Here is a 72,089-nt window from a genome sequence, read left to right on the forward strand (position 1 = left end):
GCGCCATGCAACAACGTCTGGGACCAACGGGGGCGATAAAGTAAGAGTGCCTGTCACTCTCGACCACGTTTGGGGACTACGCCGACGTGTAGAGGCACCTGAAGGGGCGTCCGAGGGTGACTAGTTCGAGGGTGGTTGTGTGAATACGAGCCAGACGGGGACGATTGAAGATGACGATCGCTGAAGGAACTGGGCGGTGTCATAATGGAGGAGAACGACCTCTCCACCTTATATTCTTCTCTTCTCCCTCTATCTTCTCCCTCCCTCTTCTCTAGAGACGAGTCGATCTACTCAAGTGTGCAGCCTCTAGACGTATCCACGCAATCCCTGGCATGTCGGATCTCCCCCTTCTCGTTGATGAGCCATATTCTACCTTCATCGTGGTTGTTACACTAGCCCGATCGCATCAGGCATGGAGAGGGGGTGTAGGGAGAAGGGAGAAGAAGGAGAAAGGCCTCTGAACAATTCTGGCCCAGGTGAATTTCATTCAGGGCCTTCCCCTATTTATACTAAGTGGGTATTTTTCATAAAAATGCCAAAAAATTAAATATCTTTCGACGTCCAAAAGACCATTTCCGTGTGACCCTCTAGGCCCATGTATTGGTCTAGTTAATGACTCTAGTTGCCCAATAACCTTTATTGATCTTCCAAATTAATTAACAATATGACCTTATAAATTGATTAATGTCGGATCGATTTAACCCAATCGATAGGTCGAGTCTCCAACATGTGGGGTGCCAAGATATACCTCGTGTTCTAGAAGATACAAAGGAGTGTGTGTCAACTCGTTCATGGAACATGTTATTGTGTATGTATAGTCTCTCATCTACTTGACACTCCTTGGATGACTATGGGTATGGTCAACTCTCAAAACCAAATGGTCATCCGAGATATTACAGATGCATTCAAAAATCATCAGAGAAAACTTCTCAGATATCTCACCGCCTTTTGCAAGGACTTCATCACATCATGTTCCTTCAATTGTCGCATCTTATACCAAGGATGAACGATCCCATCTTGACCACTAAATTGTCTTTGCGAACTTGTTTATGCACCGGAACTCAGACCGTTTAGAATCCCAGGATTAGAGACTCATTGGCCATAGTCAAAAAATAATTATTTGTCCACAAAACGTCTTTGATGTCTCAAGTCTAAGGACCACTTACACAACCGTGATGGGAATCGACTTGATTAAGAATTTGGTATAATACCATTCAGGGATTCGTACGGATCAATTTAGTGAACTCTTTTCACTAAAGAACACCCACTATATATCCTTAGTTTCGTTACACTAATGGCTATGGGACCGGCCATATTCATCATATGAGTGAGGCTAGATAGTATTATTCTATCTGGATACTTCAATTGCTTTCTCGTGTATCCTTCGAATAGGAATGTTTAGAGCACATGATTAAAAACTAGTGATCTCTGTATTACGATCTCATCATAATTCACCAAGTCCGATCATGTAGTCATGGATTTCATTATAAGCATCACACGTGCAGTATAATGAATATGTTCTATTAATGAGCATGAAGCGAGATGTGTAATGTTTGATTGGCTTGTCGGCCACACATATTTTCATCACTAGATTCCCCATTTGTGTAGGATTAATGAGTCTAATATTTTATTTTTTATGCTTTAAAGTCCAACACTAGTGATGAAGGTATTAGAGCTTTCACAATGTCAAACTACACAAGGTCTGCATCAAAATTGATATCTCACAAAATATTTTAGAATATATAGTATTTACTGATGGTTCAAAATAAAATACTAGTCAAAATTTCTTATTAAACATTGACCACCCAATTTTTGTACTCTGTTTCTAGTCAATAAAAGAAGAACATGATGCCAAAATGTGTATAAATTCTTTTTTTTAAACACCACTCACTTTTTAGAGCATAGACAACCACATTTAAATCCTCATTCCAAACATTCAAAATTTATCATATTTCTCAAAAATGATACCTAATTGTTTCTATAATCTAGATTATAGGATAATAAATAAAATTATAAATCAAATACTTAGTATTATACTTCCAAAAATTATATCTGGTAAATAATTTAGTTTTATGAAACGGAGATAAATAAATGAAAGTATTTTTTGTTTATACAAATTAACAGAATAAATTAATCATAAAACAATAGGAAAATTTTCACCATAAAACTAGACAAGGAGAACGTTTATGGCAGATTATAGTAGCCTATTTACTTTCACGGTTGTACAAATGATCCACTGACCTGAGACACCAAGGACATCTCGTGAGTGGACGACTATGATTTGACTATGACTTAGGAGCCTCTAATCATGGGATCCAAATAAGTTATAGATCGGATGTAGTAAGAAGTTTGCGGATATGATTAAGTGGTCAAGATGGGATCATCCGCCCTTGGAATGAGAGGAGATTGACTCCAGGAAGATGATGCAGAAAAATCCCTGGCTAGGGTAGTGAGGATACTGGAGAAGGCGTTCTCCAATGATCCCCATTACGCATCAGTACTAATGGAATGACGAATTAGGGTTTTACAATAAACCATACCCTAAGTCATTCGAGAGTCTTGCGCAATGATGGATTACACATAAATAGTAACCGATGATGTTAAAGGTTCCATGAGATTGTTCGAGACTACTCGGTATCTTCTAGAGCACGAGGTGTAGCTTGGAAACCCACGGGCTGGAAGCTTAACCTATCAATTGGGTTAAATCGATCCTTATTTAATTAACCTATATGTTGATATAGTTAATCAATAAGGTTGGTGAATAAATGTTATTGGGCCACGAGATTTATTAACTAGAATGATACATGGGCCTAGAGGGTCACACACGCAATGTCATAAGGGCATTGGTGGATATATTTTACTATGGAGGGTTTTTGAGAAAAACCTAAAGTGAAATATCAAGATAGAAAGTGGTCTCATTTTAAGCACCCATTGCGAGGCCCTCCTTTCTTCATTCTCTTCATCGACGAAGGAGAGAGTCTCCAAGAAGAGTTGAAGAGAAAGAGGTAGAGATCCAAGCACCAAGTGGTTGCGTAGATACTTCTAGAGGCCAGACGTGTGAACAACTTCAGAACAATCTCGGAGCATCATAGTCAAGAGTGGAATGAGTTCCCCAAAAGGTACATTCAATGTTTTGTTTAAAGGATCGATTGTGAATCGATCGACACGCTTCCCTGTCCATGGAACGTGTTTTCCATGGACAAACCAAGGCACCTAACCCAACAAATATCATGTCAAGAAAACCTATCCTTAGATGTTCATATCACCTTTGGTGTAGATGGTATAATAAAATACATCATCCACTATGATGTAGTGCCACCAATCTTTAATGCTTCATGGATCCCTAAACGATATCTACTGTTTCATGTCATTTATTCGCACACGCCATCAAGGATCGTCATCGACGTCATCCATGCCCTACGCCCGCGACGTTGAAGACAGGGTGATCTTGCTCCGGTTATCTTCCTCGCTTTCCGTTATCTTTCTTTATTTTTTTGTTTTATCCCGCCTCATTCGCCTGTTTTGTCGCGTTTCGTCGCACCCGAGACGGTCGTGTTTCGTTGCTTTTCCGTTGAGGGGATGGATCTCTATCCACACCCATCCCCCTTTGTTTCTTCCCCTTGACTCCTCTTCATTCCCCCCCCACCTTATTTCCTCTTAGTTAATGTCTTGTGTTTGTTAAGGGGCGCCCATTTATAAGGGCTCCCCAATCGGACCCGTTATGGCCCACTTAGGGCCCAACTCTTCTCCCCGTTATAAGGGAAGAGAGGGCGCCCTAGGGTTCTCGGACCAGTTTTTTTCATTGAGGCATTTTATCGAACAGAAGGCTGGTCTCGTTCCTCTCTTTGAGAAGAACAGAAAGAAGAGGAAGAAGAGGGAAGAAGAAGGAGAAGGAAGAGGAAGAAGAGGGAAGAAGAAGAAGAGGGAGAGGAGGAAGGGGAGGAACCGCCGCCTCGCCATGTTTTTGCGCCGCCCCGCGCGCCGCCGTCCCCATTCGTGCGCCGCCCCACGTGCCGCCGCCGTTCGCGCGCCGCCCGCACACCACCCGCACGCCCGCGCGCGCCGCGTCGCCGCCAAGCCGCCCATGCCGCACCGCCCCATCACTCCGCCTGCCGCCGCACCGCCCCATCACTCCGCCTGCCGCCGCATTGCCGTGCTGGCGCCCTGCTCACACCCTCGCCAAGCTGTCCGTCCCGCACCGCGCTCGCCGTGACCGCCGCCCCGACCGTGGCAACCGTGTTGCCGTGCTCGTGACGTCACCCTGCCGCGCTGCCCGCCGACGTCCACGTTTCTCTGCACCACTCAGTGCCGCCCCGCGCGCACCGCCAACTCCGCTCGAAAGGCGCTCCGACGCCTAAACCCTTGACGACCAAACTTTACAAGCTGCTCCAGCACCTTCGCTGCATGTCGAGCCGCCGTGACTTCTCCGGCGCCCGTCATCCAACCCGTTCCGACATCGGCCGTCGACGAGTCACCGCACTACGAGCCCATTGTCGAGGTACGCCGTACTCTCCGACGCCCGTTTATTTATCCCTTGCAGTGTACTTTCGTTTCGACTCCACCGCGCTCGAGCTAGGTAGGTGAGCATGGTAAAACGAGAGAAAACTATGTTCTGAGTGTCTTACCGGTGCGGACGAGTACGTCCTTTACGTGCGAGCCCAACGGATAGAGTTCGTTCGGCCGTAGACGCCTTCGTCACTCCGATGAGGTTCGAAAGGCCCCCGTCGCCGTCACCCGACGACCCCCGTCCAAGCTTGAAGCTTGGCGCCTCCCTCGAGTCGGAGCCTGCACGTACCACACGTAGGACATTCATCCCCGTAGTTACATACCCGTTAGGGTATCGTCGGACGACAACATCGCCGCTCCCGATACGTATCATTTATCGTCGCCGAGCCATCATACTCGGTGATGACGGGACGACGTTCTAGACGTACGTCCTGCATCACTTATCATAGAAATTTATTTTCTACCCAGTTGGATACATCAAAACTATCAAAATATGTTCTAAAATTTTGAATAAAATATATAATGGATCAAGATAAATAAACGTTGATTTCAAAACTTTAGAATACCCTAGGATGCTAATTATTTGTATATAAAAAAATCAAGAGAATTAAAATTACTAAAATTTATACCCCTTTTGTAACATGTAAATATATACCCCTTTTAAATAAACTATATGGAGTACTCACTTAGCTCACATATGAAAGTATCAAACACGTAAAGGTTTGTTCTGCTTTTGATCTACAAGCAAAGCTAGCATTTCCATTAACCTTCAACTCCAGACCAAAAGAAAATATATAGTGGAATCAGAACAGAGATGCTAATAGACCATGAATTGAAGTGGGGGATCTCTCTGCCATACCTATCTTATTGTGGAAAAAAACACCACTCGACGACAAACAGGTTAGTTTCCCCGTTGTTGCTCGTTAAGGTGAGGGACCATAGGATTAGGCTAAACCAAATGGAGGGGAGACATGCATGTGTCTTACCACGTGGCTGATTTTGTTTTCAGGGGGCCATAGTGTAGTTACTACAGGTCATCCCTTGTTCACACACCACACACTAGAGAAAATTTCAAGATACTCAGTTATGATGTGGAATTTATATACAGTAAAGATGGTATGAAATCATGACCCCATGATGTTTACAATATATTTTATCTGAATAACATTTTAATTATGATAATTTATATTTAATAAATTATTAAACTTATATTCTAATGAAACTTTGAAAAATAGGATCTGGTTAGTAGGAGAAAACTAATTATTTAAATCACCATAAAATCATCTATTAAATGCACAAAAATTATTTTTTATAATGTAATCACATGTATTTTTCCCTACATTTTGTTTACAAGATTACACCATTCATCAAAATTCTAGAATTAACTGAAATCATCATATTATATAACTAAATATTTCACATAAAAGTTGGTACACCCTTCACAAATATATATATATATGCTGGGGCATACTCTATATTATATAAGATATGCCTCATAAAAAAAAATCTGAAGATGATTAATATTAAACTGGTGAGTAAATGCATCATTTAAAAATTAATAAAAAAATTAACAGCCCTAATTAATAAATCAGGGTAATATGGAAAATTTGTAAAATATTTCTAATTATTACGGACTCTAATTAGAGATATATGATAATAGTTTTTTTATTAGATCTAATCATATAATCATTTTATTTTTTAAGAGTCCTTTTACAACATCTATGCTCAAATTTTGGCCATGATTTTAGCTAATGAAAATACTGGAGCTAGAAACTCTGAAAATCTCATTATTTAAATCTATCCCTTTATGTTTTTGATTCGCCCTCACAAAAATATATCTATATTTTTTAAAATGTTTGAGTTTTCCTTATTTCAGAAAATTTTATGATATCAGCATTTCATTATTTTTTGTTCCATCCCCCAAATGATACTTCTTAAAGTGGCTTGGGTGAATACAAAAGTACATTAATGTGCATGATGGTCATGACCTCATATATAAAATATAAAATGATGGAAATTATTATCATAATAAGAAAGCAGAAATATATCTCACGGGAAATGTTTCTTATTTACTTCTATAACATAAATGGCCCCATATTTCTCCCAGAGTCTTACTGTAGACACATTTCAATAAAACAAGAAATAAGGAATGCAAAAGGTATAAGCTTTGGTTGTCTCTCAATGTAAACTAAATTGGAAGTAATCAATCAGTGTTAGAATCTTAGAGATCTTAACTTTTTTTAGATAGTTATAACATTATTCCAGCGCTGTTTTGAAAAAAAAATAGGAATAAAATTTTCAATAAATGCATTAGCTTTGGATAAAACTATTATGGTTCAATTTAAATTCAAGGTGGGTTTTAAGAACATAAATGCTCATGATCAGCTGTTCATTGCCCAGGTGATAATGGCAAATTTTATGTATTTTTTAATGTCATTGGGATTTAATTTGCCAAAGTCGAATGAAATTTTAATTATAGAAAACTTACTCAAATAGGTATTGTAAGAGCCTTCCATACTTTTAAACTTTCAGTCTTGTAATGAGGTCATCTCCAGAAGGACTGGCCTTTATAGGTGAATAGAATACTTAAGCTAAGAAAATGGTGATTTTAGGAACATAATACGGGCAAGTAAACACATTACTTAAAAGTTGAGTTACAAAAGCGAATAATAATAAAGATAGTGAAATTCAAGAGAATAACAAGTGAGTGTAGAATAAAATGCATTTATATTACTAAATAGAAACAAGATAGTGAGATAGGTAGTCAAAGATATATTTTTGGAATTTAATCAAGAAATGGGAGAAATAAGGTGAAGTGATTAATAAGAATACTGTGATTAGTTGGTGAGATTCTTAGCGTGATTATTTATTATAACTAGTAGTAGGTTATACACAACAAAGATAAAAATGTATAATAAGTAAAAGGATTTTAGGTAAGTAGTAAGTATGGTTTTTTTTTAAGTGAGATGTAAGGTAAGGAAGAAAGTAGAAATCGTATAACAACATTTATGATAATAAAAATACTATTAACTGGGTGAGGTGATTAGAGATATAGAGAGAAGTGCTAGAATTAAGGAGGTAAGTAGGTTATAGACAACAAAGATAAAAATGTATAATAAGTAAAAGGATTTCAGGTACATAGTAAGTATGGTTTTTTAAGTGAGATGTAAGGTAAAGATGAAAATAGAAATCGTATAACAACATTTATGATAATAAGAAGACTACTAACTAGGTAATGTGATTAGAAATATAAAGAGAAGTGTTATAATTAAGGAGGTAAGATGATAATAGTCTTATTTAATTTTAAAATAGTTTAAGAATTTTACGTCAAAAGAAAGAAAATTAGAGAAGTTAAAAGGGACTAATAGGAGGACTCAATAAGTATGTATTTTTGTTATTCTATGGTAATAATTATTTAATTATATCCAAAATTGACTTATAAATATGTTTATATCTGATAAGTACCAACTTGAGCATGAGTCTTGCTCTTCCTCTAGTCTCTCTTGCACCAACTTGAGCATTTGGAGACATCGGAGAAGTGTCCGGCCCCTTGGCTTCATAAGCATTTGGAGCCCTTGCAGAAGTGTCATGCCCTTTATCTTGCTCACCCTACAGATAGAAGCCTCTCCCTCCGTTGTTGTGTCTATAGGTTAGAGGATTGTAAATTAAGGTATTTTGAGCCCTTTTATAAGGCCTGGAAATGTCTGTAGATACCATGCACTTCTCAAGGGTTCTGCCCAGGTCATTCAATGTCGTGCGGTGGTCCTCATCGGCCAAGAATTATGGTTTGGCTGGTAGCAGTGCAAATGGCATTTCTCCTTGGAAAATAGATCTTATGCAATGAGGGGTTGGTGGTGTTCGGTCATACAAGCATTTGTATGGATTAACACGATGATTCCATGCAGCAAAAGACTCATAACTGAATCAAAATTACCTGGATAAAAACATGAAACAAGGAACATATGCACAGATCGCATTGTGATTTTTTGGATCTCAGTGCAAGGCAAGTCAAGCTGATCAATTTAACAGCCTTTAGATATATCTACGTGATCATCAACATGTTGAATAATCTACTTCACCCATACGAATTCCATTCATGCTCCATTGTCGTCGTTACATCATCTTGATCACATCGGGAGTGGAGAGGGGGCATGGGGTGTAACAGAAAAGAAAAGGAAGGTCCGTGAACTATTATGGAATGTGTGAATTTTGTTCAAGGCCTTACCCTATTTATACTAAGTGTGTTTTTTTAATAAAAACTCACAAAACTTAAGTATATCTTCCAATATCCAAAGACCATTTGCATGTGACCCTCAAGGCCCATGTATTAGTCTAGTTAACAACTCCAATGGCCCAATAACCTTTAGTGACCTTCCAAATTAATTAACCATATCATCATATGGATTAATTACAGTTTGATTTATTTAACCCAATTGATAGGTTGAGCCTCGAACACGTGGTGTGCTAAACTACATTTCGTGCTGTAGAAGATACAAAGGAGTGTGTATCGACTCACTCATGGAACATGTTAATCATCAGTCACATGTGTACGTATAGTCTCTTGTCTACTTGACGTTCCTAGGACAACTTAAGGTATGGTCAACTATCAAACCCAAAACGGTCATACAAGTTAGTACTGATGCATTTAGAAATCATTCAAGAACTCTTCTTAAATATTTTTCTGCCTTAGCCAAAGGCTTCATTGGGTTGTCTTCCTTGAGCTATCACCTCTTATATCAAGGGTGGACAATCTCATCTTCACAACTCAATCATCTTCGTGAACGTTTTGACGCACTAGAACTAAGACTGTTTAGAATCCCATGATAAAAGACTTGTAGGTCATAGTCAAAGAAGACATGTGCATCCATAAGACATCTTTGGTGTCTCAAGTCCTACGTCCACTTACACAACCGTGATATGAATTACCTGGTTGATAGTTTGGTATTATACTATTCAGAGATTCATAAGGATCACATTCGTGAACTATTTCCCCTAAAAAGCACACACTAATGGCAACGAGAGCAATCATACTCATCATAGGAGTGAGGCTAGACAGTATTATTCTGTCTTGACACTTCGTTATCCTTCTCATTTATCCTTTGAATAAGAATATTTAAAACACATGCTTAATGACTAGTGACTCTGTATTACAATCTCATCATAATTCACTAAGTAAGAACATGTATTAATTGACTTCATTATAAGCATCACATGTGCACTATGATGAAGATGTTCTATTGATGAACATGCAACGAGATATGGAATGTGTGATTGGCTTGTCGGCCGCTTATATTTCCATTAGGTGGTTGTGACTAAATTTTAGTCATGGACCCCTTAAGTTTGGTGAACCCTAACAATGTCAACAACCATGGTAGTGACTCTCTCAGCACATTTTTATCTTCTTATTCATTGATCATTGTTGCCCTACCATCTACTTAAGCAGTTGCACCTATTCACAAATCATAAAATAAAAGACATAGGGAGAATGTTTTTAGATTTCGATGAATGTGGATCACGATCCTTATTATCTTTTATCAGCTCGGCCCATGTAAACTGAAGCAAAAGATGAACACAATTAATCACATATTAGAGACTTTGAAATAAATTTATATAATAGAAATTATGCATCCACTTGAATGATAAAAAATTCTCTTCCCCTGCGTGCCCTGGCCTACCAAAAACCTCTAATGACTGCTGAACTGGCCTCTATCGCTCACCAAGTTGGGCCTTTGTGTATCCGTGTGGTGTCGCTTCTTGTGCACTAGTGTTCATTGATTGTGGGTTGCTACAAATTTCTATGTTCTCCTACCTCTGGCTTGCTTGAGCTCTGCTACAACATAGTAGACTGTTGCTGGTATTAACCTTTTTTTGTAATTTTCCTCGTATTCTTTATCTCTGTTTTATTAATTATTTATTTAAATCTTACTTAGCTATTCACAATATAAACTAGTATTCTCGAGAAGATAGTTAGAAAAAAAATTTCAATGATAATTTATGGACATGAAAATTATTCAAAAAATTTATATTAAAAAGTGCCCTTTTAAAAAATTGTCCATTCAATGCATAAAATGATAACTCATATCAAAATCAAGAAAGAATGAGTAAAATCACACAAAAATAATATAAACATATGTAGAATTTTATGCTATTTTTTTTATCATCAAATACCCCATACTTACACATAGCTAGTCCCATAGGAATGTGGTATAACTAAGCCAACAATTTCCTCATAATGATACTTTTTGACCTTGATTTCCAATTCTCCCCAACGTCGGGTTGTGCCCTTATATATATATATACACATTCATTATTTTCAGTTTAAGAACTTAATGAGTAAACATAACATCAAAAATCACAATTTTTTCAGAAGTTATCTAAACAATTATAAGTAAATAATTCATTAATTTTAGATTCTGAATGTTTTAAGTATTAGATTAAATAATAAAAATTTTGCATAAATTAACATTACTATTAAAGCTATTCTCATTCATTGAAAGAAAATGCAGGTTTCTTAAATGAATAATCGTTTGATTCTAGGGCATGATTGAATGCCAAGAAGCTCATTTTACTTGTAGCGGAATATGAAATCAACTCAAAAATGATCTCAAAAACTTGTGAAACTTAAAATACGATGTGTGGTAATTTTTCATCCTTGACTTACTCCCGAAGAAAGTACTTTCAAGATGTCCTTGTGTTTGGCCTCTAGATGTATCCACACAATGAAGAATTAGATCTCCTAACCTTCCCCAACTCTTCTTGAATAACTTCTTGATCTTCCCATCATCAAGAGCTTCTAGTAGAAAGAGTAAATTGTTGTGGGGATAATAAAAGTTGGATTTGAATCTGGCTGGCATGGGCACCTAAAATGGATATCCTCCCTTGTTAATACTTACTTAGAAATTTGCATAAAAATCCTTACCAATAAAATCAATCTACCAACATCCTTTAAGTCTATATGTGGGACCGTATAGTCCCATGTCTCAACCCAGTAAATAATTTTATTGGCCCGATGAAATTTATTGATCAGCCTTATTAATTAACTATATCAATATAGAGATTAAGTTTCCATCCCATCGGGTGCCAAGCTACACCTCATGGTCTAGAAGATATAGAGTACTGTTCGAATACTATCCTAGAACCTCTACCATCATATGCCATATATCTATTATCATTCTTCCACTCAAGAATCTCAAATGACTTAGGGTATAGATAGTCGTTCAATCCTAGTCATTTAGTGATATTGTCCTCATTTTAAGGTAAATTTATAATTCATGCCTTAATTTGACCAGTATGTTAAAGCTACACATTTTATTGGGATTTTTAGATATATTAATTGGTCAACTTTTTTGCGAAAATATGCTTTAACAATGTAGAATTTTTTAGTGTATCGGTTTATATTTTTTCATGGATGAATTTAAAATATAGAAGTTTTTATATTGCAAGGCCAAAAGCCAAGGTAGGTAGGTGTAACGATGCTCGAACCAGTCATAGGCCTGGAATTGCAAAGGCTCGAGCCAATTAGTGACCAACAAGTGCCATCAAATAAGCAACATCAGCATAAGGATGTGGGAAACGAAGCAGAAGACAAACACAACTTAATCATATGCCAAAAGAAGACCCATCTGCAGGCTAGAAGCAAAGGCCGCCTAGGCCACATGGGCATTGAGGGAGGAAATGGTGCTGTTTAATTCAACCCATAATCCTGCTTGAAATTTACATAGATATTTCATTTGTATAATTTTTCATATGGGATTAATGATAGTGTTTTAAGTTTCATATCTACACGGGCTAGGGTGAGAATATTACAAATGAATCACAGCCCAACAGTTCACAGTAATAACATAATTAGTAAGAAAAAATGATTACACTTTGAGCCAGCCTGGCCTAAAGCCAGTGTCACAAACAACCAACTCTAGTGTGCCAATATAATCTCAGTCATCTGATCTTCTTAAGTAAGATCAGCCGAAGGGATTTAAAGTATATGATCTTTTTAATTTTCTTTTTTCTCCCAACATCTGGTTAGTTGCATTCATGAATGAGGATGGCCGGACTCTTCCACAGATGAATGAGGAATGACAAAATACGGGGTCCAGTAATGGGGCTCGTCATATGCACAGGTACTCCACACTTAAATGAGGTCCACAGTGCAGATTTAATCACATCCATCTGATTATCTATGAAGGAGTTTGGATAGCCAAGGTCAGATCCCTCCACCTTCAAATGTGGCCATCAACTCTATCATATGGTCAGTGGTTTTCAAAAGAGGCAGACCGCCATAGGCAATCCAATAGCCACAGAAGGACCTTCATGAGAGAAGCACCCCATCTTGGGCGGTTGGAGCTCCGAAAGCTTGAAAAAGAGTTTGTGGACCCCAATTTGGCCATATTTTGACAGAATTGTAGACCCGTAGTGGGAGACCTGTTTGAAGATTGTCTAGCTGAATTGGAGTTTGCAAACCTCCAAGAAGGCACCAAAGGATGTATAGAATGCATGAGATCTGCACCTCTATGGAAGGATTCACATCTTTAGCTACTTCATTCATCTATCTATAATGAAACAATCTATTTCCCCCATATGCCATATTTCTTTTTCATTTTCATATCCATGATTCTTTTCTCATCTTTTACATTATGCTATTTTTAAAATAAATACACCTGTTATTTCTCTTGCTAACCTCAATATTCATTTACACACTATTGATTGGTCCAAACTAAGGTGTAAAAGTTGATATTAAGTCGTTTGTAAGGATAGTTATGTACCAATCAACAATTTTTTTTCCTTACTAGTAGTATTTAGTAAGGGTCGATCCCTCAGGGAGCCAGGTAACTAGTTAGGGTGAATTTCAACTAGAATTTCAAATTTCAGATTATGTTAGTTTTTAAAGCTGGTTTATGATCAATGAAAAACAATGAAAATGATTTTTAGTAGGCACAGGAAATTTTCTTTGCAAAGTCTAGGTAGAGAGTAATTTGTGAGATTTTTCCAGAATTTTTTATTGTCTCTAGAGAGAGATAAAAAATTCTGAATTTAAATGGGTTTTAATTCCCTTATCCGGTTCAAAGTCGTTGAACCGGATGAGAGAGAGCGGTCTGGGTCGTTACCGAACTGAGTTAACTCAGTTTGGAACGATTCCTGACAGTTGAGCAAAGATAGAGGGAGAGGGCGCACAACATGGGCGCTTCCGCCGCTGTATGGGCGGGCGGAAGGGCCTCCTTTGCACTGATGCTTCAGCGCTCCGCTGCTGGTCGCGCGGGCAGAGGCCCTCTCACGTGTGGTGGACCAAAACGGCGATATCTGGAGTTCCAGATATCGGTTTGACACGTGTGAGTAGGCGTTGGAAAGCTTGAGACGTTGGCTATCTTTCTAAAATATCTAAAAGCTTAGGAAAATTCTAGGAGGAGATAGGATGAGAAGAAGCACGTAACCTTTTTGTCACACCCCAAAGGGCCCAAAGTTGTTTCTCCAGCTCCCTACCAACTGGCTTTGAGATCCAGGACGCTCCCAGAAGACTCCTTGCACCTCCAGAATGAAGGTGGACCCAGGAACAAGCTCAGACAGAGAGAAAGTGAACAATGCAATTCTGGGCTCAAGGAGGGTGAGGGGGGCCCTTTTATAGGGGTACATATGTTTGTTCCAGCCATTCTTGGTTGTTGGATCATGGATGAACGTCCAGGATTGAGTTCTTGAGGCCTCAATCCAGGTGATCAGACTCCAACCAACCAGATTCCAACTGGCTATAGTTAGTTACAACTAACTCTAACCAATGGGAAGGGAAAGGATTAAGTTTGTTAGAGTTAGTTACAACTCATCCCTAGCCCTTGGATTTGAGCTGGGATGGATGGATGGATGGGTTCCACCTCATGAATCCTGGGCTGGATCTCAACCCTGGGCTCTCCTCCAAACAGGATCTGCCAGCTGGAGTCATCCTCATGTGCCTTGATCATCCTGGAAGCCTCCAAGGACGTTCTAGAAGGTTTTCTTCAAGCTCCTTTACACCAAGCCTATCCATTGAGCCAACTCCACTGGTTAGCATGCATCTCTTTCTTCATAGCTCCATTTTGACTTGAAATTTTGTCCCAAGCCTCAAGACTCCTGTCTTGACTTCCCCATAAAATTTCGTAATTTTATGACCACCAAAAGTCAACCTTTGACCTGAAAAGTCAACACACTAGGGAAATTGTTAGATTCATATCCCACTTGAGTCATTGAGTCTAGTGGGGGTTAGAAATATCCCTCAAATCCTCTTACAAGTAAATCCCAAATTGTGTAACTTTGTAAATACATGTCAACGCATTGATACAAAACCTTAATTAAGTAGAAAATGTAAGTTTTTTTAATCATTGGGAAAGTGGAAGGCATGATCTCATTACTATGCAAAATAAGAATTGTTGGCAATGTTATACTTGCTTTTGGGAGATTTAAGATAAATAATGCATGGAAATGACTACCCTTATTTGAGTTTATCAACTATATCTATCCCTACTATCTTATACACGATGTAATATTAATAGATAATAGTCCTAAGTATATCACCTACTAATCAAAGTCTCCTCAATAATATCTCTTCACCTTATTTCTCTTACATCCTAATTAAATCTAAAAATAATTTCTCCACTAGTGAACATATTTTCTCCCTTCATTCTAGTACTCGAGATTAATTCTACTCTGCCATGTATTCAGTAGCCTTAGATATTTATAAGAGTACAAGTCCTAATAGTAATATATAATATTTTTCATCATAGATACATAATTTTTTTCCCTAGTTCTCCTTGACTTCTACTTCCTACTTGCTACGTATCCATTACAGTTTTATTTTTTTCACCTTACATCACATTATCCCTTCACTTACTCAACTGCATAACTAATTTTTTTTATGATCCTTATTGTCATCTTATTTTCCAACCAAACACAAGCATTCGATCTATCTTTAATGGCCATCCTTATATGGACAATCTCACTCCTACTATACATATTTGAATGAGTTTCTATAATTAGAAAAAAAAAATATTTCCATGAATTAAATTTATAATGACATTAAATACCATTGAAATTCTCCTTCGTCATCGATCTGTTCATGTTGATGCGTAGAAACAATCATTGGAGAACACATCCAAAATCCTAGTACCTTAGCTAGGTATTTAGTTCATCTTCTTCCTCGAATCAGCTTTATAATACGACGGCATACGATACCATTTTGACCACTCAATCACCTTTGCTTATTTCTTGCTAGGTCTGATCAGAAACATGTTTAGATCCAATGCTTAGAGACTCATAAGTCTTTGTCAAAACATGGCCATCCATACAGACGATCTCCTCAGTATCTCAAGTCAATCAACTGTTTATTCAACTGTGATGTGATTCAAAATCATTGGCTTTTTGGTATAATATCATTAAGTGATTCGCAGGGATCAATTAGTGAAATCTTTCTCTAAAAAACTCCCCTTTCTTATCCTTGGTGTCTCCACACAGATGGCTAGATGATAATACCTATTTATTGTATATGTAGGATGAGGTAATGTTATTCTATCATGAAAACTTGATATATGTCTTGAGTACATAGAGAATAGGAATATTTAGCATACACTCTTAAAGACTAGTGATCCCTTTATTACTATTTCATTGTAGTTCATTAGGCCATTGGGTTATTAGATTTATGGTCACATAACATTCATAAAAAATACATGAAATTTATCACATTATTGAATAAATTAATGCTATTTACATTCATTATATTAATGTCAGATATTTGAATTTTGCATTGAGAGGGTTAACTGAACTTCAATAAAATATTTTAGTTATTATATGATATTCTAATCACAATTTAAAAACTGTTCATCAAAACTGTGGTCATGTCATGGATTTTATATTAACCAAATTTTACAGAATTTAACATGTTTTTCAAATGTTGAGTTTTATTGATCTCATTTTTTATTATTTAATGCATTGTAAGATATTTTTGTATTTCCACAATCAATTTTTTTAACCCTCTTTTTCCTTGGTGAAATGAATAAATTTTAATACCTTTATGGTTATGATTTAGACTTATCATTTACATAAAAAAGATGTAAATAAAAATCAAAATAAATTACTGAAATACTCTTCTGGTATGGGTTCCTCAAACCATACAAACACAAATAAAATCATCCTAGGAGACAGAAGTAATATTTATAGATTTATGAAACAAGACATAAGGCATGGTTTTATGTCAACGCTCATATTATACATGGTTTGAGGCCACAAATTAATTTATACTGACATAAGCCTTTGACAAGGTCTTAGGAGATTTAAAAAATAAATAGTAAATGACACTATTATTACCATCATTTTTTAAATCCCCTTTTTAAAATCTAGTTTGATACTATACTTTGGTAATTACAAATCATCCTCATATGCTACAATGTTTAAATATGAATGTCATTACATTTGTGTGCAACCAGTACCATAATCTGAGTGAACATGTAAATATAAAAAATATCTAAAATTTGAGTGCAACTTTGTGGGATTATCTTTAAAAGGGTATTAATAATAATTCATAAAATGGAGAAGAAACATAAAATATGCCCCTTTCCAGCTCAACTCATGTGCTATCTGACTGGATTGTGAAACATAGCACTGATAATAAGATACATTTGAATATTTGAACCAGTTATTTTCAAGGGTCCTAGAGCATAGCTTTAAATTCTTTAAAATTTAGTGACAGATAGTTGTGGCCGATTTGAACTAGTGAGCCATAACACAAGATGTATAAGACTGATCATGATACCTTTACTAAATCTTTTAGTAAAAAAAATCTACCTCATAGTAATCAAATGAAAAAAAATTCAGGTGAAACCAGATGGTATAAGAGTAAATTATGCATGCTAAGGGCGAAATATTGTTAGATCAAGTAACCATATAAAATAATCCTCATCATTCGCACCAAGCAAGGCTACATTCAGGGAAGGACACGGTCTGACCGAACTTCGGTCAGACCGGATCACTGGTCAGCCATTTTGGGGCTGACCAAACCGTTTGGTCCGGGTCCGCTTCACAAGTCGAACTGGACCGAGGGCCGTTGCTAAATAAATTTCAATAGTATTATATTGAAAATAAGAACATTGGAGGTGAGAGGAACGGGGAATTGACCTGTTCCTCTCCCCTCCGTCAATCCAGTCCCTCCCCCCTAGGGAAGGACATGGTCTGACCCAACTGTGGTCAGACCAGACCGAACCGGATCGTCGGTCAGCCATTATGGGACTGACCGAACCATTCGGCCCGGGTCCGGCTCGCAAGTCGAACCGGATTGAGGACCATTCCTAAATAAACTTAAATAGTATTATATTGAAAATAAGAACAATGGAGGTGAGAGGAACAAGGGATTGACCCATTCTCTCCCCTCTGTCAATCCAGTCCCTCCCCCTAGGAAAGGACACGGTCTGATTGAACTTTGATCAGACTGGACTGAACCGGATCGTCGGTCAGCCATTTTGGGGCTGACCGATCCATTTGGTCCGGCTCAAGCTTGCAAGTCGAACCGGACCGAGGACCGTTCCTAAATAAATTAAAATAGTATTAAATTGAAAATATGAACAGTGGAGGTGAGAGGAACGAGGGATTGACCAGTTCCTCTCCCCTCCGTCAATCCAGTCCCTCCCCCCTTGATAGTTCCTCTGATCCTCTCCCAGTCTGGATGCCACCCTGCTCGTCGTCGCCACCGCCACCACGTTCTCCGGGCTCTCATTCCCACCTTATAACACTTTTTCTCTCCATACCTGTCACGGTCTTCCTCTCCCCCTCTCCCTCTCTCAGGCTCTAATTCCCTCCCCTTCACGCTCTCCCTCTCTCGCCCTCCCTTCCACTCTCATTCGCTCCCTCTCGAACTCTCCCTCTCACCCTTTCACTCTCTCGTCCTCTTGTCCTCGCCCCCTCTCGCACTCTCCCTCTCTTCCTCTCTCCCCATGTATTGCTCTCATGCTCTCATTGCCTCCTTACACTCTCCCTCTCTTCCCCTCCCATGCTCTTCCTCTCCCCCACTCCCTCTCATGCCTTCCAACGCTCTTCTTCTCCCCACTTCCTCTCGCCCTCTCTCATTCTCTTCCTCTCCCCCAACCTTCTCTCCCCCTCCATTCTCTTCCTCTTCCTCTCGCGCACTTCCTATCCTGCGCACCCTCTCTCCCCCTCCATGCACTTCCTTTCCACATCACCTTTCTTCCTCTCCATTCTCATCCTTGCCTCCCCACCCTTACTCCCTCTCCATCCTCTTACTCTCCCCCGCACCATGTCACCCCATCCATGCTCTTCCTCTCCCTCTCTCTATATCTCCCTCTCCCTCTCTTCCTCTCTCACTATCTCCCTCTCTCCCTCTCTCTCTCTATCCTTTCTCCCTCTCTCGCTGTCTCCCTCAACCCCTATTCAACTCTCCCCTCCCTGCCTCTCTCACTATTTTGTTCTTCTTTTAATATTAGCTTCCTCTCTCCCTCTCTTGCTCTCTCCCTTTTCCCCTATTTCACTCTCTCCCTCTCTCACAATCTCACACTCCCATTATTTCACTCTATCATTCTCTCCCTCTCTCTCTATCTCCCTCTTCCTCGTTAAATCTCTTTCTCCCTCTCTCTCCATCTCCCTCATCTTCTCTCATTTTCTCCCTTTCTCCCTGTCTTTCTCTCTCCCTCTTCCCCTATTTAACTGTCTCCCTCTCTCCTTCTCTCACTATCTGCCTCTTACTTTCTCATTAGATCCCTCTCTCCCTCTCTCACTATTCGCCTCTCCTTCTCATTTTGTCCCTCTACTTTCTTTTGCTCTCTTCCTCGAAGTCAAAGTGATGCTATCACTCTCTTCTTTTCCCCCTCTATCTTCTCACTCTCTCCCTTTCTCACTATCTCTCTCCCCCTTTCTCACCATATTTTGCTCTCTCTCTCTCTCTCACTTTCCCATTACCTTTCTTCTGTTCCTTCTTACAGTCAACTTTCCTGCACGTGACCCCCCATTCTTTCACGCCCTCCTTCCTTCCGTTCACTCTTTAATTATCTCCTTCTTTCATCTCACTATCTCACTTTCACAATCTCATTCTCACCACGTAATTATCTCCCCTCTCTCACACTCGCAATCTCATTCTCACTCTCATTCTCATTATTAGTCTGTGAAACAAAACCTGCTTAGAATCAATGAAGTTGGATAAAGATGAGGTATTCTCGTTTTTATGTTATTTTATGATATTTAATTTGAATTATTATTAACACTTCTTGTCATGAATAAATTATTTACATTATATGGATGATGTGACTATGAAGGGAACAGAGGTTTGTCAAGGTAGGAAACCGTTGCCTGTGATGGAGTAGTTTACAAAAAGTATTAATGGAGACTATAAATGCAACATTTGCAAAGAAAAGAGGTGACGGTGAAATGTGACAAAACTGGTAGCACAATGAAGTTGTGGAACCACTTACGAAATTCTCATATCGAAGTTCATAGGAAGCTTAAGGGTTCTAACCATGTGAAACCTGTTTCGGGTTATTTTTCCCAGGCACCAGAATTTCCTGGCAGAACTGCAGAACGAACGAAAGAAGAATTGTTGGATCTGATTGTAAGCACAGATATGCCATTCTCAATTATAGATCACCCTAAGTTTAAAAAAGTCTGTAAATTCATGGCCCAATAAAATGTAACTATTCCACCTGACCGGACCGAAGACCGGACCGGACTGAGACCGAACCGAGACCGAAATCGTACCGAACCTTAGATCTAGGTTTAAGTTTTTGTTGAAACCGGACCGCGACAGGACCGTGTCTGTCCCTAGCTACATTACATTACCTCTTCACTTGGACAGATTCATAATTTATGCCCTGATTTTTCTCAACTATTTTCAATCCAAGTTTGATTTTAATTTAAATGTTATAAATAATTAATTCCGTGACCTTTACATTCAAACTTAAGAAAAATTATAAAGGTCGATTCAATGCAAAGTTCCATGGGGGCGGAGTATTTGTAAGGCTTATTAAGGGGAACTCGGGGGCGGTGCCGACATGCCACGTGTCGGGCGGTGATAGGGTCTCTCACACAGTTGGCGTCATCTGGCCACCGACGCCAGCTATATGCATGTTCTCTTCGACTTTATTCTCCTCATTCCGTCGTGCTTCACTCTCTCTCAAGCTCCCGCTCTTTCTCTCTCTAGATTTCTCAATCTCTTGCAGAGAAATCCGGCAATGGCGGGAGCGAGTCGACAGTTGCTGCTCGCGCTGGCCGTGGTTGCAGTGGTTGCGCTGCCGGCGATGGTGGCCGGAGCCCGGCCGGTGAGCGGCGGCGGATTTACGGTCGAGGGAGGTGTTTTCTGCGACACATGCCAGGCAGGATTTGAGACTCCGGCGACCACTACAATCGCAGGTGAGAGATCTGATTTATGCTTATTCGGTGTAGAATTGACCGTGGATCTGGCTTAGATCTGGTTGTTTTGGCTCTTGGCGGTGGAATAAGGCTGATTGTGATTATTTTCTTTTGATTGGATCATTCATCCGCACTTTCTGATTTGATCGGAAATTATTTTTTTCAATGAACCTCATTTTCCTCCGCTTTTGCTTTGGAATGAGGCCGAGTTTGATATTTGCTTCCTTATATTTATTTTTTGACTTTTTCTGGTGCACGTATCGAGATTTCGAATTTCCGGCTTCTTCAGTGTCGATTTACTACTCATTTTCCTCGGTTTTTGGCTGTGGAATGAGTCCGAGTACGATTTTTGCTTCCTAAAACACATCTTATGATTTGTTTCTGGTTCCTTTAATCCGTCATCCGAATTGATTTATATATTTTTTTCTGATTGATGAAAGAGATGAAGACTAGAGCTCACTCAAACATTAAAAATCTTTCTATTCCGAGACTCTGACCGATTTCTCTAGCCTCTACTAATGCGTTTCGATCACGAAAGTTTTGTGCGACAAGTCCATAAGAACCTCCGACATTTTTGAATTTCCCGCTTAAATCCAGAAGCATCTAGAAACTCAGATCTCCGCCGCCCGATCTTCAATCGACGATCGGGATCGCAGGTGCGAAGGTGCGAGTGGAGTGCCGAGATCGGGAAACGGAGGTCGTGAAGTTCGTCGCCGATGGCGTATCGGACGGCCAGGGAAAGTACAAGATCTACGTGGCCGGCGAGCACGAAACCGAGATCTGCGAGTCGGTGCTCGTCAGCAGCCCTCTTCAAAGCTGCTCCACGCCGCTTGCCGGCCGAGAACGTTCTCGGATCGTCCTCTCTCATCACAACGGCGTCGTTTCCGATCGCCGTTTTGCCAACAATCTCGGCTTCGTCCGTAATTCCGCCCTCGCCGGCTGCGCTCAGATCATGAAAGCCTACCAGCAACTCGACGACTGATCGTCAGGTACTTGTCTCTCGATTCGTCCTCGATTTTTTTCCGTCTTCCCGGTTTGATCATTGAAAAACTTCTCCCAAAAGTTTGATCATTCTTGATTCTTAATATGTTTTTGCGGAGAAGTTTGATCTAAGCGCTTGAGTTTTCGCCAGTGTGAGTCAAATTCGTAATTATTGTTTCTTAATTTTCTTTCTTCTTCCCGATTCGATCAGAAACTTTTGGACAAGTTTGATCCGAACTCTGGATTCCTCTCCAACTGTATCCACATTCGTGATTCTTCTTTCTTCATTTCCTTGCTTCGTCCCGATTCGATCAGAAGCTTTTTTGACCAGTTTGAACTAATTTGATCCATATTCGTGATTATTGTTTCATCATTTCCTTCTTCCCGGTTGGAAGAGAAACGTTTTTGACGAGTTTGATCCAAGCTCACGATTTCTCGCCAATTTGATCCAAAATCTTGATTCTTCGCCAAGTTGATCCAGATTTGGGATTCTCGTTTCTTAATTTCCTTCCTCCCGATTTGATCAGTTTCATCAAAATTCTTGATTCTTCTCCAGTTGGATCCAGATTCGTGATTGTTGTTTCTTAGTTTCCTTCTTCCCGATTCATCGTTAAGTTTGATCCAAACTCTTGATTCCTCTCCAATTTGACACAGATTGGTTTCTCTTGTATCTTCATTTCGTTCCCGATGGGATCAGAAACTGTTTCTAGGAAATTTTGATTCAAACTATTGATTTCTAACCAGTTTGATACAAACTCTTGATTCCTCGCCAATTTGATCCAGATTCGTAATTCTCAATTCCTTCATTCCTTCATTCTTCATTCTTCCTGATTTTTAATTCCTTCATTCGTCCTGATTCCATCAGAAACTTTGGTCCAAACTCGTGTTTCTTAGCAGCATTATCCAAATTCGTGAATTTTCATTTCTTTCTTCTAATTCGATCAAAAATTTCTGAGAGAAGTTTGAATCTCGATTCCTCTTCAGTTCGATAAAAATTCTCGATCCTCAAATTATTTCTTCTAATTCGATCCTAATGCTTCTCCCTTGATCCATCTCCGAAAAGTTTCATTTAAAAATCTTGATAATTCACCAGTACTTACATTCGTCCCGTATTCAACAGCGATTCCTCACTGGGCGGCAAGTCGACGAACGATCAAAAGGTACTGATTTATCTTCTTCCATGATTTCTTCTGTTCTTCCGAAGTTATTTTATCTATCATAATGCCGCCGATTCCCAGTCTCATAAAAAACAGACTTTTTTCTGAAAATTTATTTCTGTTTCTATAATATATCAAGATTCGATTAGAATTTCGCCATGAACACAGCGCAGACTGGGCGATGATCTGAGAACCTCGATTCCCCTCTGATGTAAGCCTGCTGCTCAATCCCTTCTCCGTGCCATAGAATCCGATCGCACCTGCTCTATTATATATCCATGTTTAACATTCATCCATCTTCTAGAGAGAGAGATATGATCTTGAGGGATATCCTAGAGAGACAATATAGAGAGAGAACCTAGAGAGAGAATCTGGGTGGACAATCTAGAGAGAGAATCTCGAGAGACAACCTAGAGACAGAATCTTGAAAGAGAATCTAGAGAGAGAATCTGGAGAGATCCTATAGAGACAATATTGAGAGAGAATCTAGGAAGAGACACTAGAGGGAGAATCTAGAGAGAGACCCTAGAGAGAGGCTTTAGAGAGAGAGAATCTAGAGAGATGCCCTCGGGGGACAATATCGAGTGAGAATCTAGAAAGAGGCCCTAGAGAGAGAATGTGAAGAGATTTCCTAGAAAGATAATATTGAGAGAGAATCTTGAATGTTAGCCAAGGGAGACAATACTGGGAGCATAGATCCGGATCGTCTGGGACGTGGATGAAGGACGGGACGGGACGAATTTCGTCCCGTCCTACGTCTGATGTTAGCTGTGGGACGAAGGACGGGACGGTTTTTCGACCGCCGACAAAAAAACCCATTTTATATTTTTAATATCTTAATATTGATTTTTCCAAGTATTTTAAGGGAAATAAGGAGGAGAGAGAATGCAAATGAACATATATACAATTAATTCTGAGTGGGTCAGTTTGCATGTGCAAAAAAACACAAGGACCTTAATGCAAACTGTCATAGCCAGGCCATGTGGCGAAATGTTAACCGTCGGATGTGAATCCGCCAGTTTTTTGTCCACATCCGTCTGTCCATCGTCCTAGACCTCCAGACGGATGGTTTTTTCGTCCCATGGGATGAAAACCGTGCTGTCCGGTGGTCCCTGGGACAAATGTTCGTCCCGAAATTCGTCCATATCCTCGGACGGGACGACTTTTTTGTCCCGGGACGAAAAAATTGTCCCGTCCACGCCCCTGAACTATAACTGGAAGAGAACGTAGAGAGAGACCCTGTATAGATAAACTAGAGAGATATCCTTGAAATCGAACCTAGAAAGATAACTTACATAGAGTTTAGCGAAAACCCTAAAGATAGAATCTAGAGAGAGAGAGGACTCACAGCGAAAATCTAGAGAGATAATCTTGAGAGAGAAACTTGAGAGAGAAAGGGATTTTTTTGGGGGTGAGAATGTTATTACCATGCGGGAGTTCGTCTGCTCTTCTTAGAGCGGGTGGTCTCTCCGGCGTAGCTGTCGGAGTTGTGGGTGTACTTGTAGGTGGGGGCGAACTGGATCTTCCCTTCCTGCCACCCTTTGAACACTCTCCCGGCCTCCATCTCCCTCGCCAACTGTGCTCATAGAGAGATACATCGATATATAGATAGATCGAGCCATAGGTTTATAGAGAGAGAGAGAGATTCCACGACATGGCAGCGTGCTAGAGAGAGACATCTTAATTTTTGGATTATGTTAGCGTGTAGTTTAGAGAAAAGGATAAACGGAGAGAAAAATACTTCTTTAAGGTTTGATTAGCGGCTTTTTTCGGATGATCCGTACATGGATTATATATTGTGCATTTTAGAGAGATGGATAGTCGGTGAGAGAGAGAAGGAGAGGTAGGGGACAGGATTGCATGTGGCAGTGATGATACAGAGATGAAGAGAAATCCATTTCAGGATTCTGCAGTGGAAGTATTCACTGGCTTGTTTAGAGAGAGATAACTTTTCAAGGTTTTCAATTTGCTATTTAAGAATGGTAGCAGGAAAGAGATATCGGGGCCCATATCAGGACTACCTAGTTTTTAAGAGAGAGATAGCAAGAGAGAGAAAGTCACTGGTTTGAGAGAGAGAGATACTACGTGAGGAGGTTCCATTTCAGGACTTTCCCATCTCAATAATATCTAGTTGCTGTTAGAGAGAGAGAGAGAAAAAGACATGGAAATTGGAATCATTTTGATTTATATTTTAATTATGTGATAGAAAGACGGATGGTTAGAGATAGAGATAATGAGACAAGAACAACAACAGAACAATGTCAATACCTGATCCCTCATAAGAAGAGCATTCCAGTTGTGCTCCTCCAGCAGCTTCCTCGTCGCCGTGTAGCTCAGGGCCAGACGGTAATTGAGATCTCCCAGCCAAATCACGCGGCTAGAGAGAGAGATAAGAACATTAGAGAGATAAAACAAGAGAGAGAAATTAGAGAGAGAGATGGGGCGCACTCGTGTTGGATTATTTTGCGGGGGATTGGCTTGGCGAGCGTCTTGCAAATTCTTGGGAAGCGAGTGTTCTTGAGAATCTGGGCAACGTCAAGATTTCTCCTCAGTTCGTCTCCCTCCTTCTCCCCCGAGGCCAGATGGCTACAGACAAAGCAGAAGGTCGTCTGCCCCAGCGACATGCTTATGGCGATGCACCCCTGGATACTGAGATGGTTAGAGAGAGAGATGCGGGGATGTAGAGAGAGACATAGAGATGCACAGAGAGAGGTGGATTCAGGGTTCGTCAGAGACTAGTGGGATGGTTTTGGAACAGATAACATATGTTAAGGGTTGAGAGAGAGAATCAAATATAATGAATGAAGGTGAGGAGAGAGAGATAGACGCTTAAGGAGAGAGATGAGAGGGAAGGGATGCAGATAGTGAGTTAGGTGAAGGGAGAAAAGAGAGACACATGGTGTGGAGAAGAGAGAAAAACTCAAGAGTTAAGAGAGCAGAAAACACTGGTTAGAGAGAGGTGAGGATGTACTCGGGGTTCAACATGTTGAGGAGTCAGCAAAATTGGCAACCTCCTATTAGGGACTTAATCAAGATTAGTTAGTATAAATAAATAAATATCATATACTCGTTAGATATTTAGAAAATAGGATTCAATATAAGTTCAAAGATAGAATAGGATTAAATATAGAAGGCTAGGATTAAACGTTAGATAGTTATAACGGATACATCAGATCTAATCCTGACCGTTACAACAGATACATCAGATCTAATCCTGACCGTTATAACTATCTAATCTTTAATCCTAGCCTTCTATATTTAATCCTATTCTATTTTTGAACTTGTATTGAATCCTATTTTCTAAATCTCTAATGAGCATATGATATTTATTTATTTTTAATAACTAATCTTGATTAAGTCCCTAACAGGAGGTCGCCGAGTTTGCTGACCCAACACAACAGAGACTGGTGGAATGGTGTTGGAAGATATATATGTAAAGGGTGAGAGAGAGAGAATCAAAGAGAATGTATGGAGGTGAGGGGAGCGAGAGATACGCTTAAAGAGAGAGATGAGAGGGAAGGGATGCAGATAGTGAGTTAGGCCAAGGGGGAAAGGAGAGATACATGGTGAGAAGAGATTAAACACCAGTTAGAGAGAGATGCTGGATGTAGAGAGATACATGAAGATGGACAGGGAAAGATGGATTCAAGGTTCGTGAAGGACTAGTGGGATGGCATTGGAAAAGATGGATGTAGAGAGAGAGAGAATCAGAAAGAATGAATGAAGTCATGAAGGTGAGGAGAGAGACACACACACAAAAACAGAAGACGGATATGGTTAGACAAAGGGAGTGGGGAGAGAGCAAATTATAATAAAAGTAGAATGCGAGAGGAGAAATACATGGCGAGTAGAAGAAAGAGAGACTTGGCGAGGACATATATGATATGTTTGGTGGATAAAGTGATAGATACAGGGATGGAAAATGGAGATAGCCAGGGAGAAAGTGAGAAAAAAAGACAGAGATAGAGAGAAACTAAGGGAGTATGAGAAGGGTTAATATCATGGTACAGCCCAAACCAGGCCCAAAGTTTGCGAGTTAACCTTAGCTTTTTTTTTGGTATGGTATATCCCAAACTCACTAAGTCGTCTGCGATATATCCTGGTGATGACCTGCAGTCCATCGTGGCTCCCAGGTAGATCTCTAGCCAGATTTTGACTTGGTGGAGCCCACATGGCAGCCACGCTGGATTCCACGTCATCATCGGGATATGTCGACCTGCCAAGGGTTTTTTGATAAGAGAGAGGGGCATTCTAGAGAGAGAGAGAAGTGGCCTAGAGAGGGAGAGAGAAGGAGAGAGAGGTTCTAGAGAGAGAAAGAGAGGTGTTCTAGAGAGAGAGGCATTTTGTAGAGAGAGAAAGGGAGAGAGAGGCGCTCTAGAGAGACCCAACCCCTCTCTCGCTCTAGAAAGAGAGGTGTTCTAGAGAGAGAGGCATTTTGTAGACAGAAAGGGAGAGAGACCCGACTGAAGTCCGGCAGAACGCCTTTCTCTCTAGAACACCTCTCTTTCTAGAGAGAGAGAGAGGTCGGGTCTCTCTAGAGTGCTTCTCTAGAGAGACCCGACCGAAGTCCGGCAGAACGCCTCTCTCTAGAACACCTCTCTTTCTAGAGAGAGAGACCGAAGTCTGGCAGAATGCCTCTCTCTCTAGAACACCTCTCTTTCTAGAGAGAAAGAGAGGTCGGGTCTCTCTAGAGCGCCTCTCTCTCCCTTTATCTCTCCACAAAATGCCTCTCTCTCTAGAAGACCTCTATTTCTAGAGAGAGAGGTCGGGTCTCTCTAGAGTGCCTCTCTCTCCCTTTCTCTCTCTACAAAATGCCTCTCTCTCTAGAACACCTCTTTTTCTAGAGAGAGGTCGGGTCTCTCTAGAGCGCCTCTCTCTCCCTTTCTCTCTACAAAATGCCTCTCTCTCTAGAACACTTCTCTTTCTCTCTCTCTCTAGGCCGCTTCTCTCTCTCTCTCTAGAATGCCCTCTCTCTCTTATGGGAAAACCCTTGGCAGGTCGACATATCCCGATGATGACGTGGAATCAAGCGTGGCTGCCAGGTGGGTTCCGCCAGGTCAAAATCTGGCCGGAGATCCACCTGGCAGCCACGTCATCACCAGGGTATATCGCAGACGACTTAGTGAGTTTGGGATATACCGTACCAAAAAAAAGCTAAGGTTAACTCGCAGACTTTGGACCTGGTTTGGGCTGTACCGTGATATTAACCCAACTGAGAAAAATAGAAGAAAGAGAAAGGGGGAGAGAGAGAGACAGGAAGAAACGGGAAGAGAGAAACATCTGTCAAGAGATAGGAAGGGAGACGGAAAGAGTGAGTGATGGACATTTGTGAAGAAATATATATATATAGAGAGAGATGTATGTTTAGGGAGAAATAATAAGATGCGGTGATGCTGGCTGGGAAATAGGAAGACATTAAGTTAAAGAGACATTCAGTAATGAATAGGAAGATGGATAGAAGGCAAAGAAACATTCACTGATGAATAGGAAGGGACAGACAATTAATGAGAAATAATAAGAGAGAGAGAGAGAGAGAGAGAGAGAGAGAGAGAGAGAGAGAGAGAGAGAGAGAGAGAGAGAGAGAGAGAGAGAGAGAGAGAGAGAGAGAGAGAGAGAGAGATAACTGAGATAGAGAGAGATAACTGAGACAGAGAGAGGTAACTGAGATAGAGAGAGATAACTGAGACAGAGAGAGGTAACTGAGATAGAGAGAGATAACTAAGAGAAAGAGAGGAAGAGAGAGATAGCTGAGATATAGAGAGAGAGAGAGATAACTTAGACAGACAGAGAGATAGCTGGGATATGGAGAGAGATAAGTGAGAGAGAGAGAGAGAGATAGAGACACTGAGATTTAGAGAGATAACTAAGAAAGAGAGAGAGATAGAGACACTGAGATTTAGAGAGATAACTAAGAGAGAGAAAAAAATAGAGAGATAGAGAGAGACAGAGATTTAGGGAGATAACTAAGAGAGAGAGAGAGAGAGAGAGAGAGAGAGAGAGAGAGAGAGAGAGAGAGAGAGAGAGAGAGAGAGAGAGAGAGAGAGAGAGAGATTTAGGGAGATAACAAAGAGAGAGAGAGAAGCGAGAGAGAGAGAGAGAGAGGGAGAGAGAGAGAGAGAGAGAGAGAGAGATATAGGGAGATAACTAAGAGAGAGAGAGTAGCGAGAGAGAAGGAGAAAGAGAGAGTGAGTGAGAGACAGAGAGAGACAGAGATTTAGGGAGATAACTAAGAGAGAGAGAGAGTATAGAGCGAGAGAGAGTAGAGAGAGAGACAGAGTAAGAGAGAGAGTGAGTGATAGAGAGAGACAGAGATTTAGGGAGATAACTAAGAGAGAGAGAGTAGCGAGAGAGACAGAGAAAGAGAGAGTGAGTGAGAGACAGAGAGAGACAGAGATTTAGGGAGATAACTAAGAGAGAGAGAGTAGCGAGAGAGACAGAGAAAGAGAGAGTGAGTGAGAGAGAGGAGAGAGAGAGAGTAGAGAGAGACAGAGATTTAGGGAGATAACTAAGAGAGAGAGAGAGTATAGAGCGAGAGAGAGTAGAGAGAGAGTGAGTGAGAGATAGAGAGAGACAGAGATTTAGGGATATAACTAAGAGAGAGAGAGCGCGCGAGAGAGAGAGAGAGAGAGAGAGAGAGAGAGAGCGCGCGCAAGAGAGAGGGGGAGGGCGCGAGAGAGAGAGAGAGAGAGAGAGAGAGAGAGAGAGCGCGCGCACGAGAGAGAGAGAGAGCGAAAGAGAGAGAGAGAGCGCGCGCACGAGAGAGAGAGAGAGAGCGAAAGAGAGAGAGAGAGAGCGCGCGCACGAGAGAGAGAGAGAGAGCGAAAGAGAGAGAGAGAGAGAGAGAGAGATAGAGAGAGAGCGCACGAGAGAGAGAGAGAGAGCGAAAGAGAGAGAGAGAGAGAGAGAGAGAGAGAGAGAGAGAGAGAGAGAGAGAGAGAGAGCGCGAGAGAGAGAGAGAGAGACACCTTATTGCGGAGGCAGCCCATAATTCCCCTACCGACTGTGGCAGAACGGAGATGGCCAACGTGGGGAACGAGCTCCCTGCGGACCCAAACAGAGAGAAATATACCCACCATCTGTTTCCCAAATATGAGCCGATAGGCCAGCCCACTGCGCCGCCTCATCCCCCCACCTCCCTCATCATCATCAACCCCTCCTCTTTTCACCATCTCTCTCTCCTCCATCGAGCCATGGCCGGCTTCGCAGTTGCAGGCTTTGAGACGAGCTCCGTTTGCTCTGTACCTTCTGCTGAGAAATTTAAGAGATGGTTTATGGAAGAAGAGGCTGCCGCTTGAAGCGGGCTTAGCCTCTGCCATCGCTGAGGAAGCGCCATCGCCTTTGAAGGCAGAGCTTGCAGGGAAGTTGAGGGCCCTGCCGATGAGGTACAGCCACAGCGCACCCGGCACGTTATCTTCCACTACCAGCACGTTGCCCGGATTCAGGGGAACGATCTCCTGAAACCTGAGTTAATACTTTAGAGAGAGAGATGGATGTAGAGAGAGATATAGATGGTGTTGTGGAGGAGGGAGAAATTCGCGGTGGAGATAGAGATAGAGATGTAGATGGGGATGAAGGTAATTATGGAAGTCGAAATAGAGATGGGTTATAGAGAAAGAGATATGCCTAAAAGATGAAGGTGAAATTTTTAAAGTGAGAGAGATACAGATGGTGTTGTGGAGGTGGGAGAAATGGCGATAGAGATAGAGATAAAGGGATGTAGATGGGGATGAAGGTAAATATGCATGTGGAAATAGAGATGGGTTTGAGTGAAAGAAATGGCCAAAAGATGAGGGCGAAAACTGAATGGAGAGAAATATTGATGGTGTTGTGGAGGAGGGAGAAATGGCCATGGAAATAGAGATAGAGATAGAAATAGAAATAGAGATGTAGATGGGGAGGAAGGTAATTGGGCGGGTAGAGATAGAGATGGGTTTGAGTAAAAGAAATGTATAAAAGAGGAAGTTGAAAACTGACGGGAGAAATCGCGATGGAGATAGAGATAGAGATGTAGATGGGGATGAAGGTAATTATGCAGGTAGAAATGGAAATGGGTTAAAGAGAAATAAATTGATCAAAGATGGTGGATGTTGAGATAGAGATGAATACCCTCTGAAAATAACTTTAGCTACATATAGATATTGAAGATTTATGGTCTAACTTTGTGTTGCCATTAACGAGCTAGATTTTTTAATGATTATGCTGAATAAACTATCAAACTATTTTTTGAGATTGAGATGTAATATGAAAGTAGTGATATAGACAGGTTGGAGATAGAAGATTAGAGGAAGTAGTAGGAGTGGATTTAGTGGAGGAAATGATTATTTGCTAATCCACCCGTCAATCATTCTTGAAGAGCTATAATCTTACTATATGTTTGCCAATAAAAAGAAGTTTAGCAGAGACAGATTATTCTGGATAAAACTTTCATTTTGTTGTCGAGATGTGAACAAAACCAGACACTAGTCTGATCATGAGGATTATTCATTGGTCCCACAACCTTATGTGACACCAACAATTATTTAAGACATGGTATATCACTTAATTCTACTATTAACAGACCTTTAGTATTGGTACATTGCGCTGAATTAAACTATCATACAACTATCAGGTGGGGGATGCAAATGAACGTGCAAATGGAAGTGGAGATAGGAGCAGATTGGAGAGAAAAAAATAGATAAAATGATCCCAATAGATTGATAATAAGGAATGGGTGTTTGTTGAAAATATACTTTTGTGCCATACGTAATAACTTTTTAGATTTCCTTGCCTTGGTTTTTAGTTGCTATTAAAAGAGCTTCATCAAATATATATTATGCTGAATACAAGTATCAGTTTATTACCTGGATATGAACTAAACAAGGCTGGTAACTATATAATGCAAAAAAGGAAATCAATATATAACATGATTCATTCATTAATAATTCACAACGATTCAATATGATGTATCCCAGAAGCCCATTTCTTGAGGTCCACAAGCTAGTAGTAGCCTAGGATGAAGATCCTTCTGAAAGGTGACAATATCTGCAGGACAGTGCCTAGAGGCTCATAAAATCATCTTACAGATTTTTCTCTGTCATAATCTTCTAACAGATTCTTTTGCTGCCAGTATCTAAATAATATATCTGCTACACATTTTGACTGGTGCAGATATAATATTTTGTCTTCTGAGAACCTTCTTGAGGCACAAAATGTCCTCTACATTCGACAAAAATATGTAGAATATCTCTGCACAGTTGCATGCAGTTTAAGCATCTGATATTCTGTTTTCTCTCGCCAATGTTTTCTTTTCTAAAAGTTTTTCATTTTATTTTCAAGGTTAGTGTCATTACGGAGAACCCTGAACATTTAGTGGCTTATATAACACCCTTGTGGCCTTTAAGGACATCAATCCAAGCACTTCTCATGTTGAGAAATTTTTGTCTACCATTTGAGTGCTCTCTTTGTTAGATAGTGCTCCAGTGCATGTAGGCTCTAGATGACCCCCTAAGAGACTCATGGGTTGGAGGTGCTAGTTATGTGGATTCAGGCTTTGGCTGATTCAACTAGATAAATACTTGAGGATTCAAGTCATATTCTACACTAACCCCCTGCTAAGGCTAATCCCACGTGACCATCCATATAGTTTTATTAAATGATATTTTATGTTAAAACAATGGGATCATACTTTCATTGGTTGGTTTCTGCTAACAAATACTGTTATTTTGGACAAAAGAAACAATGCTTGTTTGATTAAGGTTACTGTTAGTAGAACATTGAACTTTATTTTTCTCAAATAATTTTGAATGACTCCATTTCTTATTTTCAATTCGCATTAATCAAATTAAAGAGCACTATTACTTGATATGTGTATGCTGAATAAACTATCGCACTATTATCCTGATATAAAAACGCCAATAAACCTTTCCTCAATGAAAAAATTAAAGCAAACGAGTCTATATAATAATATACAGTTGGAGGGGCGTTGGAGATCTAGCTATAGATTGCTCTAGTGATGGTTAGAGTGAGAAACACTGAAGGATATTGAACTAGATATTAATCTGGAGATGGGGATGCAAACGAAAGTGATGACTGGTGCAAAGAGAGAGAAAGAAAATTAATGATAAAGATTCTTCAAATAAATTTTGTGAGATGAATATTGATGTATAATATAGGTACCAGAATGAGGGTTAGAGTTGAGAGAGAAGGCAGATACAGGAATTAACCTGGAGATGGAGAAAGTGGTGAATACGGAGATGCAGATGGAAGTGAAGACATTTAGAGAGAGATGGAGAACTAACCCAGATATTCCTTGAGAGACCTATTGACAGATAGATATAGAAATAGAGGATATATAGATATGGAACTGAAGATACACATTTAGACGGAGGTTTTCATGAAGATAACTAAATATGCATATGGAACTGAAGAGAACTAAATATGGAGGTTTTCATGAAGATGACCGGATAGATAAAGGTTGATTTACATGTTAAAATTGAAGTTATAAAAGGGTTGATCACTATTTCCGGGTGATCTTCCATCCAATTCTTCAAGAAAAAAAAATTGGGGTTACAAAAAAAATGGTAATCATACCCTAAAACGTAGATATCCGATGGACCTTGAAACTTGAGCAAGTCCTCCAAGTTAAGCTTCGTCCGGGGAGCCCTGCCACCCACATTCCAAGTTGCCACGAGTATTCTAAAGACAGAACGAAAGCCAAGCGCCATATTGAGAAAGAGAATAGCGAGAAACCACAGTAAAAATGAAAAATCATCTCTCAAACTGTCTTACCGGACGTTGTCGGATTGGACGATCTCGCACATCGATCTTCCTCTATTATCCTTAGCCCAGATCGTCAATTTTCTAGAAATTTAGATTTTACCATCAAGAGCCGAGCAATAAGTTTCTTTTATATGCTCCGTGACGTGAAATCGACGTAAAATTTGATCGTCGAATTCTGCCGAAATAATCATAATCTTGTTCTTGCTCTTGCCGTCTGGAACGCGGTTATGATATGCTGGCGATGATACCGAATAACGTTGGAGAAAGAGAGATAAAACAGTTGCAATTTTGTTTCTTCGTTAGGATTCATTGGACGCGGAGATGAGGATAGTTGGAGAAACGAATGGAGGAAGTGACCTGTTTATCGGATTTGGTGCGACGTCGCTGGTTTTCTTCTGCTTTCTCTCTCTACCTCCCACTTTCTGTCTTTTTTCCAATCTCTTCTCCCTACCGCCTAATTCTTAGTTCCTTCACTCTCGAATAACCTATCTCTCTCTCTCTATTCATCTGATACATATCTCTTATCCAGGCTCTCTCGGTCTCTCCTTGTTGATTCCCAAAGATAACAGAAGAGACAAGATAATGAGAAGGACATGTTGTAAGGAACTTCTTGAATTGTTGGATAACTTTCTTCTGTCCGCGGGGACTTTCCAAAGTCATAACTGCCGCTCGTAATTCCCAAAGGCAAATATTAAAACAAACAAGACATCCTTATTGAGGAAGAAAAACTAAGAAATAATATTCAGAAACTCACCAGCCACATCAGCAGTAACGCCAACCATATGGGATAGAAATAAAATATAAGCTAGTAAAAACATGATACGTACCCTATACTCTCTAAGAGAAGTATCAGCCAGGATTAAATCTAAGTTCAAACACAGATATGTCCAAAGATAGAGGGTCAGGATTAAACCATAAATAGGAAACAAATCAACAGTCAGAATTCAATCTAATCTAGTTGTTGTAATCAGTTATAAGGGCTAAGATTAAAACGGCTAAAAGTTTTTTCTTATTACACTACTAAATAGTATTATAAATGTACAAACAAATATTAATGGAGTTAACAATCTTAAGCACCTATCTTGGTGTGTCTCTCTCTTCTACCTTCTTTTTCCCTCTCCTCTGTCACCTTTCATCTTCTTTTTGAAGATCTCTAAGTGAAAGAAGCTTGTACATAAGTTACTTGCCAGGACGCAACTCCCATGCATCACTGTCAAGCCCACACAACAAGAATAAACAGCACACAGAGAATGAATGGAAATCAGAGACAAATTAAACATGAATGGCAAGTTGCTTCCATGACTGCGGACTATTGAGGTACAAATGATGTCCAGGCAATCCGAGCCAAGAAATTATGGTTGAATGAGATGTTGAGAATTCCGGATCTTTAAGATAGAAGAGATAGAAGAGTAGCAAGAAGAGAAGATAGAAGAACAAGAAGAACAAGAGGAATAGGAGAAGATCGTTATATTTCCCTCAAAACTTGAAGTGTAACATTGGTTGAGTATTTATAATAAGTATAGTTAGTTAAAAATATAAGTATTTCCGTTCGTTTGTACATCCATTGTAACGGTTACAACGGATATAAATGGTTTAAAAATAAGGTTTAATCTGAGCCGTTATAACAAGGCGGGTGCACCGATCGCTATCGTCTATCGGTGCGGTGGACCCCTTTCTATAACGTGTATCTCTGATCTTATCTGGACTATTATAACAAGACGGGTGCACCGATCGCTACCGTCAATCGGTACCCTGGACCCCTTTCTATTACGGATATATCTATGATTTAATCCTAACCGTTATAACTATCTGGTGTTGAATCCTAGCCGTCTATGTTGAATCCTATTCTATATTTGAACCTATATTTAATCCTAACGGCTAATCTCTAACGAGTATATAATATATGTTGACTTTACCACCTTATCTTGTTTAAGTCCTAACGAGACAGATCGCCAAGTTTGCTTCGCTGACTCCTTCCTTAACACCCCCCCTCAAGCGCATTGGCATTGGGAGGATGTTGAGCTTGTCTTTGAGCTGGTTGAATCTTGTCGCCAGAAGAGACTTGGTGAGTATGTCAGCTAACTGGCCGTCGCTGTTGATGAATCTAATGATGATTGCTCTGGCTGCAACCTGCTCCCTTACGAAGTCAAAATTAATCTCTATGTGCTTTGTGTGTGCATGGAAGACTGGATTTGCGGCTAGGTAAGTGGCTCCAATGTTGTCACACCACAGAGTTGGAGGTGTTGCTATTGACAAGCTCAGTTCACGGAGCAGAGGTTGGAGCCACAGAACTTCGGCTGTAGCATTAGCTATGGCTTTGTACTCAGCTTCTGTGCTAGAACGTGCTACTGTGGGCTGTTTCTTGGAACTCCAGAAGATCAGATTTCGTCCAAGAAAGACTAAAAATCCTCCTGTAGAACGTGGATCATCTTGATCCCCTGCCCAATCTGCATCACTAAAGATACTAATGGAGGAGTTAGAAATTTTATGAATAAACGGACTATGTAATATTGTCCCTTTAAGATATCTTAGGAGATGTTTCAAAAATTTCCAATCATTGTTAGTGGGATTGCGCATTTTTTGACATGTTTTGTTGACAGCAAAAGAAATATCTGGTCTAGTTAAGGTAAGATATTCTAAAGAACCAACTATTTTCCTATAGAATGTGGGGTCTTCGAAGAGTTCAGAAGTAAGTGGAAGTTTTCCTAGGCTAGGAGTGTTGATAGGTTTTGAGTTTTCCATATTGGAGCTTTGAAGAATCTGGTAAAGATACTTTTTCTGCGACAACAAAACACCATCATCTGTAGGCAGTAATTCTATTCTTAAGAAATAGTGAGCTGGTCCCAAGTTTTTGATTGCAAATGAGCTTTGTAATTGCTGAACCAATTTATTAATTGTAGAAGTGCAGGGTGAAATAACTAGTATATCATCGACATATATTAAAACAAATACAGGTTTTTCATGGGATGTTCTAAAGAACAAGGATGTGTCAGTTTTAGAGCCAATAAACTCCAATGAAGTAAGGAACTGTGTCAATTTAGTAAACCATGCTCTAGGTGATTGTTTTAGGCCATAGATTGATTTCTTAAGAAGGCACACATGATTAGGAAAATCTGGATTAGGAAAATCTGGATTTTTGAATCCAGTCGGTTGCTCCATGTATATTTTTTCTGACAGGTCTCCATGAAAGAATGCATTGGAGACATCTAGCTGATGAATTGCACAATTATTGCTAATAGCAATAGATAGCAATAGTCGTACTGTGGTGTGTTTAATGACAGGACTAAATGTTTCTGTAAAGTCGAACCCTTCTTGTTGAGTGTATCCTTTAGCAACCATCCTAGCTTTGTACTTCTAAACATCACCATTTGGTTTATATTTGACTCTATAGACCCACTTGCACCCTATTACATGTAAGGTGGAAGTTCTGGGAACCAGTTCCCATGTTTTATTTTGTAATAATGCTCATATTTCCTCATTCATAGCATGCATACAATTAGTATTTTTGGATGCAATGCTGTAGGAATGAGGTTCCACAATGCTTGGTAAGTAGGTTACAAGACATTGAGGCAAAGCATGTTTTATAGCAATGAAGGCTAGTCGATTTGGTTTTATATAATCACCAGTAGATTGATGATTATTCTCCAAGTACAGATCTTGAACAGATCTGGTTTTCAATAGATCATCAGGTTCAGGCGAATAATCTAAAGTAGACAGAACAAGAAGTTCAGCTTCAGATAGGTTGTTTGGATCAAACAGCTGAATGGACTTTGAGCTGTGAGATTATTGCTCAGTCGATTCAGTCTCTAATTCTTCAGATCGAGAGCTACTAGTGTTTGTTTCTATAGTAATGATGAAAGAATCATCATTATTTGGAGGGAGAAAAAAATTGATAGTTTTGTCTAAAGAAGTGTTTGGATCGGGGTTAGCATGAAAAGAACCTAATAATCCATTATTTTGATTATTTGTCATAACTTGAGAAAGAGGAAATGAATCTTCAAATGATATAACATGCCGAGAAATAAAGAACTTACCTGTGTGGAGAGATAAACACCGATATCCAAGATGCAAGGTGTTGTGATGGCGCAGCACCAGCTGCAGCCCCGGAAACATCTTCGGAGACGTCACCATCGCCCCCGACACTGCCAGCCATACGTGTTCAACCTGCTCGGCAAGCCAAGGCGACGGTCTGCACGCCCGGATTCAAATATCCCGAGTAACGGGCACTTTATCATTGCCTTTACATCTTCATTTTGTTCGTCGTTTTGGTTTTGGTCTTCATTGTTCGTCATTTTAAAACCCGTCGTGGTCATGTGTAAGGAGGGACGTTTGTCCTTATAAGGATCTTCCCTCCCCCCTTCGTCAATGTTTCCCTATTCTTCCCCTTCGTTTTGATTTCCTCATGTCGTAGGTCATTGTTGTTTTTTTGTGTTTGTCTTTTGGTCTAAGGGCCATCCACTCCCCCCCCCCCTATATAAGGGAAGAAGGGATGCCCTAAACTCTTACCCTTGTTGAATTTTGAAGAAAAGAAGTTTCGCGTTGAGAAGTTAGGGTTACGCTCCAAGGGAAGAAGAGAGGAACAGGAAGGAGAAGAGAGAAGGGAAGAGGGAGGGGAAGAACCGCCTGGGAAGCTTGCCGCCGCCGTTGCCGGTGCCGCCAGCCGCGCCGAGCCACTACTGCCGCCAATGACGCCCAGCCGCTCCTGAGCTGCCGCCGTCGCCAGTGCCGCCTGGTGCAACTGAGCCTCCGCTGCCGCTGTGCTGACCTGCCCCGTCCGGAGCCGCTGCCGACCCGCGCTTCCCCACAGCGCTGCGCAGTGCCCGTATCACGCCGATACGCTGCCATCTTCGCCGCAAATCCGCGCCACAAATCTGCAGCGTGGCCCGCCTTGTCGCGACCGCACGCATGCCCCGCGACCCGACAGCCGCCGCGGGCGACGTTCTCGCCGTGCGACTGTTGCCCCGTCCACTCCAACCGACGCCGTCCCTCTCGACGCCCGCGTCCCTCTCGATCGAACCACGGGTGCAGTCCGCCACCGTCGAGTCTGCTGGCGCCCTGCCCCACAGACCGCCGGCACCGCCTCGTGCTCGTGCCGTTGTTGCACCAAGACGCCGCATCGCGCACCCTCGCCACGCCGTGCCCGTGCATTGCACCGGCTGCCCACGCTTGCTGCGCACAATTGCGCCGTGCCGCGCCCGTGCACTCCACCAGACGCCCGCGCCCGCATCGCAGCGCTTCGCCTGCCCGCACTCGTCGTGCTACGCCCACCGCGCCGCGCCCGTCGCTCGTCACCGCACGCTAGCTGCTGTGTCCGCCCGCCGTCGAGTTTACTTCGTCCCTTGCGTCCGGTGCCCGTCGCGCCCGGACTGCCGACCGCTCCCACTACCACTGACCCCAACCACGTACCCCTCGACGCCGTTGACTTACCAACCAAACCTCCTGCCCGAGAAGAAGACGGTCACTCCCAGGATGACGACGAGGTACGCCGTTCCGTCCCGTCCTTTATTTCTTGCAGTGCATTTTTTATTGCCTCCACCGCTCTCGAGTTAGACGTAGGTGAGCGTGTAAGGCTGAGTAAAGATCTATTGAATTTGAGCATCTTACCTGTTTGGTACGAGTCAGGTCCGGCCGTCACGTGCGTGCACCTTCCGGCGGGAGTCATCCCGTTCGGCGCCGTAGCATCCTCGTCCGTCTGGATGAGGGTCAGGAAGTCTATCCCCATCTCTGGGCAACCCCATCGATGTCCCGGAGGTTGGCTATTCCTTGCTTGTCGAAAATTGTACGTACTAGATATCCTACGCCCATGCATTTCATCGCAGGTCTTCCTCGTAGGAAACCCGTTTTGGACGACTACCCCAGAGTAGACGTCCGACACGTCGCACTCCACACCGAGTCCCATACCTCGGTGACGGCAGGCACTCGTTCCCGATGTTTTCCTGCATCATGTTGTATCCTAGGAAGACACGCTTTTCTGATTTGGGTTCAAGCTTATGTTTGGCATAAGGTCTAAGGTATGGATAGCATAGACATCCAAAAGTTTTAAGAACAGTGTAATCAGGACGAAATTTAAACAGAATTTCATATGGAGATTTATTATTTAATACAGGAGTAGTTAGGCGATCTATTAGAAATGCAGCTGTTACAACAGCTTCATCCTAGAATTGCTTTGGCATTCTGGCTTGATGAAGAAGTGTGAGAGTTGTTTCTACTAAATGCCTGTGTTTGCGTTCTGCGGTACCATTTTGTTCTGCGTTTCTACGGCTTTGTCTCCGTCCGGTCTAGTCAGGTTCACCAGTCAATATCACATTCAATGACAAAGAATCAATGCTCAGAATCTACTGAGCATTTCAGACAACAAATTAAGTGATTATCAGAAAAAATAATATGTCAAAATTAGAAACTATGATGTTCCGATTTATAGATATGCCACTGAAAGTTGACTATTAATATAAATCATTTATCATTACCTTTCGTAGTCAAATCATTCATAAAATCTAAATCATTTTTTATTCATTAAAAGTGTAAATCCTAACTCAAATTAAAGATCATACAATTGAATAAAATTCAAGAATACCTTGCCTTTACGCAACTGCATTGATTCAAAGCAGGTTCTATTTCTCAACCTGAAATAGAGTGATAGTGAAAGAGTGTACAAGAAAATGGGAAGAGAGAATCCATGAGTGAGTGAGAGTGAGAAAATATGAGAGAACGAGAGAGGGAGAGATAACAAAAGTGATCATGAAAGTGAGAAGTGTGAGAGAACTCTCACACTTGTAATATATATGCACGTGTAATATATATACCTCCTCCCCGAGGAGGTATAGATATTTCCTACGCGCGTGTGTAGATATCAACTACCTCCCCGAGGTAGTTGTTATCTTTCCTGCACGCATACGTACACCCGTGTTAATTATTTTCTCAATGGGAACTTTCACTCCTCTATATTCGAAATATGCCTTTCTAGGAGCATTACGATCTGCAGCTCAAATGGTCTCTTATGAAGTCTCTATTGGTCTTATTCTTATTGTGCACCTTGTGAGCACGTTTGGATGTGCGAAGGCAATCGCTCGGATGTTCCCCTAACCCAACCCGGGAACGGACCGGAGGGAACCGTAGCATGAGGAATGTCCGCGTCTCGTCGCAAGACTGATTTTGTTTTCATAGGGCGGGTAGTGCAGTCCGGAGCACAAGGTCCTGGTGCTATCCAGGTGTGAAGAACCCCGGAGGTTACTGCAATGAGCAGAAATGTAACTCACCGGCCTAAACGACAAGCAAACACTCGAACTTGAGAGCAAGGGATCACCCATTGAATGGTTCTGAAAGAAGTTATTTTTAACATAAATTAAAATCACTGAATAATAAAAAGATAAGAATAATCATCAAAGAAAGAAACGTGATGCTAATCAATGAAATAAAAAAGTGAAGCATGAAAACAATTTAATTTCTCAAAGAACTTTAATAGAAGCTCACACTGCGAGAATAACTTACTAAGCCGTGCCCTTAGGGGGCGGGACAGGACCAAGCCTGATGGGTGACAGATCGGCCATAGGAGTACTCCGGGAGCAGGGAAACTAATGTCAAGCATACGACGATGCCGCCCGTTTTCGTTGAAGTCCCTGGCAGAGGAAAGGGCTGTAGGTGATGGCGCGTTCTGCTTCTTAGGGTGAAGAAAGAGTTCTTATGGGGTCGTGCATGGCGGCTGGTATAGATGAAGAAAGGCGGGCCGCATGGGACCTATTCTCTTAATAGGCGGCAAGCAAAACTGAATAGGAAAGGCGCAGAAGCGGGGAAGATTAAGATTCAGACGCGACTGATGGAGCGAGTGAGGGGCGAAGTGAAAAAATTATTGAAGAACTTCTCTTGAAGATAATTATCCGCTGGATAACGTTATCCAGCGGATAAACGATGTAAGTCAAAGTCAAAGTAAAGAAAACAGAAAACATAAAATTAAAGAGAGTGCCCTTTTTCTTAGTCATCAATAGAAAGAGGGTCTCATGTGGAGACAGGCTGGTGATGAACAAAGAAAGATAAGACGGGACAGACTGTAAGCGGCTAAGAAGTCAATGAGCAGTGACATCTGAATCTTCATTGAATATTTTGAATAAGTTATCTAAATACAAAGGCACCACGGATCCCGAGTGACACCTGCGCAGGATGCAATGAAACGAGAGAGTGACTACTTACATTCTCATTCGCTTATTTATTTAAACTCAAATTAGAAGCAGGTTCTGAGGTCACGAAGAGGTTATCCGAAGGCGCGACTTCAGGCGCGAGTGAGCGGACGAGCGAAGATGAAACGGATTAGAAGAAGTTCTGAGGTTACGAAGAAATGGAAGAAGGCAATACTCACCTCATCGGGAGGTCATGACAATTGATGATTACGACTACTCCCATCCTATTTTTTTTATTCCCCAAGTCACTCATCTTAAGGTTCCGAAGGGGCGAGTGAGCGGGTTATTAACCACAAAGCAAAGTCGACGGTCTCAGCTTGCGGCATATGAAATTCGTGACAACGACAAGCCGATATCAATGAGTCGTCACCCGGTTAGTTTGAAGACAGAGGAGACGATAGGCGCGAGTTTACGAGCAGGAGGGTTATCCATAAAAAGAAGTCATCGAAAGAGGTTACGAAGTAAATCATTTAATCAGTTCTTTCAGAACCTCATCTTCGAATCCAAGCTCTGAACCACAAAAGAATCTTTGATTTTGATTTATGTTGGAGGTTACGAAGTAAAAGATCTTCATCGGCTTGGAGACACGAAATACCAACCAAAGTTATTTCAGAACCTGTGAAGCCGTTAGTTGCCAGACTGACCAACTGGTTGGATTGAGATAGGCGCAGGATTTAGTTAAATCGGAGGCACGAAAGCGGGGAGAAGATGGAGGGGTTGGCTAGGATGAGACAGGAACGAGCTTGTTGAGTTGAGGAGGATTCTGGGATGCACGCACGGGCCATGGGCTGGACCAGCCGCGAGGATGAAGCTTGATAGGATCCGGACGGCTGAAAAACCAGAGTGGATTTTGGGCGTGGGCGCTCAATGGGGTCACGGGTTCCTTGGCCATATTTCGAATGTGCGGATGAAGTAACACGAATATCTCCGGTAGACAGTCCATTTCCATCCGCTGGCTGGTGGGAGCGAGAAGTATGGGATATGTCTGGTGTTTCTTTCATCAATCATCCGGATCTACACCGTATATCAACAGATTATGGTTTCGAGGGTCATCCATTACGAAAAGACTTTCCTCTTAGTGGATATTTGGAAGTACGCTATGATGATCCAGAGAAACGTGTTGTTTTTGAACCAATTGAGATGACCCAAGAATTTCGCTATTTCGATTCTGCTAGTCCTTGGGAGCAGCGTAGCGACGGATAATTCAGAATCAACATAGGTCCATCTGGGGACAAATCAATAGGAAATGCTATTTGCTAAGAATAAGAATGCACTTCCATTAAATTCAAGAGTTTCAGAGGTTAATAACATAAAAGAAGCTTATCCAAGGCGCGAGTTTACGAAGGATATCATTGATAAAATTGAAGAAAGAATGTCCTTTTCATTTGCTGCGTAACCTTCTGCTCGTAAACGCTCCTAATGTCGCACCCGCTCACTTACGCCTGAATCTTAATATATTGACCGCTTCCGCGCCTGAATCTTAATATTCACGCTCGTCTTCATCCTCATATATTCACCGCTTCCGCGCCTTCATCTTAATCTTCACGCTCTTCGCGCCTGAATCTTAATATATGAACCGCTTCCGCGCCTTCATCTTAATATATTCACACTCACCTTCATCTTCACGCTCGTCATGCCTTCATCTTCAGATTCATCTGAACGCTCCTAAGCGCCTTCATCTTAATATATTCACTGCTTCCGCGCCTTCATCTTAGTATGTATGGAATTTGTAAAGAAAACAGTACAGCGTCTCGATCTCTTCGAAACACATTTCACTTTTTTTTGATTTTAGTATCATTGATAGCAGAAGAGTACAAGCACTCGCATGCCCCCCCCCGAAATGACTTCATAACCTATGCTTGCTGCTCGCTCAGTGTCAGTAGAAGAAAGAAAACATGGTCACGACTAGTTGATATTGATGGATTTATCCACTGCGCGCTGTGCGCCTTACGAGTGTTGCACTTCACTCGCAGCTCGCTGGCTCGTTCATTCACTTGCTTATTTATTAACTCGCTGCTTCCCAGAAGTGACTTCTTTATGTTAAAAAAACATAACCTTTACTTCGTCACTTTATTTATTTCATAACGTTCTTAGGGGTGAGTTTACGAGAGGAACCTTTTTTCAGTATTAAAAAGAACGAAGGCGCGGAAGCGGTGAATATTAAGATGAAGACGAGCGTGAAGATGAAGACGAGGGTGAAGATTCAGACGAGTGAGCAGGAGCATAAGGGAGTGAAGCGAGTTTACGAGCAGGAGCGGTTATCGTTCTTCAAGAACTGTCGTAGTTATTTTACTTGACTTTACTTATCCTTCTTCTTTTCTTATTTTCTTTGACGCTCGTAAACGCTCGCTCACTCGCGTTTGAATCCTCATATTCATTGCTTCCGCGCCTCGCGCGTCGCGCCTCAGAACGTTGATTCATCTTTGCTCCTAAGTGCTAAGCGCCATCGTGCGTTGATGAATCGTTGATGAAGATGAATCTGACTTCTTAGCATCTGAATCTTCATTGACTTCTTTTGCTCCCGTCTGGAACAAGATTAATGTATTTAACCAGAAAATCGATTATGCTCCTGCGGAAGTATCTACTCATTACGGAATCTCAGGCGTCAAAGTGCGGATCTCAGATAGTCAAAAAAAGAAGGGGCGTGCTATATCCGAAACGTACGAAATTTTGTAAATATCGTAAAGGCAGATGTAGTAGGCGTGTTTTTATGGATGGTACAGAAGTTGGTTTTGGAAGATATGGCACCAAAAGTTGTAGAGCTGGTCGTCTTTCATATCGAGCCATTGAAGCAGCGCGTCAGGCTATAGTCGGACAATTCCATCGTGCTATGAGCAGACAATCACAAAGAAATGGTAAGATATGGGTAAGAGTTCTTGCAGATCTTCCTATTATGGGGAAACCTACATAAGTGAGAATGGGAAGAGGAAAAGTAAATCCTATGGGTTGGATTGCTCGTGTGTCCACGGGACAAATCCCATTTGAAATGGATGGTGTGATTTTGTCAAATGCTCGAGAAGCCGCTACATTAGCCGCGCATAAACCATGTTCGTCAACCAAGTTTGTTCGATGGTCGTAATTGATTAGTGGGAAAAAAGCGGGCCGGGACTTCAAATTATTTTGCAAATTCTTCATTCGCATATTATGAATTGACTTTGTAACGTGACCTCAGAACCTGAACAACGGAAGTGGAAAGAAAGGTTCTGCAATAAAAAGATTTTTAATCGCCAAAATTGTACGAAATCTTGTTCCAGGCGTACGACCCGGAGACGTCACGGTTTACAATCTTCCGGTCCAGTAAAGTAACAGTAGACGAATAATAAAGAGAAGAGCTAAGATTTAGGAAAGGAAGTTTGTTCCATTTAAAAAATTTATAACCTTCATAACCTTGCCCGGGTTTACATCTTAATCTTGTTGTTGTTGACGTTCCCACACTGGAGATATTTATTGCTCTTTCTTGTAACAAACGGCTTCCTCATTCCAAAGGAACGAACCCAACACTCTCTGTAAGCCAAAACTCTTATCTCCCCTAGTCAGAAACATGAGGAAACTTTAGACTCGGGAATTCCTTGTTTTTCTTGTAAAAGACTTGCCCCTTCATTTGGAAAAAATCACATAGTTAATCACAGAAACTTGTCTCAAAAGATTTAAAGTGCTCGTTGTATAGTCATGCAATCGTGACGGCGGTTTACATCTTCTTTAAATCTTATTCGCTATGTAAATAGAGGACCGGAATAGGCATTCCACGAATGGATTAAGGTGGGCTTCGGATTTACATTCTTTTTTTTTATCATAACCGGGAACCTGTTATAACAATATAATGGGGGTTAATGCTCTCAATGGTGAATCGATCATTTGCTTAGGACTGAATGGAAGAAAAGTAATGATACCTGCTATTGCTACTGAATAACCTCCGATGACTTTATCAATAATAAACCCCGCAAGCGCCTTTTTATTCGTTCGCCTCTTCAGCTCCATCCAAGCTCGGTTTTGTCTAAATCTTCTTGGAAGAAGAAGAAGCGGTTCACCAGCCACTACATCCAGGGATCCCGCAAAATCATTAAACCTGGCGGCTGCTCGTTCTTTAATCAATGATTCACCGGCGACTAGATCGATGAAGAATCTCTCAAAAATCTGCTCTTTGATCAGTTATTCACCAGCCACTACATTCAGGGATCCCACCTTATTCTCAAACATGGCGGTTCGGTTGATTGACACTCTTGTAAGCTCATCTTGCATACAAATTCTGGGAGTACCTGGTCCTGCATCCACCAAGAACATTTCTTCCCTTAAGCGTAAGCATAAAACTGAAGATTGTAAGGCATTTCCACTACATAATAAAAAACTGGAATTAGATCTTGGAAATGATCTACTCCAACTCATTATAATTTGACTTTCTTTCAGAACCTCCTATTCCTATGGATCAAAAGCATCCAGCAGTGCCACGCCAGAAGGACTAAGTTGGGGAACTCATTAGAAGCAATTTCCCGCTTCTGCCTCTCTCTATAGGCAGGCTTCACAAAAAAAAGCTCCCTGTGGGCAAGTTCTCTTCAGCTCTTAATGCTCTCAAGCAAAAAATATCTGACTCGGCAGGGAATCGCAGATTGATTATCTTAAGTAGACACATTTCTTGAAGAACAATAACCTTCGAAACTTCTTTATTTGACTTCATAACGTTTTTATCTAAAGATAACATTTTATGTTAAAACATAAAACCTTGAAGAACTGTTCTTTATCTGCTGGATAACGTTTCATCACTCCCGCTCGTTCGCTTCTGCTCCTGCTCATAAATTCGCACCTAAGCGCCGCTCATAAATTCGCACCTCATTCATCGTTGATTCATTGACTTCGTAACGTTGCTCCCACTCGTAAACGCTCCTAACTAAGTGCCCGCTCACTCGTGCCTTGAGAACATGAATCGTTTTATGTGAAAAAAAACATAACCTTGCCGCTTCGTCGCTTCTTCGCTCCCGCTCGTCTTCATCTTCACGCTCCTCGCGCCTCATATATTCACCACTTCCGCACCTCATTTGATTCATTCAACTCTATGCTTTCTTTCAGATTCACGTTCAATCCAAAAAGGTCGAGTAGTATACGCGTCTGAACTTTTGCAAGTTCCCCTCGGAGAGTATTCACTTCTTGCTGGATATTGCCAGTTCCATTCCAATCCAAAAAAAAGAAGAGAACCTGTTTAACAGCTTTCAGCTTATTCGCCACGACAGGGTAGCCTTGGGCCAACTACATGCAAGGATACATTAAGAGAGAAAAAAAGTCAATGAGAAGTGGTGATCTCATCTCGTCTTGCTTGCTGGGAGAAAGGAAGCTTCTGGACCACCTTTTTCTCAGCCAGATAGCGAGCGATCACTCAGCAATGATACCACCGGCCGGGAAGAAGTATCTATCCCTTACGGGAATCAAACCCGTGTCTTCGACATGAAAAGACGATGTCCTAACCACTAGACAAAAGGGACAAAAAAACATTCTTGCTCCCGCTCACTCGCGCCTCAGCTCCGAGACGCGAATATAAGTGGTTCGCTTTGTTTCTATACGAAATTTGACAATTTCGTTTGTTTTTGTTTGATGCTCACTCGCCCCTTCTCCTCCTTTTTTTAGCGTACCATGAAATAAATAAGAAAGAACGGGTTTAAGGATTAAATCATCGTTGGTTTCGGTTGCGGAAACCGAAATCGGGAACCGTTGGTAATCGACAGTAGCGACGAGCCGTGCAAGGACGCAGGGATATAGCAAGTAAGCACAGCTGCCCTTATCTTCTCTTTGTTCGGTCGGTGGGACTTCGACTGTACTGTCACTGTTGGGATGGTAGGCTTAGTACGGCTCGAACCTACAATATCACCATTATGAGCGGGACGTTTCAACCAATTAAACTATAAGCCCCTACTTATCTCTACATGCAATTCGTTCATTTTGAGAAGAGCGGACTGGCCAAAGCTTTGCTCTATCTGCTTCTTCCTCAACCCGGGCAAGGTTATGAAAGAAGATGTAAACTGTGACGTCTCCGGTTTACATTAAGGTGGAGAACAACAGCGAGAGAGGGAGAACACTGAGAGTGAGATAATCAGATAGTGAGAGAGATAGAGAGGAAGAGAGTGAGAGGTTGAAAGGGAATAAGAGAGTGAGATAATGTGAGTGTGAGAATGAATGAGAGAGTGAGAAAGGGAGAGAATGAGGGAGTAGGGAATAAATCAGAAAGCTAGGCAGTGAGAGAGTGAGAGAGCATGAGGATAAGAGAGTGAGAAAGGGAGAGAGCGAGAGAGTGAATAAGTTAGAAAGTGAGAGATTGAGAGAGCGACAAAGTGAGACTGATGCAGGACCACATCCGAGACGAAGTCCTACTGTCACCGAGGGTTCGTACTCGGTGTCGATAGCGCGCCGGTGCGCGATGACAGCCGGGGTTCGTCGGGCACGGGAGTCCTACGAAGATGAGCTAGAATGACGAAGGCCCAGTAGGGGTGTAGTACGCTCAGCTGCCGAGGAATAAAGAGAGGCCGAGGATGGGGGGTCGATGGGGTCGCCCGGAGACGGGAGGGGACCTTCCGACCCTCGTCTGGGAGGTCGAGGTTGCTAGGTCGCCAAACGGGAAATTCCCACCGGAGATTGCCCGCACGCGACGGGCGAACTGGCTCGTTCCCAGACCAGGAAGGACTCTCAATAGTGTGTCGTTGCCGCTCGTTCTATCTCGCTCACCTCCGTCTAGCCCGAGCGCGGTGGAGCCAGCCAACCATGCACTGAAAGAGATAAATGACGAGACGAGGGAGGGCGGCACACCTAGCGGTCGTACGGCGAGTCGCAGTGGAGTCTCGGCAGGTTTGCTGTAGGTCGTCGGACATGGGCGGCTGGAACGGTCGTAGTCGAACGGGATAAGCGTCGAAATGGGAGGCGCAATCGGAGTGGCGCTACGGGGTTGTCGACGCTCACTAATAGCGCGCCGACTGCGCGGGAAGGGGACCAGCTCTAGATGGCACGCGGGGCGCGGGCACAGGCACAGCGAGGGCGCTGGGGCAATGCGAGCACGGGGTGCAGCGCAGTCGCCGGGCAGGACGCGGCTTGACGCGCGCAGTGCGGCGCGGTTGCGCCGGGCGGCGAGACCGCGAGTCGCGGTGGGCGCGCATGTCGCAGCAAGGGCGAGCCGCGCCGGGGGAAACCACACCACGCCAAGGGGGGGGGCGCTCTAGGGAGAATACGCAGCCCCTGGGAAGCTCGCTGACTGTAGCCCTGGGTCAAGTAGGCAAGGCGCACAGGGTGCAACTTGTCAGCGTCGGAGGGGGGGAAGCGACCTGCGGGTGCAAGTTGGCGATGGTACGGCAACGCTCCGGCTCGGGCCAGATCGGACTGGTGCAGGCTGGCAGAGAAGAGAGGGGGATGGCGTGAACTGTGCTGGGAACCACCAGTGTTGCCGGGACGTCGGCCAGTAACCCACCGGTGCACATCGGCGCTGGCCGTAAGAACCCAGTCGCGGTGTGCGGGCGAACGGGGAAGGAAAAAGACGAGCTCCGGACTGATGATGCGGCAGGGACACGGGGCGACGTACGTGAGGACCTGCAGGCAACCCGAGGATGCACTGGCAGACGCGCGAGCGCGCGGAGGCGCGGCGTCCGGCGCGTATAACGCGGGGCACGTGGGGCGCGCGCGCACGGGCGTGGGGCTCCGATGGCGTCCCTTCCCTTAAACTCCTTCTTCTTCCCCTGCTGCTCCTGGCCATTCTCCTGCTTCTTCCTCAGCGATCGCAACCCTAACTCACGGGAGAAATAGCTAGCAGACCATTCAAAACCCAACGAGGTGAATACTTCCTTCAAAAAAAACAATGTCTCTGTCCTTTAGGGCAACCCAGCTTCCCTTATATTGGGGGGGCGGTGGGTTTGGCCCATTAAGCCAAAACAAAGATAAACTGAAACTTAAAATAGCTAACCTATTGACTCCGACAAGACGAAAATGACTCACGGAATCAACGGACGGTAGGGGGGGGGGAATCCTTATAGGATGAGCCTCCCTCCCTTACACTAGACTGTGACGAGTCGGGAAAACGACGAACGACGAAAATTAAAAGCAAAGCGACGAGAAAGAAAGTGAGTTAAAATACTTGAATCCGGGCGTGCGTTTCGACGCCTTGGCTTGCCGGGCGGGCTGAACGCGGGCGGCCGGCGCTGCCGAGGGCGGCGGTGACGTCTCCGAAGACGTATCCGGTGCTGGAGCAGGTGCTGTCGGGGGCGACGGTGACGACTCCAACGGCGTGTCCGGGGCTGCGCCATTAGAGACAGTAAGAAGGAATAAGATTTCAAGAGCAAGGAAGAATAATGGAGTGAGAGAGTGAGAGAGGAATAGAATGACAGAGTGGGAAGAAATCAGATAGTTAGGGACTGAGAAAGAAAGTGAGAAAAGATAAGAAGGTGAGACTTCGAGCTTGAGAGAGATTAAGAATGAATAAAAGAGTGATTAAGTAATAGAGGAAGGGAATGAGAGAGTGAGATATGGAGAAAGTGATAGAGTGAGAAGGAATGAAAGTGTTAGAGTGCAAGAAGAAAACAAAAAAAGGAGTGAGAGAGTGAAAAGGAATGATAGAGTGGGAGAGGGGGTATGAGAATAAACATAATGAAGTTAGAGCAAGAGAGTGTGAGAGACTGAGAAAGATTGAGAGTTCGCCAGGGTGAGCGAGAGAATGAGACAAAGATTTAGAAACTGCCAGAGTTAGAGTGAAGAGAAATAATAACAGAGGGGGAGAGTGAGATAAAAAAAAGTGGATGGGTTGAAGAAGAGTTAGAAAAAGGGAGGTGGTGAGACGGAGAGAGAGACGGAGTGAGGAATGAAAGAGTGAGAGAGATCGATGATGTGAAAGGAAGAAAGGATGAGATATTTAGGGAGATACATAATGAGAGCACAATAAGAGATATTGAGAGGGAACAAAATAAGAGATTTCGAGAGTGGGAATGCATGAGAAAACAAGAGATTGAAAATGGGTGATATTCTATGGGTTCTGGCACCTGGATTAAAGGGCAAGAAAATTAGTTTCTGTGAATGAAAGTCATGATCAATGCCATTTTATGAGATAATTTGGAGAGAGATAAAAGATCGAACGGCCTAGATTAATCCTTAGTAAAACGATGATATCTTCAGATCTAGACGTCCGATTGAGCTGAAATTTTTAGGGCATGTTTGCCTTTTATCCCTCTACGATCCATACGGTTGGATCATCAAATAGAGGTCTGGAAAAAGGCAAAATTCATTTTTTGAAGCTCTCCCAAGGATTTGGCCAAGAAGGACACAAGAGTTGCTTTGGAAGTCGATAGATCTGGATTCATCATTAAAATTTCTAAGTTTATAATTTGTGTTTTGAACTTTTTCTTGGAGGATTCTAAAACACCAAGGCATGGGGTAAATATACATGCCCTTGAAGTTGTTTTGAAATGAAATTAGCATTGCATTTTGATTTTGATTTGAGATCTGGATTTTAATCTTTAGTTTTAAATAGATTTGGAACAATTCTGCATCTTTAGATTTTTAAATAAGGTTTGGATTTCACATTAGGTAAAAGTAAATCCACCAATGCCTCTATAATCTGATGTATGTCATCCTCTAGGCCTCTATATCATTTTAGTTAATAACTTTAGTGTCCAATAACAGCTATTAGCCAGTCTTATTGATTAACTATATTAAAATATAGTTAATTAACTAATGATCAATTTAGCCCAATTAATAAGTAAGTTTCTAGCCTGTGGGGTGCCAAGATACATCTCGTGCTCCAAAAGATATAAAGAAGTATTCAAACTCTCCCATGGAATCTTTACCATTATTGGTTACCATATATATAGAGATAGGTATAATATATATGGTCATTCATTCGCACTAAATTCCCAACTGACTTAGAGTGTGGTGAATCGTCAAACCATAATCCCCCATTGAGTACTAATGCATAACAGGGGGTCATTAGAGAATGCCTTCCTCCAATAAGCTCACTACCCTTTCTCCATAAATGGTGCCCATTTGATGGAGGCAAGTTACACTGTTAACTCTAGTATCATGGTAATTTTGGTTCGACTAATTGAAATAAATATATTAAAATAGAAACACTCACTCAGGTTTTTACATGGGAGTGAGGTCACGTCCATATGGATTGATGTTTAGAGACTGATCTAATAGTTGCATTATAGTCAGGGAGAATAATATGCTAATAACTGTAATAGGAGAATTTTTTATGAGTTGATTAAGAGAAGTGATAATAATGTTAATAAAGATATTTTAAAGGGTGAAAGTTAAATGCTAAACAGAAGAAAGAATTAGAGTAAGAGAGAATTTAAGATGATGTGCAATGATAAGTAGAGTATCCATTATTAGAGATAATTAGAAAAGGGATAGGTGCTATGGTTATAAGAAATGATATCTGTATGCTCGACACGGTGAATATATTTTTAGACATTAGAGGAGTGATTAAGAGAAATAAATTATTATAGTGAAGCAAGATAGTAGTATAGGTAGTGAAGGATATATTGTTTTATTTAATTTTAATCAAGATGTAAAAAAATAAGGTGAAGGGTAATTATTAATGATACTATGATCACTAGATTATTTGTAAGAAGATGACTAGATCAATGTAATCATGCGTCTTATTTGATTGCTAATTTTCCATCTGATTATAGTCTTCTTCGGTGCATTTACAAGTCTCCCTGAATGTATGGTTGCTATCTAAGGTGGTCTCCTTCGAGACCGCACAAGAAGTATTATTTTTGGTTTCTCACATTTCTATGGATTTAAGACTAACACATCAGCCAAGGCTATGGTGATAAGTTATGGCATTCTCCTCTGTGAGGAGTGAAACCTTTAGTTTATTATCACGAAATCAGATTCACAGTTCTTAGTTGATATGCTACATGCAAGCTCATGCTCCTAGTGGCGTCTCTAGGCTGTATGGTGTCACAATCAACTATCATCATAAAATCAAACAGCATATGCCCTCGCCAATTAGGTGTACTCTCTCACACCCATTACCTATATACTATTCAGAAGATCTTCGCTCAAAGGCTCAAGGCAGCCATCACATCGAGAGACTTGGCCTGCCAGCTCTCTACACACGCTGGACTCTTGTGCCCGACGGCCACCATGAGTGGTGTATCATGTGGAACGCTGGATAGGGGAATGCACCATAGACCTTCTAGAAGTTGTACCCTTCATGGAGATCCAGAATGATACCAGATGAGCTCAAACAGAACACCTGCTCCACGCATTGCTAACTCAAGGGGGGGGGGGACACGAACAAGGTGCTGGCATCTTAGGTCTCCACAACAACATGCAGTGGTATCACTATTGTATCTTTTTCCTTTATGTCATGGGCACGGGTGAGTGGGGTCCATGTGTAATTGGGATATATTGGCTCGCTCCCTGCCTATAAACTCTTATAGACATTCAATCTTACATATGTAAAACCCCACTGGGTGGCCTCTACGCATGGCTCGATTGATTGGTTGTACCCGGCATTGTGTTTTTACTAATAAAAAATAAAACAAATATATAAACTATACTAGCAAAGAAGAAAGGGGATGACAATATTAATGATAATAAGATAGAACTATATATATGACTTGGTTGAGGTGATTACTGCTGTGGTTAGGCATATAAGAATAATAGGAATAAGAGGATGGTTTTTCATTGGTTTTAAAGGGAGTTAATTAGTTAGATTGAGAGGGAGAGAGTTGTAGCAAATAAAAGGAAGAATATGACTAATTAAGTATCACTCACACACATTAGTATATAGTTAGGAAATGTCATCTAGTTGTCCATTGTGACCTATATAGTTTATATATTTGATATAGATTTCTTGATATTTTCATAAGAAAAAATTGAAAGAAACTAGTGATAATTAGGGAAGATGCTTGGTATGCTAACAGTGTTTAATAAAATGCCACAACAAAACACTCCAATAATTCTGACTTAGATTTCAATATTGATGACGTACAAAACCAGTTTCAACTAAAATCAGTTATAAGAATCATCAAGATAAAGATTTAGAAACAACCCTTTCCAGCGATGGGGCTTAGGGATTGATATGATGATTGTTTTAGGTAGGGCAGCAAACTTACTATGGAAAATTTCAGGGATTAATGCATGATACTGTGATCCACAGGTGTATGTGATTCAACTTGCATAGGAGAAGGGAAACATAGCATATCACATGAGTAAGGTGGAGGAAGATTTGCTTTGGCGAGAGGGATGCCTCACAAGCCAGGCTTTGTGAGATTGGGCCTTTTGTTGAACCAAAGTAAATTTTGGGCCACTAAACTCTGGAACAGATGAGACGGGTTGATTTCACGAGCGAGAGAAGTCACACTCCCTGCCTTCCAAAGGTACCCTAGAGGACAGGCTAGACATTGTAAAGCAGTGACCAGGAAGTGGATTCCTCAGGTCAATAGTATACAATCATCTCAAGATTGAGAAAGAATGACCTACTAGTAACACCAACAAGACTCAAGAAATGAATCCATAGTTCCAGACACCTCTCGGATTCAATACTCATAATTTATCAAAGTCAGGATAAGGAATCACTTTTCTGCCATAGAAAAAACATGGATCAGATTTGACTCATCACAACCTAACAAGAGATCCAATATCAATTATTTGTGCCTATTGTGAATTGGACTCGTAACTTGTGGGGTGATTTTACAAGCAGGATTATAAAGTAGATGAATACCATTATCAAGATTCATGAAGATTCATATCACGAAGTAAATGAACATGTAAATTTAGGCACAAACTTTTTTTTTTATTTTTTTAGCAAAGCACATAGTGCCATGTACGGCTAACCCTGTGGTTGTGCCCGTAGTCAAATCCAGCCGTGCCCTGGACGCCGCCTAGGGGGATTTTATATATAAAGTGGAGTGTTTATCATTGTTTATAGGCGTGGAGCGAGCATAAATATCCCAATTACACTCGGATCCCACTCGTCCACGCCAATGTGCATGAAAGGAAAAGATACATAAATGATACCTAGCTGGAGCTCAGAGAAGTTCGCGCGTGCCGACCTCACCCGTCCCTGCTCCCTCCGAGTGAAAGTGGGGGCAGAGAGCACGGTGAACGCGGAGCAGCTACGATGGTGGAAGTCTGCGCAGTCCACCCCACCGTTGTTAAAGTCGTCCGATCAGGCGAGAGGTTGGGCACACTCACCTTGAGTGTTCCACGCAATCCGCCACTCCCACGGGCCCTCGTTTGGAAGTATGCAATGTGTACGAAGAGTCGGCAAGCCGAGGCATTCCATACGATAGCATCACAAACTGAGGGAGGGAGGGCCTGCCAACAAAGAAAATGAGGGGAGGGGTGTCGTGTGTGTACCGCATGGTTGGCCATGGCATCTGCTGTTTGATTGCCTTCTCGCAACTGGTGACGTATACTAGTTGTGCGAGGACAGCACCGCATGATCTCCTGCCATACGCAAGGTAGGCGCCACTAGAAGAATGTACCTGCACGAAGCATGTCAACCAACACCTGTGAGTCCGATTCTATGATGACGTGGTGAAGGTTTCATTCCTCGCAGAGGAGTAAACCATCATGTATCGCCATAGGTTCGGCTACTGTATTAGTTTGTATGCCATAGAAAGAGGAAAAAGCAAAGAGAATACTCCCTGTATGATCACGGTGGATACCACCTCCCCCTGCTGGCCATGGGTTCCCTTTGGCCGCACCATCTACATTCAGTTTGAGGATACCGAGTGGCGGTGGAAGCCAACAGATGACTTCTAGCTAAATGCGGACAGGGACGAGAGTCACTGAAATGCCCCAAGAGTGAAGGAAGCCGCACGTGAGGGCTGAGATATGGTCACGAGGCGAGATGAGGTGGTTGGTGCGCCATATCCAGAGCTTGACTTGACGCGTGATATCTACGGCGCACATGGGAGTTCTTGCATAACGAGAGGAATTTTGCCCTTTCCATATCTCCCATAGTAAGTAAGCTATAATGATGTGTAGGATTAAGCTTCGTTTAGAGTGTGTTGGTGAGAGAAACATCTTGCCAAAACACTCGAACGGGGTCAGTGGGATGGGAAGGAGTGGACGCCAAGGATGTGTGATGTGACGCCAACAGTTTAGGGATGTTTGACTATGGAAAAATAGTTGTTCCATAGTCTCAGCCTGTGATGATGCAAGGCAGCAGTTACAACGTGAACTAAGGGAGTGACCTATACGAATCACCCGATCATTAGTCGGAAGACCACAATGTAAGAGTCTCCAAAGGAAAAAAGAGACATGTTTAAGGATCACCGGAAGCTAGATGCAGTGACCTAGTGCTGGTGGGGGGATTTCTCACGAAAAGGCTCCTAAGAAGATCTACAGGAGAAGGTTCCATCGAGTGTGAGCGTCCAAATTGCACGGTCGGGAGTGGTCCCTATAGGGGTACTCTATAGTTGGGAGAGTGTGTCTAAAGGGAGGCCATGTTGCTCCCATAGGTATCCCCTGTTGTCCATGAGCAATTGGGGCATTGTTAGTCTTAGTCGATGAGGTGCAAAGTGTGGATGGCGAGCTAAGGATTTGTCACCATGCCAAGTGTTAGACCAAGCGCTAATCGCACCTCGGACAACCTGCCAACGTGTGACCTGGGCTATTTCAAGCCAGTGTTTCTGCCAAGTCTACCATCGTCGAGGGCCCCGGGTATCCATCTCCCGACGGGCCCACTCACCAAACTTGGCAGAAACAAAACTTCCCAATAGGGAGTGTGTGGTGCGTATACGCTATACGAGTTTCTTTTGAAGCATGTCTTGGACGTCTGATCCCAAGACTCCCTCGGTCGTTGGCCTACAAGCTTTCGCCCAAGAGACCCAATGATGGCGACACTCTCCCTCAAGGTGACCAGACCATAGGAAATGTGCGCATAGTCGTTCCACTGAGCAGAGGACTATGAGAGATAGTGAGTGGACCGAAGGGTATGCAACGGAATACTCATGAGGACGTGTCGAATAAGTTGGATACCTCCTCCAAGAGATAGAAAACAAAGTTTCCATCACTCTAGTTTCTTTCTCAGTTTAACCTGCAGTGCATCAAAGTGATGAAGCCTAGCGGGTCCTAGAAAGATAGGACATCCAAGATAGTCGAAAGGAAGGCATCCTCGTGAGTATCGGGTATAGTGTTGGAGTATCTAAGGCATTGACGAGTTGTAAGGACCAACTATAAAGCTACTCTTCGAGGCATTGACGAGCTGGGTGGAAGCTTGCTCGTATGTTGTGAGGATACTCATAAATTCGTTAATGGATTTTTTGGATCCATTGAGGAAAAGGATCGCATCATCTGCAAATAGAGAGTGCAAGAGGATCGGGCAGCCCCTTTTCATAAAATACATTTGAATGAGGTCGTGGTTAATCACACATGTCAGCGATAGGTTGAAGACCTCCTCCATCAATATAAAAAGGGTGGGTGAGATAGGATCACTTTGCCGTAGACCTCTCGTGGCCATGAAGAAGCCAGTGGAATTTCCATCCATCAGGAGAGAGAAATGATTCTCTCTAATGCAAGCATCGACAAGATCGATGAACGGATCAGTGAACCGAAAGCGACGTAACACTTGGGTAAGGAAATTCCATTTAAACCGATCAAAGGCCTTCTCCATATCCAATTTGATGATGAAATTTGAGCCAGAATATGAGCATTTAATGATTGTGCTAGCTCGTGAACTAGCATGATACTGTCATGGATCTGTCCACCCTTATCTAGTTTGATGATGACAAAACTACACTGTTCAGGCGAGATAAATCTATCAAGAAGTTTCCTTAGTCCATTTGTAATGATCTTAGATGAAACTTTGTAGCATACATTACAAAGACTGATGGGGTGAAAGTCTATGAAGGATGTTGGAGTGTCCACTTTTGGAATGAGCGCCAAAAAAGTGGATTTCCAACTTTGAGGGAAGACTTTGCGCGTAAACACCTCCTTGATAGCAAGCACCAAGTCAGTGCCTATGATATCCCAGCATTCAGCGTAGAATTCTACTGAAAATCCATCTAGTCCCAGGGCCTTGTTCCTACCCAAGGAAAAGACTACCTCCTTGATCTCTACTCGAGTAGGTAGGGCTGTGAGAATTGTGATTTGTTGGTCGATCACCGAGTGAGGGATAGAGGCGAGAAGATCCTCACTCACAACAATTGGTTGTTCGGATAGGAGCGAGTGATAAAACTCTACTCCTACGGTTGTTAGTTGCGCGGGGTCCTAACGATACGTCTCTAATAGGGTCGTATAACTAGGACGCGCTTTGTGACGCACTTTTGACATAGATCATGACCAAGGTGGGAGGCCTCCCTGGCGTTCTTGGACTGCCCATATGCAGTTGAAATTCCCAGTGATAAACCAAGGTAGGTCAACAAGCCATGAATGGGCATGGATATATAAGGTGAGCTCCTCCTAGAGGGCCTCCCGCACTAGGTGTCTATACGATGCGCACACTATTATAAGCGTGTATGGCTTCGGGAAGTGCTGTATGTCAAAAGTGGCATATTGGTTCCCTTCTGCCAGTAGTTCCAACAAATATCTCGCTTCCATAAAAGCCAGACCTTATTCAAGGAATGACAGTAAACATGGTCCATTCCGAGTTTCCTCGTAATGGAATGGGAGTGATCCGATGTAGTCATCAGCTCAATAAGCCCAACTATCTCTAAGTTGTGCTTATTGATTAGGAAAAGGAGATGTGGATGGGTTAGAGGGTTGCCGATCCCTCTACAATTCCAAACAAGACTTGGAATCATAAAACTATCGGCTCGCGTGACGTACCCGCGATCGGATGTTATAGATGCGACGTGTATGAGGAGCATCCGAGAGATGTCCTAAAGGAGATGGGGTGTCGGTGTCTGACTCCTCGGAGATGGAGGCAGCATCGTCCTCCTCTCCTGTAGAAGTATTGCCACTGTTGTCCCCACAAGTGCCCTCAGAACTAGGGAGTGAGGCTTGACGGTTAGTCAAGCCATCCTCCCGCTCAAAAGGGATATGTGTTGGGTGAAGATCGACAGGGAGGTGAGTATATCAGGGGGGGGGGAGGATTGTGGGTAGGGTGTGGCAGTAAGCTAGGGATGGGGATGGGTGTAGACTGAGGTAGAGCGAGTAGTGAGTTCGGGGGGGAAGAAGGTACGGGGGTGGGGGATGGAACTAGGGTGGGGGGGTAGGGGAGGTAGGATGGGAAGATGGAGGTGATGGGGAGCGAGGTGGTGGGGATGGTGTCGATGGAGGGTGGTGGACGAGGCGATAGCGCAATGGTGGAGGGGAAGGTGCTAGAGGGGGGAGAGGTGGGGGGGGGAGGGGGGGGGGCTATGAGAGGAATGTGAAGGTGTAGGTCTAGGGGCTGGGGAGGGGCAGGAAGATGAAGGACGGGGGGATGGTATACGAGAGTGGATATGTTTGACCTCCATGCAATCTCCATCATATCTCTCAAGCACATCTAAGAGGGCAAACGTATTTGAGATAGATGGGGCCCTTATCTCTTTACCTTTGCCCGATCGAGTACTAGTAGTAGGGGCCTCCAGGGTTAGGGATAGGGTTGGAGGGCACTTATTAGCGTTAGGGATAGGTTAACCGACAGAGAGTCCCCTAGAGGCGGGGCACTAGGCCCACCTTGTAATACGGGGGTGGGACGTGTGCTTGAGGGTGGTCTCTGGGTATGGCGACGGTCATGGGTAGGAGATTTTGTCGCTATTATATAATCGTTGTATGACAAATAGGGAAGCTACTCCTCCGTGGGGGACGAGGTGGATACAATGTGTACAGAACTGTGGGAGGTTCTCATACACAATGGGCTGGCGTATCGACTCATCGCCGTTGCGAATGAGAAACATGCGGTGAATGGGCTCAAGTTGGTCTATCTCGACACATACCCGTGCATATCCAGGGTGATTGAACAAATGTACATCTTTATCAAGACGTATAAATGTTCCAAGTGCACCAGGAAAAAAATTGAGAGCAGTGGGCGTGAAGAGATGTGGTTGTGGCCCTAGGAAACCTATCCATACCGACACAGAGTGGGGGCAGTGTTCTTGGGAGGTACTCTTCTGTTCGGCCCTCCAGCGATAGGTGTGCATAGTGGAGCCACTGATCGTCCATGTAGTTCGACTCGAGGCCTTCCTAAAGTCAGCTTCCAATTGGATGCGAATGAAGACACTCCGATGGTTACGTGCGCCAATAACCACCGATCCGAGGAAATTCCCCGGCGCTAAGTATACCCTCATGATATCGTCAATAAGTGGGCGTTTCGTAGCAAATCTCTGTATCAAGGTGTAAGCAAATGGTCCTGCCATCGTTGAGACCTCCTCTTTGGAGAATGCTACTACTCGCATTCCATCAGAGTCAATGTAACCCCATTTAGGGGTCGTGTCATCATAAAGAGGGGGAAGTGTGGGCTTGGGGAGGGGTTGAGTGATAGTCGTGTGTGTAGTGCCCGCCACTTTTCCTGCCCAGGTCACCGGTGGAGCTCATCCAGGTAGTGTCTCATCATGCGCTTGTCCTTGCTCCTCTTGTGCTCTCTATGCCGCCGAGCTAGTGGATCATAGTCCGAGCGGTACGACTCTGTCTAGAGCAAGGGGGGTAACCACAGTGTGGGTCGCCAAAGCAGCCATGCCCTCATTGGTCAAGCCCTCTCTAGCTGCCCCGGGCCGATCAACGTCAAGTGGGTCAGCGATGGACAAGGTGGGCAGGGGACCTGAGTTGACACAACCTAGGATGTCCATCACTAAAGGGTTGGTCAAGCCGACTCGGTCGGAGTCCCTTGATACAACCAAATCGACTCGATCCTGGTCGCTTAGGTCAACTTGGGTATGTGGGGCGACGTGGTCACTATCCCTCGAGTCAGCATGTTCAACCCAGTCGGAGTTGATTGAGTCAACTCGGGTGAAGTTAACCGGGTCGACCGGATTGACTTGGCTGTAGTCAAGCAAGCCGACCGAGTCGGTTCGACCGGAGTCGACCAAATCACCCGAGTATAAGTGACCCAAGTTTTCTGGGTGGACTCGGTCAAGGTTGATCGACTCGACCCCGTCGATAGGATCAAGGTTGACTAAGTTGACATGGTCGACTCGGTCAGGGTGGACCAAGTCAACCACATCGAATCGATCAGGGTTGACCGAGTCAACCTGGTCGTCTTGGTCAACTCGGTCAGAGTGGTCAAAGCTGACCAAGTCAACTATGTCCTCTTGGTCAAGCTCTATAGGTTTGACTAAGTTGACCTGTTTCACTTGGTCAACATGTCTAATGTTGATCTGGTCAGTTTGGTCAAAGTTGGTCAGGTTGACCAGGTTAGCTCAGTCAAAACTAGGTGGGTTGACCATGTCAACTCCATCGGAACCAACCAAGTTGACCAGGTCATAGGTAAGTTTTTTTTCAATTTCATTTTTTTGGGCTTTTTTGCAATTTCATTTTTTTTTGATATTGTTATTTTTGGACCATTGGATCTATCCATGGTATTAGATCAAACGGCCTGGATGGATCTTAGAGCTGGTGCATCCAGCCCGCCATTATTTGACGTGGCAAGCACATCAAATAAATGGCGAGCTGGCAGCGTCAGCTCGCCATTTTGGGCCTACTGGCCGTTTGATGTGTTTGACACGTTAGACGGACAGCAAGCTGCCCCAGCTGACTCAGCGGCCCACATGGGATTGCGGGCCACGATTGTTTTTTCGGTTTTTCTTGCGAGGAAGGCTTCTAAATCATCTAGAATTTAAAGGAAAAAATATGAACTAACGGTAAATAAATTGTACCTTGTTGTACAGCTCCCCAAGACAAACAACCCAAGCCCAAATTTGATGCAATTTGGGCTTGTATAATGTCTGAATTTTGGAAAAGAAATTTCAAAAAAGAAAACTCACCTTTGATCTTGAATCCCTCTAAAACGAGCTATACTGATCCATTTGAGGCAGTTTTTGAGTGGATTCCAATAGAATTTGATCTTCTGAATCCAATGGGACAAGTTTCAGATCAATCCGAGGTTGGATGTAGAAGGTATGAGCTAATCTCCAATTTTGGAGGAGAGAGAAGCTCTAGCTCTGGCTTTGAAAAGTATAGAAACTTACTCAAGTGTATAATAGTATGAGTAAGGTCTTTTTTTAGGCATGAACTTAGGAGCAAGGAAGATGAAGGTTGAGATTCAAGCGTGAGTTAACGAGCATTTTAGAGCTTGAGCAAATGGATATTGTGATGTATGCCCTTTAGTCTTGGCATAACAGGTGTTACTGCATCTGGAGATCATATTGAAATAATTATGTTGCATCAGAAAGAGTGATTGTGAGGAAGATATTTACTAAAACTAGAAATATCCTTTTGTTCCAGGCAGGTGTTGGTTTTTCCACCCAACAAAGGTTAAGGTTCTGAAGCTCAACTCTACAAGCACGAGTGAAGGTTATATGTATTACTTGGAACATAAAACATTGTCTTTAGATAAGTAAAAGTAAAGAAATTCTTTTTTGAACATAAAGTTGATCTAGATATGGGTACACAGAAAATAGAAACTCCAAAATAGAACTTCCCAAAAATATTTTGAATACTTCTTCTATAATGATTTAGATCCTAAATCAGCAAGCTTCAATGCCAAAAATACAACTCAATGCTGATAGGTTCAACAAGAAGATTTTTAAGAATCGGACAGCCTGCTTGTTTGCCACTTTTGTGACTTTGCTAACAAAGTAAACAGGGTGGATTAGCTTCAGAAGAAAGAGTTATTGCAAAACCCTTCGAACCATAGATAGAGTTCAAATGGCTGGGTTTGGAAGGAAGGCAAATAGCACTTGAGCTTGAATGCTTCTTATTTTCATTGACTTTGTAACATGACCTATTCATTATGTGTTTAGACATTTACATTAAATATATTCTGATGATTGTGGATTATGTGTCTTACTGGATTGACACAATTCCTACATGGACAAATGATAACAAAGTCATATCAAGTTTTTAAATCAGATTAATTTTTCTCAATTTGGATGTCGTAGAGTGATCATAAATCATTGTGAATTGCATTTTACTGACTCACATTTCAGGTCTCTCCTAAAGTTGTATGGGGTTATTTAGAAGATGAAAACTCCTTACCATACCGTACCCAATTACTAGGTTGAAGTTAGTAATGACAAAATCAAGAAGATCCTTAAAATGATCATATGACCAGATGGTAAGGATTGGAGTGAATGATTACCCAATTCATTATGGGCTTATAGAACTGCATATAAGAGACCCATTGGGATGTCCCCTTACATACTAATATTTGGAAAATATTGTCATCTTTCAGTAGATATTGAGCATCGAACATATTGTGCAATGAGGAAATTAAATCTCACTTTAAAAAATTCAGGAAAACACTGCATCCTACAGTTACATGAGCTTCAGGAGTTCAGGAATGAGGCCTATTAGAACTGGGCAAATTATAAACCCAAAATGAAAGCTTTTCAGGACAGCAAACTAAATTGGAGAATTTTTATGAGATGGAACATTTATTCTAGTTAAACTATTTGATTATGGAGCGATTTTGATTTCAAATCCAAAACAGGTTGGCACTTCAAAGAAAATGGTCAGAGATTGAAGACAACTCTGGATATTTAAACTTCGCCATTTACCTTTGAAGTTTTTTCTACTTTTTTCTTTTATTTTCATATTCAATAACCGGCTACCATATACATAGCATCAAAGACCTTCTCATCATTTCTTTTATCTTTTCCTTCTTATTTGTTTGCATTAGGGGAGGAGGAAAATCTGGGTTCCAACAAAAAATTCTTGCATCATTTCAAGTTGAGCGGTAGCATTTACTTGTATAAATTTAATCATGAGCATCCTGGAGAATCATTCACCCCATATCTTAGCAACACGAGTATGGAAGTTAGGCTTGTGTAATGGATCAAGTAAATCTCTTAATGTATGAGCCATGGTCTAGATTCATGTTTTTTTCCCTAATAGGTAAAGATATATTATGGGGTGAGAAACATACATAAAAGTCAAAGGGTTAAAGTATTATCATTTTAGGAGAATCTCGAGTGAGCCACCCATCATTTACTGTTGAACGAGTGAATCTTATCAAGAGTTTTATATCTCCACTAAGTGAATCCTTCTTGGGGTAAAAATAATAATGTCTTCAAATCTTAAACACCGAATCACTTTCACTTGAGCCACTTCAAGCCATCTTTGAAAATTATATGTGGATACTCTTCACCCATATTTCCTAGCATACCTCTCATCTTTTCACTTATTATACCTCATTCCTATAGGTACCCATCTATTCCCCTTCGGTCCTAAATGCTTATGATATGCATACCCAAGTTTAATTCTCATCTTCCCCTTTATGTTATGATTCTTTCATGCTATATTTTCCTTCTTATCCCCCTCTTTGTTTTTGCCTACACCTTCTCATCTTCTTTCATCTTTTTCATACTAGCATTGGATGAATGTTATAATTTGTATTAGATCAAGAATTATTTTTCGTATAGTTAGCTTCCATTTATGTTCACCCTTATTGACAAAAAAGATAAGAGAAAAGAGAATAGAAACTAAAAGAAAAAATATATTAAGGGGTTTCTTGTCTTTTGGGGTTCATGCTATTTTATACCCAACCTCTTTGAAATATGGATTTTTATCTTCACTAATTTTCTCGCTCCATTCGGGTATCTTTTTTTTTGTTTTTGTCTATCATGGGAGCACGCTATCTGAGTATTTCAAGCCCATCCTTGATACTTAACATACCCTTCATCCATTATTTGAGCCTCACCACTCATATTTCCTTGTTGCCCAGTTGATGTTTTGTTCTTTTGACATCACATAAAAGTTAGTGATATGGACAAGAAGTGACAAGAGAGATTGTCAGCTAGATTATAGTAACATACCCGAAAAGAAGTAGGCTTCATTCACTCCCCATGACCACTTTTATTTAATGCCCACTTTTATTTTGACAATAAGTCAAAATACATTTATATATATATTTTTTGGGTTTATATTTAATTTTATATGGATTTAAAGATTTTTTGGGTTATTTATTTTCGGCATGCCATGTGTCACCATTTATTTCATGTGTGGTCGTTTGATTCACTGAATGATGACCTACTAGCAATTATGGTTTGTCATTGGCAACCTCATTGATGATTTCCATCAACCAATCATTAAACCTCATTAATTATTAGTCTCAGGCAATCATTCAACCTCATTAAGGATTGGCATCAGCCAATCAGTTAACCTCATTAAGGATTGACATCAGTCAATCTTTCAACCTCTTTAAGGATTGGCGTCAGCCAATCAGTCAGCCTTTTTTCATTTTTAAATCATAGGGATGATGTGGCCCAATCAAGAAAAAGAACCTCTTTGTTTGCAACAAAATGTGATGCATGGGTTGAGTCTAAAAAATTCAAATTAATGATTTTAAAATACTTTGAGTGGTAAACAATGATAATGTCATCCATCATGTCACAAGACACGTGGTGCCACATGTATGCATTTAGGCCATATAACGCAGGTCATTATGACGGCTCCTTTATGATGCGACCTTCGGCCCGGGTGGGCTCAAAGCCAGGGCAAATTTCCTTTGTGATTTTATAAAGAGTGGTGCCCTTTATGACATAATCCTTAGTCTACATTCTCGGCCCATCCCAGCACACAGCTGAAGGAATCCATTAATATGTTATCCCATATCAAAACTTTAAAGAAATAGAACTATATAAATTTTAGTTCGGAATTTGATTCACTCAAAAAAGTATTTTCCCTCTCGTGTGCATGCACGGACCATAAATACATGCACATGGGACTTGATGAATGTGAGCCTCTATTCAACTTGATGAACTCGATTGATGGTGTTAAATGCCGTTCTTAGAAATTAACTTCACACAATAAAATTTATGTTACCTCACTTAGTGCAAGGCTTAAGTAAGGGTCGAACCTCAGGGAGCATAGGAACAAGATTAGATTATGTCCAAATTATAAAAAAAGGACCATCACCGATATATTTAAGAAAGGGATTTATGATAGGATGAGATTAAAGATGATCTGAAATGCTGATATCGTCTTTGGATTTTTGTTTTAATATACATATATATAGTTTAAACAAGAGTGATGGGTTAATTTTGTGGTGAAAATGAGTGCCTAAACAGAGAAAATAGAGAGAATAAATGAAATTTGGTTTTTTCGAACATGTGTAACTACGAAAATTTTTATACCAACAAATCAAACATGTTTACTTACCCATGGAAGTTTTAAAGAGTAGGAAAAAAGCATCCCAACTTTCTTAGAAACCACATAGTGATGTTTGTCCTGGACTGGGAGATGGGAAGCTTGCATTGTGATGATCCTACCCTGAAGACTCTTCCACAATGCTCCTGAGCATCAACCAATGCTGGAATGGGCATTGATCGTCTCTGGTTCCTTCTGGTAGCTTGCTGATAAGAGGAGAAAAAATGCAAGTAGAGTGAGAATGAGATTACCATTTATAAGGGTTTTAGGTTCATCCTTAGTTGGGTGCTCTTTAGGCCATCCAATCATGATGATCATGATTGAGAAGCTTAGAGAAGTGCGCCTTTCATTCCTAAGTGCCAAAAAGAGAGAGACAAAAAGAGAGATAGAGAGAGAGAGAGAGAGAGAAAGAGATCACTGATCGCGATTGTTAAATTATGATTGTGTGGGTAAGAACGGGCCACGTGATGTTGTTGTAAGTGGTTATGTCATATGGTCCAATCAAGCACTTAATCACATCCTTCGGATTTGATTACACAATGCCATTAGGTGGCTCCTCTATCTCCTCTCTCTGCACGCCATGTACGTTTCCCCTTCCATGTGGTAAAACCCCAAAAGTCTTATTGAAATCATCATATGTCTTTTATTTTAAATGCATGGAATTGGACCATTTTGAACTCCCTCGATTCATGAATCATCCTAATTTTATTGGATGGCCATTAATATATAGAAAACCTTATTTGGTTGTACGCCGGAGTTCATGACATAACTGATCGTCATCATTTTGGTTGTGTTCATATTTCATACTCTTCCATGTTGCATTGCATCCAAATACTCATGGAAAAGTGTGAGAAGTAAACCACTTGACGTCAGAGAAGTCAAGTGGGATTAGTTTCATGAAATATACACAACTCCACAGAGGCATGCATGAGAGGATTAAGATGTGAAATTCATATATATGTAGTATTTCATCCTAGGATTAGCATAATTTCATAATTTAATATGAATTACTACTTAAATGGAGCATTAGTATGCATGTATGGAATGAAAAAATCATGGTTATCAGATACCCCCCACTGTACTTAATGCTAGTCCCTCGGCAGTGTCTCATAGTTTTTGCTTACATACCCTCTCTCACATTCTTGCCTCGGAGATAAGTATGCAAAATTTTCAACTTTTGAGTACACCTAAGGGGGTGATTCAGGCCCATGAAGATCAGACTCCATTATCTAGGTCAATTTTCTCGGGGTGTAGTCCCTGCTTAAGATGGTGAGTAAGAGAGAATTTAATGCTATCGGCGGGAAAGATTGTCACTTAAGCTTTGTGGATATGTTCCTTGCTTAGTAGGTGTGGCTCTTTTTTTATTTCTCTTAGTTGGGTGCTACTCAGTGCATTAGGTTATCCTTATCATCCTCCTTAAAACAGTGATCTGAACGAGAAGAAATAGAAAGCACACATACACGGGTAAGTTATGCGAAGGTGGTAGAATGTGGCATCTGAATGTTTTGCTTGTGATTAAACAAGAGGAAATAGTGTGATGTTATGGCAAAAGTGATCATATAGAGGATTACTCACATGTCAAGGGACCCGTCGATGATGACAATACTCTCGAATACATTGAAGTGTGATGGAAGAGCATGAAAGTGTGGTCTATAAGACATGAATGGTGAATGTGACTGATGGAAAGGAAAAAGAGAGAAGATGATAATGGTGACAGAAAGTAGAAAGGATGACTAGATGGAAGAATAAATCTACAATTCATGGTTCATATATTTGTTTATTTTTCAGTGTTTCAAACACTGAAAGAGTAGATAGAAGATAGTGTCATGATTACAGGAATTACTCATGCAATGTCATACTTTTCTCTTTTTTTTCGTTTTTGTTTTTTTTCTGTTTTTTGTCCACAACGTTAAATAGGAGGTTGCTATGGAGAAGTAACCCCTTGGATCTTAGGAGCTAGAATAGGATATTGAGTAGGAGATTGATATGGTCAAAGAAAATAAGGTATAGTGATGAAGAAAAGAATGGATTACCTGAGAGTGTAGTCATCATAAACAAATCAAATGCATATGAGAGTGGGAAACGGGTGTATTCTAGAACAACGTCAGGGAGTACATGTGATAAACAGATAAGTGGATGTGGTGATGGATGGGGGAAGAAATATCTGTGGGTCTGTAAATGGGTCTGATTATGGAGCAAATAATGGAGAAGTTCTGTGTTGGATATTACACTCTCGCAAATGAGAATTTGGACAAAGGGGAACCCCCTACGCCGAGCATGATTGGTTACTGTAGGTGGTAACAGAGCTCTGACACTACTTTGTTAAGTTCCCTCCAATTCACACCATTAGTAACTCGATCCTACCTCACCCATCTTCATTAGGAACCCACCCTAGGACATTGACCTCTTCAACCCTTGATCCACATGGTTAATGCAAAATTGTGGCTCCTGCATCCTCTCTCCAAGGTTTGCCTATGACGGGTATATCTAAGGTTGGGTGGTTAACATGGTATCCATTTAAATATCATACAACCCTCCCCACTTTAGACGGTGCAATGCAAAAAAATTTATATATTTCAATTACTCATACCCCTCACTTCAATTTGATGCATAGTCCCTGATGCAGGTAAACAGTACATATCTTGAGACAGTGTTAGTGAAATCAAAGTGGGGAGGGTTGAATCTTCTTATTGGCTCCTATAATGGCTTTTCTTTATAGCAAATGCTGTTGTGTTAGAGAACTCAATGTCTAGGACCTGAAAATAAATGAAATGGCAAAGCAAGTAAAATGCACAAAACAAAATTAAATGCTAATAACATAAATAGATCAGTTTAAGTTTAATTCCCCCGGTTGACATAGCCGTGGTCTTTATAACTCAGTCCTTGTAGAGTAAATGAGATCGCTGGCGATAGTGACTCATTCTCTATGTAGGGCTTGAGCCTTTGACCATTCAGTTTCATTTTCTGGACTGTCTTGGAATTAAACATTATAATAGCACCACAATCAAAATTTTCATCAACAATCAATGGCCCATCCCACCTAGATTTAAATTTACCTGGAAACACCTTAAGTAAAGAATTATAAAGCCAAACTTTTATAATTATGCAGAAATCTCTTCTCCTTAAAAAAAAATTTTGTATATTTTGGACTATTTTCATATGCCTCATTTCTTATTTCCTGTAGCTCATGCACGTCAAGGATTCTCTTTTTCCCGGGATCGTTCATTGACAAATTCTACTTCCTAATAGCCTAATACATGCGATGTTACAACTCTATAGGAAGATGGTGGGCTTTTCCAAATATTAATCTGTAAGGTGACATGAATAGAGGGGCTTTGTAAGCTGTTCTAGAGGCCCATAGAGCATCATATACCTTTTTGGACCAGTCCTCCACATTTAAAATTTTTATAAAGGACATTAATAATTTCCTGACTACAATTTTTAATTTGGCCATTGGCTTGAGGGTTCTATAGTGATGTCACTCTATGCTGCACTCTATATATTTTGAACAAGGTCCTAAACTGAGAATTATTAAAGTGAGATCCTCCATCACTGATACTGGCTCTAGGACACCGGAACCTGGAGAATATATTTTGCTCAAAAATTTTCAGCACAACTGCCCTCCCTAGTACTAGTGGGAATGGCTTCAACCCAACGGGATACATAATCCATTGCCGTCAAGATGTATTCATAACCCTCAGAGTCAGGAAATGGTTCCATGAAGCTATAGATCAAAAACTTCTATTTATGAGATGGACTTCAGTGGCATGCTATTTTCTTATCAAGATTTATGGACATCTAAAAAGTTGAGCATTTCAAGCAGAAGTCATGTGAGTCTTTAAATATATGTAGCCAGTAAAATCCATATTGAAGAACTTTAGTTGCTGTGATTCTTAATGAGTAATGGCCTCCAGAAGAAGATGAATGACAACTTTCTAAAATTTGAGTCTGGTCCTCCTCTAGGACACATCTTTTCCGTACTTAGTCAACTTCTAAGTAGAATAATTCCCGTTCTTCCCAATAGTAGAGCGGTAGAGTTTTAAAGAATTGTTTACTCTCATTATACTCCCAATCTTGTGGTATTTTCCCAGTCACAGGGTAGTTAGCCACATATGCATACCAAGGATTTTCCCTACCTTGCACCTCTAGTACATGTTCACCTGGAAAAGAGTCTCTAATGGGCCGGGACAATGGATCATCTATGTTCAATCTCGATAAGTGGTCAGAAACTAGATTCTCACGCCCCCACTTATCCTTAATCTCAAGATCAAATTATTGCAAGAGTAAAATCCACCTAATTAACCTAGGCTTAGCTTTTTTTTTTAACAGATATTTTAATGCTGCATCCTCAGAGTAAATAACTATGCAACTTCCTAAAAAATAATATCTAAACTTTTCTAAAGCAAAAACAGTAGCTACTGATTCCTTTTCAGTGGTGGAGTACTGTACCTGATCGTCCACCAGGGTCTTACTAGGGTAGTAAATGGCCAACAGCTTCATGTCGAGTCTTTGTCCAACTACTACACCGACAGCAAAATCAGATGCATCGCACATAAGCTTGCAGGGTGCACTCTAGTTTGGTGCATGCAAAATGGGAACATTTACAAGAGCATCGTTCATAAGATTGAAAGTTGTTTTAGCATCATCATTAAAAATAAACTCAACATCTTTAGATAAGAGATTTTTGAAGGGTTTAGAGATATTTGTAAGTTCTTTGATGAATCTTTGGTAGAAGCCTGTGAAGCCAAGAAACCCTCCAAGTTTCTTAAAATTGATGGGAAGAGGTAGATGTTTAATCACTTCAATTTTGGCTTTGTCTGCCTCCAGCTCATGTATGCTCAGCCGATGCCCCAAGTTTATTCCTTCCTGCACCATGAAATGTGATTTTCCCCCATTTAGCACATGATTATTTGTAATGCAAATTTTCAATTTTTTGTCAATATTTCTAAACAATCTTCCAAAGTATAACTAAAAATCGTGAATCTATCCATGAAGACTTCCAAGCGATCACCAACCAAATCCAAAAATAGTGCCGTCATACACCCTTAAAAGGTGGTCAGAGCCTTACAAAGTCTAAATAACATTCTTTGAAATGCAAATGTGCCTACTGGACAAGTAAAAGTTGTTTTTTTATCATCGTAGTAAATATTATTATGATTATGTCCTAAATAACTATCAAGAAAACAGAAATATTTTTGTCCGACTAACTTCTCTAAGATTTGATCAATAAACAGTAAGGGATAATGGTCATTGTTGGTGTTTAAGTTTAGCTTTTGATAATCTATTGATACCTGCCAGCTAGTTGCTGATCTAGTTTGCACCTCTATTCCCTCTTCATTATTTTCAACTGTGATTCCTCTTTTCTTTGGAACCATGTGGACCGGACTCACCCATGAACTATCAGAAATGGCATAGATAATATGTCCCTCAAGCCATTTGAGGATTTCATTTTTGAGCACTTCAAGCTTATGCGGATTAAGGCATTTCTGGCTTTCCCTAGATTGCTTGGTAAGCACTTCCATGAATATTCTGTGCTCAAACACACTAGAGGAAGCTTCTTTGATGTCGTCAAAGGTCCATCCTATTGCTGCCCTATGTTCTTGTAGGACATCTATTAAACTTTCCTCTTGCTCAGGGGTCAAACTTGATGAAATAACAATAGGCATAGTCTCTTGAGGTCCTAAGAAAATGTATCTTAATGACAACAATAAGGTCTTCAACTCTCTATCAGAAGGTAGCAGTGGGTTAGTGAGCTCTTCTAACTTTTCTAATTGATCTACTTTCCAGACTTATATTAGAGTTTCTCTTATATCCAGATCATCCTCCACCAGGTCCAATGCTCCTATGTCTTCATGACTAGAACTTAGATATTTCATTAACCTAACGATGTTCAGCTTTACACTCTCGTTTCCCACTCTACAAATTACTCTGCCTTTCTCCCAATCAGTTACAGCTCAAGCTGTGGCTAAAAATGGTCTCACTAAAGTGATTGGGGCTCAATTTAAGC

The 72,089-nt window shown here is 41.6% G+C and overlaps 2 protein-coding genes across 2 annotated transcripts; one reads left to right on the top strand and one right to left on the bottom strand.

Annotated features, from left to right (window-relative positions):
* The first annotated feature begins 20,599 nt into the window (after positions 1–20,599).
* On the top strand, positions 20,600–23,154 carry LOC144710878 (protein DOWNSTREAM OF FLC-like). Its single transcript, XM_078584720.1, has 3 exons — positions 20,600–20,865; positions 21,522–21,854; positions 22,967–23,154. Exons 1-2 carry the CDS (start codon positions 20,688–20,690, stop codon positions 21,845–21,847), a joined length of 504 nt encoding a protein of 167 aa, XP_078440846.1. The 5' UTR covers positions 20,600–20,687; the 3' UTR covers positions 21,848–21,854; positions 22,967–23,154.
* Positions 23,123–30,724, bottom strand: BST1 (DNAse I-like superfamily protein). The gene is made up of 5 exons (XM_078584719.1): positions 29,969–30,724; positions 25,452–25,645; positions 25,272–25,380; positions 24,431–24,579; positions 23,123–23,263 (listed from the first exon to the last, which is right to left on the bottom strand). Exons 1-5 carry the CDS (start codon positions 30,317–30,319, stop codon positions 23,149–23,151), a joined length of 918 nt encoding a protein of 305 aa, XP_078440845.1. The 5' UTR covers positions 30,320–30,724; the 3' UTR covers positions 23,123–23,148.
* Between the last annotated feature and the right edge of the window lie 41,365 nt (positions 30,725–72,089).

The sequence above is a fragment of the Wolffia australiana genome, chromosome 13, assembly GCF_029677425.1.
Source record: "Wolffia australiana isolate 7733 chromosome 13, ASM2967742v1".
NCBI lineage: Eukaryota > Viridiplantae > Streptophyta > Magnoliopsida > Alismatales > Araceae > Wolffia > Wolffia australiana.

Coding starts and splice junctions, on each gene's coding strand:
- LOC144710878 (XM_078584720.1), top strand. CDS start 20,688: ATGGCGGGAGCGAGTCGACAGTTGCTGCTCGCGCTGGCCGTGGTTGCA. Junction 20,866..21,521: donor GGCGACCACTACAATCGCAG/GTGAGAGATCTG, acceptor TCGGGATCGCAG/GTGCGAAGGTGCGAGTGGAG.
- BST1 (XM_078584719.1), bottom strand. CDS start 30,319: ATGGCAGAGGCTAAGCCCGCTTCAAGCGGCAGCCTCTTCTTCCATAAA. Junction 24,580..25,271: donor CTCTTCTTATGAGGGATCAG/GTATTGACATTG, acceptor CTATGAGCACAG/TTGGCGAGGGAGATGGAGGC. Junction 23,264..24,430: donor AGCAGACGAACTCCCGCATG/GTAATAACATTC, acceptor ATAATAGAGCAG/GTGCGATCGGATTCTATGGC.